Source organism: Aegilops tauschii, chromosome 4 (assembly GCF_002575655.3).
Source record: "Aegilops tauschii subsp. strangulata cultivar AL8/78 chromosome 4, Aet v6.0, whole genome shotgun sequence".
Classification (NCBI taxonomy): domain Eukaryota; kingdom Viridiplantae; phylum Streptophyta; class Magnoliopsida; order Poales; family Poaceae; genus Aegilops; species Aegilops tauschii.
This window is the reverse complement of record NC_053038.3, coordinates 355,982,466-356,054,309: the sequence shown is the minus strand read 5'-3', so window position 1 is coordinate 356,054,309 and position 71,844 is coordinate 355,982,466. Positions and strand designations below refer to the sequence as shown.

Sequence of the window (71,844 nt, the reverse complement as noted above, 5' to 3'; positions counted from 1 at the left end):
ATCCCAACACGCCTTTGCCGGAGATGAACCTCACTCCTGGTCAAAGTCATGTTTTGACTGCCTTCATTGAAGAAGAGAAATGGAAATTTGAACAAGGAAGAAGAGTGAAGAAAGCGCAGTACAAGAAACAACGTTTTCTGAAGCAAAATGTTCTGAAGCTTTCCCCCGAAGAACTCGTTGCCTTGCAAGCTGAGATCAAGCAACTGAGTGATGAATTTGATCGTTACTACGCTGACTGGCTTGGAGCCAAAGTCAGGTTTGTGAAGTTGACTGAGAAGTTCACGTCCAATGTTGCAGCTCCAACGCAACAAGAAAATCCTCAGGCTGAAGCATCTGCTCAGCCGACTGAAGAAAATGCCAGCACCGCTGATGACAATCAGGCTGCTGAAGAAACTCAAAGCACCAGGGCTGATGACTGCATTCCAGTCGCTGAAGAAATTTCCAGGGCATCCACTAGTGGTGCGCCTGAAGAAAATGAAGAAGTCAGGGCAACTGCATCAGTTGTGCCTGAATAATTTCAACCAAATTCCTCTGCTCCTCCTGTGCCTACCCCAACTCCGATCCTTCCATCTGCATCAGATGTGAAGAAGACCAAGGCTGCAGAGCGTGCAGCAGTGAAGAAAAGGAAGGCATTAACTTCATCAGATTCTTCAGCCCCGAAGAAGATGAAGCCATTGACTAGCTCATTTGACAACCCAATTGATGTTGTTCCTATCTCAACCATGCCATCAAAGGACCTTGTTCCTTTTGATGAAGATTATGTGATTCCAAGTGAATCTGATGAAGAGAATCCTTCTGCTGCTTCGTCAGAGCAGTTGGATGAAGAAATTGAAGCGGATGCAATCCCTTCAACTCCAATCGTCTCCTCGCCCATGCCTTAGTTCACTGCTGAAGAGGCCGGCGTTGAAGAATTAGAAGAAGAAGAAGAAGATGTGGACATTGGAAGCACTACTCCAGTGATGAATGATGACTTTTGGGAAAGTCAGCACCCCAACTCTCCTCTGTTCACACCACTCCAACAAATTCCTCAGTCCCCTGTTGCTTCTGAAGTACAAATGGATCTGATGAACCACATGCCACACCGTCTGTCCATGAAGAGATTCCAGCCACTAGTGCTGAAGAAATTGTGAATGAAGAATTGACGAACCAGGCTGCCACTGAAGAAGAAGTTGAAATTCCTTAGCCTGTGGAACCTGAGATTGCGATTCCTGAGGTGGTTATGCAATTGACTGACACTCCTCAACCCAAGCCAAAGGATCCATTCTCAAAGAAATAGAAATTCAAGGCTGATGACTTCTTCGGCGAGCACGTGTTCTTCACTGACTATAATCCCTATGATTCTGCTTGTCTTAGAAGGAAGCGCTTCTGGACCGCCAGCCAGGCCAACTTCTATTCTTCACTGCTCTTCAACAAGGACAAAGTCTTCGACCATGAGCATATTCCTCATGTGGACATGGAATCACTGCCATGCTTCTCACCTGTCCTCAGTGTGCTTCATGACGCAGGCCTCCTCAACTTTTGCACAGACATAGTTGATTGGAATGAAGAGCTCATTCTTCAATTCTACGCAAAACTGCACATCACAGGAGATGCTGACGATGTGAACTCCTGGGTTTTGGACTGGATGACCGAAAACACTCACTATAAGGCATCGGCCTCTGAATTGCTTCACGCCCTGCCCATCAGTCCTCCACCCGAAGGAGCTCGTTGCCTGTACCAAGAGCCTGAACTGACTGCCCATTATATGCAAGTTCTTATGAAGCCTCTGAAACCTGGTCAAGCCCCAAGGACCAAATTCCTCGTAAGGGAATTGCTCTATGTGCCCAGAACAGTCTATCGCATCTTGACGAAGACTATGAGTCCAATCAAAGGCCACGACTTGAATGATGAAGAAGTCGTTGGCATCATGAAGAATCTGCTATTCAACATCATGCATGGCATCCCTGTCAACTATCATGATTTCTTCATGAGGACTCTGGCCAATGTCGCTCTCTCTCCGTTTGAGCTGAAGCCTTATGCTCCTTGGATTATGAGATTCCTCAGAACAAGGTCTTCACTCAACTACAAGGCTGATTTTCAGAATCACCTCAGCTACTTGCCCCCAATCGAAGTCCTCAAGCGAACCTATTCCTTAGCTGATGAACAGGGCAAGGCACCAGCTGTTATTGATGAAGACATTCGTCCATTGGATGGTCAGTTTCGCAAAGCTGCATCTTATTCCACCAATGATGACTCTGCCACACATGATTCTGCTGCCAATGCACCCAAGTCTACTCCTCAAGCCACAGCTCCAAGAGTGATGACTGGCCATGAGCTTCTGCTTAGTCTTCACCAGAAGGTGGATCGAAACCATAAATGGGTTAAGCGTCAGTTTGGTTCTATTCTTCACAACATGACTGCTACACATAATGCAGTGAAGGAAAACCATTACTACCTCCATGAAGTCTTCGGTCGCACCTGGCTATTCTGTCACATATATATGGTGAAAAGATCTGAAGAAAATGGGTCTCAAGGAGGACTTTGACTGGTCTGCACCTCCACCGAAGAAATAGAAGAAGGTCAAGGTTCCTTCCTTGGTGGCTAGCTCATATTCTTCATCGCGCGAAATCGACGAGCATGAAGACTTGGACGACACTGCGGCAGGCCCTACTACAACAAACGACCCCAACAATGCTGGCGCTCCTCCATCAACATGATATTCTTCAGGGGCGTTAGTCCTCATTTTTCAATCCTTTTGGTCATTCGATGACAAAGGGGGAGAAATTTGAGTTTAGTCTTCAAACGGGTCTATCTTATATGGGCTTTTTTTTGCTAAGTTGCAACTCTCGTTCTTCTAATGACTTTGCTAGATCAAGTTGTAAACTTAAACTCTATGGTAGTCTGATACTTTTGCTGTGAATTCATGCATGCTTATTCCTCACTAATATTAATGCATGCATGCTGAATTACATCAGTCACCATATTTCATGATGCATTTCAAATTCTTCATATTATATGTCAAACGCCTGTATGAATTACAAGATATAGGGGGAGATCTCCATGATTCTACTCTTCAAGTGTGCATTGCTTCAAAAGCCAATTCCTCACTATGCACATCTTCAGGGGGAGTTCTTCCATATCTTGCAATCAAATTCCTCAATTTCAGTATTTACACTTCATATGTTTATCCTCGTTGAAAACTTAACCTATATTGTCATCAATCACCAAAAAGGGGGAGATTGTAAGTGCATCTAGTACCCCTTAGTGATTTTGGTGTATTGAAGACTTATAGGTTAAGGGACTAATGTGTTTATGAGTGTACACAGGTTTATAAGTCTATGAGGCGTATGATATTTACAGAGAAAGTCGACCCCTAAAAATGAAGTTCTTCGATTGAAGAATTTGGATTTATGAAGACTTTATGAAGACTTTGAAAGTGAAGAAATTGGTGTGACCTTGAAGACTTGGTATTCATTCGAGGAACATGAAGCGTGAAGACTTTTGCTTTCATAGTTTCATTTTCTGTTTCTTGAGTCATAGGAAACACCGTACTGTTAAAGGGGGGCGAGGAAATACTAAGGAAAAATTTCCAAGTGATGCTCAACTCAAAATCCTACACCTACCAATCCCTTCGAGTGAAACCATTGGAAATCTCATACAGTTCAGTCATATTCTTCAGTGACAGAGATGAAGTTCTTCTGGTCTCTGAGGAATTTGTTCTGACTGAGGAGTTAGGAATTCGCCAGTGCGGATTGCCTACACAGTGAGGTACATGATAGCCCTGAGGAATTTGAGCCTCAAATTTCCGACCGTTGCTGTGCTACGCGCCAGCTGTCCCAAAATATCTACCCACCTAACGGTCATATTATTGAAGGGCATTTATGTCCTATCATGTCGGGGTGCTCCCTAGGCTATAAATAGCCGCCCCCTACAACCACTAGCTGGTTGGCTGCTCCGAGAGAAACTGACACTTGTCATTTGAGAGCATCCCATCCTCCGAGGACTTTGAGCGAAAATCATCAAGTGAGGAAACCCAAACCCAAACACCTACAAACCCAAAGTGATTGAGCAGCACTGAAGAGATTGATCCTGCGTGGATCCGATGCTTGTTACCTTTGAAGACTGTGCTTCTTCCAGACGGTTAGGCGTCAAGGTCTAGAGCATCCAAGAGGAATTGTGGATCGCCGAGTGACCGAGTCTGTGAAGGTTTGGAAGTCACCTGAAGACTTACCACGAGTGATTGGGCGAGGTCTGTGTGACCTTAGCTCAAGGAGAATACGGTGAGGACTGTGTGTCTGGGACTGTGTCTCCTCAAGTTTAAATACCTAGCCGCTCCAACCAGATGTACAACTGAGACAGCAGTTGGAACTGGTCTACCAAATCATTGTCTTCACCAAGCTCACTGGTTCTATTTCCTCAACTCTTTCATTTCCTCATATCTGTGTTTGAAGACTTTGACTGAAGACTTTCTCAATTTCCTCAGTTCAATTTCTTCAGTCTGTTTGTCTTCATCCTGTGTTATCCTGTGCTTACGCTTTCTGTATTATGTGCTTGTCTTCATTTCATCGTGATGACCATGCTTGTGTTCTGTTATGTTTACTTTTGTGTACTTATTCCGCTGCAAGTAGTTCTTCACTAAGGAATTCCTCACCCGCAAATTCCTTAGTGAAGAATTCATAAAAATCGCCTATTCACCCCCCTCTAGTCGATATAACGCACTTTCAAATTAAAGTTCGTCCATGGATCATATTGGCTGTGATCTCAATCATTTGGATGCATAAACATACTGAACATGTGTATATCTGAATCTTTTTGTGAATTATCTATGAATATTGTTGTGTGATCTATCAATCATTTGGATCCATAGACATGCTGAACTTGTGTATATATGAATCTTTTGAGTTGTTGATAGTGAATGTTGGCTATGAATATGAACGTGTCCTATGAACCTGAGTTTGATACGAATGTTTACCTTTTCTGTTGTGCTTGTGTGTGAACTTGTTAGTATGCCTACTGTGGGGTATGTGACGTGTGGGTGTCAACGACACACCTTCTTCCCGAGAAGAATTACACCTGCTTTGTTAGGGTAGCAACGGCGCATCAGCTCTTTTTAATCTTTTTGCTCTGTCTTGCCCCCTCCCCCGCTCAACCCCTGCCGTAATGTTTTCGGCCTCAAAACAAACATAGTACTGCGTTGTTTTGGGGGCTTGATGGAAAATCGAGTGCTGGTTTCTGTAGGTTGGCCCGCCCAGCAAATGGGTTGCTGGTCCACCACGGACTGGGAGGCTAAAAATACAAGTTTTATGGTGTAGAGGCAAGTAAAAAACGCCACCGAGAGCCATCCACTGAAGAAAAAAATCGCTCCTGATGTGCTTCTTCAGTCGTGCAGCCGGCCCCTCTATAATCCAGTTCGCTCGGGGATCTGGTATCATTTTGTTCCAGAGGGCGAACAAGTATCAGCTAGGCCTAGGTTTTGTATTTTAACATGCGTAGCCCACGACATACGGTGACAGTGGTTTCAACTTATTTTTTGAGGTCCATACCGGCCTATGGGCTTTTTCTTAAAGATCGGCAGCCCAATGTATTTTTTTAACCACATTATATATATTTATATTATTACTATTATCGTATATTTTATAGAGACTTATATATATACATTATAAAAACATCCCACGTGTTATTAACTTATAAAAGTAAATGTTTAACAGAAGTTGGCAAGGAAAATCCTGGTTGTTTTCGACTCACAGGCAAGGAAAATCCTGGTGATTGCGTACAAAAGCTTGCAAAGATTTTAAGGACCAATGTAATAATAACGCGCTCATTTTTATTTTGAGCAATAACTCGCTAATTTGTTAATTATGTATATAAAAAATGTGCCTCTCCGGTTTATTTTTGATATTAATTGCTCCTTCTAACATAAGATTATATATATAACGAGCCCAACTAATTCGTGTATTTGAAGGAAGTGCAAATGGGCTGGGATTTCTTAGATAATATAAGTGGGCCGCATTGAAGCAAAATTATTTGTTCACCCAGCCCAGCAAATGGGCTGTACATTCTAGAAAACATGGGTTAAATATATGCCACATTTTTGCAGGCTGACATGTGGGCCAATAGGTCGAAGCCTACGCAGGGCGTTGTCAACTTGGTCGGCATGCACCTTCAATCTCTCGTCTTCTTCCTCCAGCGTCGCCGGGACCGCCTGGTCCGGCCTCCGGCGGCTAGCGGCTCTGCTTAGCATGCATCGCTGCGAAGCGCTACGCCACCGCCGGCCAGGCTATCCCTCCACCCCTCCACACCTCCTGTTATTATCCACCGACTGCAGCCCCATGCCGCACCAGAACCAGTTATAACCCTTCTCCTCCACTCAATCCGCGACTCCACTGCCGCGTCTTCCCATCTTCGAGTCGTTCCCGTCCGGGGCCTCGCCGTCGTCCACCGCCTCGTTGCGCTCGGTGCGGCGTGGTCAACAAACGAGAGTCAGCGGAAGAGGACTGTCGTGGAGAGCCTGACGGCTGGGACCCACGAGGTCCATGGTCGCACGCAAGGAAAGTTCCTCCTTATTAAGCTGAAAAAATGTTTCCTCCACCCGACAGCTGGGACCCACCGTCTGTATCTTCGCACGGGAGGAAGTGCCTCCTTGTTATGCGAAAAAAATTATTCCTCCCGTTGACAGCTGGGACCCGTCAGATTTGGTGGCTGACTTGTGGGCCTACTAAGCGGACGTGTACGCAGGGCTTTGTCAACTTAATCAACAAATGATTCTAGCAGCTGGACCATTGGATGTTAATCCAACAGCCGTGCTCCTTCTTCAACCTCTGTTCTTGCTCCTGTCTCCCGTGGGCGGCACCGCGGCTGTGCTGCCGCGCACCCGAACCAGTCAAGTTTCCCACTCCTCTCCATCTGCGACTCCACTGCCCCGTCTTCCCCATCTATGGGTCGTTCTAGTCTGGGGCCGCGCCGTCGTCCACCGGCCTTTGGTGCGCTCGACACGGTGTGGTCAACGTGGTCAACAACCGAGAGTCATCGGAAGATGACTGTACGTGAGAGGCTGACAGTGGGGACGCACCACGCCCATGGACGCATGCATGCAACGGAACGTGGCGTGGTCAACGTGGTCAAGGAACGGCTTCCATCGGACGTGGACTGTACGTGGAGAGGCTGACAGCTCGGTCCATGACGGCAGCAAGGAAGTGCCTCCTTATTACGCGGAAAATAATGATTCCTCCACCTGACAGCAGGGACCCACCGGACGGGCCACCATATTTCACGAAAAAAACGTTTCCCCCCGACTGCTGGGACCCACCGGACGGGCCATCGTATTGCGCGAAAAAAACGTTCCCCCTGCTGTCAGCTCGGACCCACCGGAAGTGCCTCCATATTACGCACAAAAAAATGAATACTCCCCCTGCTGGTTGGGACCCACCTTGGTGGGAGGCTGACTTGTGGGCCTACTAAGTTGACGGGGACGGAGTGCTTTGTCAACTTAGTCAATATGAACGATTCTAGCTCCAGTGACTGTACGATGTCCATCCAACGGCCGTAGTGCTTCTTCAACCTCTGGTCTTGTTGCTCCAGCCGCCCAAAGCAGCGCCGGTCGTGCCGCATGCTCCTGCCTCCCGTGGCCGGCTGTGCTGCCGCGGAGGCCTCACCGCCCCCTACTATTCCCACCGCTGTCCAGGCCCTGCGGCGACGGCAGCCTCACACCGCAGCCGAACCAGTGAACCCTCATACTCCTCTCTGCGCGGGCTTCCACTGCCGCGTCTTCCCCGGCTCCGTGTCGTCCCCTTCCTAGGCCTCGCCGCCGTCCACATCCCTGGTGCTCTCAGCGCGGCGTGGTCAACGTGGTCAAGGAACGACTTCCATCAGAAGAGTACTGTACGTGGAGAGGCTGACAGCTGGGTCCACGGCGGCCGCAAGGAAGTGCCTCCTTATTACGCGCAAAATAATTATTCCTCCACCTGACAGCAGGGACCCACCGGACCGGTCACCGTATTTGGCAAAAAAAATGTTCCCCCCTGACTGCTGGGACCCACCGGACAGGCCACCGTATTTCGCAAAAAAATGTTCCCCCCGCTGTCAGCTCGGACCCACCGGAAGTGCCTCCTTTTTATGCACAAAAAATGAATACTCCCCCTGCTAGCTGGGACCCAGTATAGTGGGAGGCTGACTTGTGGGCCTACTAAGTTGACGGGGATGGAGGGCTTTGTCAACTTAGTCAATATGCACGATTCTAGCTCCATTGACCGTACGATGTCCATCCGACGGCTGTAGTGCTTCTTCAACCTCTGGTCTTCTTGCTCCAGCCGCCCAAACCAGCGCCGGTCGTGCCTCGTGCTCCTGCCTCCCGTGGCCGGCTGCGATGCCGCGGAGGCCTCACCGCCCCCTACTACTCCCACTGCTGGCCAAGCCATCCCTCTACTCACCCACACCCCCTGTTATTCTGCGGCGACGGCAGCCTCACACCGCAGCCGAACCAGTGAACCCTCGTACTCCTCTCCGCGTGGGCATCCACTGCCGCGTCTTCCCTGGCTCCGCGTTGTCCCCTTCCTAGGCCTCGCCGTCGTCCACTGCCTTGGTGCTCTCGGCGCGGCGTGATCAATGTGGTCAACGACCGACTTCCATCGGAAGAGTACTGTACGTGGAGAGGCTGACAGCTAGGTCCACGGCCGCAACAAGGAAGTGCCTCCTTATTACACGCAAAATAATTATTCCTCCACCTGACAGCGGGGACCCACCGGACGGGCCACCATATTTCGTGAAAAAAACATTTCCCCCTGACTGCCGGGACCCACCAGCTACATCTTCGCACGCAAGGAAGTGCGTCTGGGCAAAAAAAATGATTCGCCCCCCTGACTGCTGGGACCCACCAGCTACATCTTCGCACACAAGGAAGTGCCTCACAGTCGGGACCCACCTGGTCAAAGCGTACGTAGCGTTGTCATTCTGGTCGCGAACGTGTACGTACATACTGGTCGATGTAGAGGCGCACACGTGTCGTAGTAGAGGCGCGCACGTAGCATGTACACGTACGTACTGCGGCCAGGGTGCAAGAAAGTAAATACGGCCACATACGTACATACGGGCGGGGTCTCGAACACCTACTCGCGCGTACGTACGGCCAGGGCTCATTTACATGGCTGGGTCGGAACGGAGAAACATCGTCGTCGTCGTGTTCATGGGGAGCCAACCGGCTGGGTTGGAACGGAATGCGTCGTCGTGTTCATCGGGAGGGCTTGGACGGAACAGCCGATGGAAATGAGGCCTGGCGTACCACAGAATGGAGGAAACGGCCTTGTGTTCGACCGGCCACGTTCGAAACAGGATCCTATTCATCGGGAGGGGTCTGGCGTATCGCAAAATGGAGGAAACGGACCTCCTACAGTCAAAACGGGGGTCCTGTTGATCGGGAGAGGTGTGGCGTACCGCAAAACGGAGGAAACGGACTTGTGTTGGAGCGCTACGGTCGAAACAGGGTCCTGTTCATCGGGAGGGGTGTGGCCTACTGCAAAACGGGACTCCACGGGATACTGTTCATCTCCACCGTCGACCCCCTCCAGCCTCCACGGGCTACTGTTCATCCACCGTCGACCTCCTCCAGCCTCCACCTGCGACTGTTCATCCACGGGCTCCTGTTCATCCAGCCTCCACCGCGCGCTACTCCACTGGCTACTATTCAACCAGCCCTCTCCACGGGCTCCTGTTCAACCACCCCTCCACAGGCTACTATTCATCCAGCCCTCCACCGTCTACTGTTCATCCTGCCCTCCACGGGGTGGTCCTGTTCATCCTGCCCTCCACGGGGTCCTGTTCATCCATCCCCAACCGGCTCGATCGATCGGGGTCCTGTTCATCCAGAGGCAACACCACGGGGTCCTGTTCATCCACCCCCACCGGGAACTGTTCATCCAAACCCCCCAGCAACGCTCACTGTTCATCCAAAGGCAACGCCACGGGGTCCTGTTCATCCACCCCCACCGGGAACTGTTCATCCAACCCCCCCAGCAACGCTCACTGTCCATCCAGAGGCAGCATCGATCGGCTTCAGTTAGCAGCAGTAGCGAAGGAATCGCTTGATCGGGTTCAGTTAACAGCCGTCGATCAATCGCTCGGGTTCAGGAACGTGTAGCCTGCAGTGCAATCGCTCGGGTTCAGTTAGAGCCCAACGCCTCGCTCGGGTTCAGTTAGAGCCCAACGCCTCGCACCCACGCGTGTGCGTGTACGAGAGAAATGCGCATCGCTCGGCCCCGACCACCCACCGTAACCGGGAACACCCCGATATTTTCCTCGCCCTCGCTTCTACCATGGTTTTTTCCGTCATGGACGGCCCAAAGAATGTCATGCAGCTGCGTCTCCGGCCCGCCCAGGACGAAAAGCCCATTTTCTGTCATGATTTTTTGTCATAGAAGTAGGACCCCACCACATCTATGATGATACCGGGTTTTGTCACAATTATCGTCATAGAAGTGTCATAAGTATGACAAATTTTTTTTTCGTTCGGCCCAAAATGTCACGGATGTGTCTTTTTTTTGTAGTGTATCTTATCACAAAACTATCTGTTACCTATAATTTCAGTGCTTGCAGAGAATACCTTGCTGAAAACCGCTTGTCATTTCCTTCTGCTCCTCGTTGGGTTCGACACTCTTACTTATCGAAAGGACTATGATAGATCCCCTATACTTGTGGGTCATCATGGGCACAACCCACCTGGGCGAGCCAGGGCCCCCAGGCGCGCCCTGGTGGGTTGTGGCCTCCTCGGCCCCCCTCCGGTGCCCATCTTCTGGTACATAAGTCATTTTTACCTAGAAAAAATAGAGAGAAGGCTTTCGGGACGGAGCACCGCCGTCTCGAGGCGGAACTTGGGCAGGAGCACTTTTGCCCTCCGGCAGAGCGATTCCGCCGGGGGAACTTCCCTCCCGGAGGGGGAAATCATCGTCATCATCATCACCAACAACTCTCCCATCTTGGGGAGGGCAATCTCCATCAACATCTTCAACAGCACCATCTCATCTCAAACCCTAGTTCATCTCTTGTATTCAATCTTGTTACCGGAACTATAGATTGGTGCTTGTGGGTGACTAGTAGTGTTGATTACATCTTGTAGTTGATTACTATATGGTTTATTTGGTGGAAGATTATATGTTCAGAACCAATATGCTATTTAATACTCCTCTGATCATGAGCATGTTTATCATTTCTGAGTAGTTACTTTTGTTCTTGATGTCACGGGAGAAATCATGTTGCAAGTAATCGTGTGAACTTGATATGTGTTCGATATTTTGATAGTATGTATGTTGTTATTCCCTTAGTGGTGTCATGTGAACGTCGCCTGCATGACACTTCACCATATTTGGGCCTAAGGGAATGCATTGTGGAGTAGCAATTAGATGATGGGTTGCGAGAGTGACAGAAGCTTAAACCCCAGTTTATGCGCTATTCCGTAAGGGGCCGATTAGATCCTAGAGTTTAATGGTATGGTTAGAATTTATTCTTAATACTTTTCTCATAGTTGTGGATGTTTGCGGGAGGGTTAATCATAAGTAGGAGGTTTGTTCAAGTAAGAACAGCACCTAAGCACCGGTCCACCCACATATCAAATTATCAAAGTAGCGAACACAAATCAAACCAACATGATGAAAGTGACTAGATGAAATTCTCGTGTACCCTCAAGAACGCTTTGCTTATCATAAGAGACAGTTTTGGCCTGTCCTTTACCTCAAAAGGATTGGGCTACCTTGCTGCATACTTGTTAATATTATTGTTACTTGCTCATTACAAATTATCTTGCTATCAAACTACTCCGCTACTTACAATTTCAGTACTTGCAGCACTACCTTACTGAAAACTACTTGTCATTTCCTTCTGCTCCTCATTGGGTTCGACACTCTTACTTATCGAAAAGAGCTACAATTGATCCCCTATACTTGTGGGTCATCAGAGGGCCAGGCTCGCCCCGGTGGGTTGTGCTCACCTCGAGGCCCATCTTCGCGTGAAACCGACGCCAAAAAATCCTATAAATAGAGAAACCATCAGAAACAAGCCTAGATCACAAGTTCCTCCGCCGCAGGCCTCTGTAGCCACCAAAAACCAATCTAGACCCTGTTCCGACACCCTGTCGGAGGGGGGAATCATCTTCGGTGGCCATCTTCATCATCCCGGCGGCCACCACGATGAGGAGGGAGTAGTCCACCCTCGGGGCTGAGGCTTTGTACCAGTAGCTATGTGTTTAATCTCTCTCTCTCATGTTCTTGAGATGTCACGATCTTGATATATCGCGGGCTTTGTTAATATAGTCGGATCATATGGTGTTTTCCCCTCTCTATCTTATTGTGATGAATTGAGTTTTTCCCTTTGAGATTTCATTGTTATCGGATTGAATACTTTTATGGATTTGAGAGCACTTGATCTTGCATATGAATACTCGTGGTGACAATGGGGTATCATATTAGTTCACTTGATATGTGCTTTGGCATTCAACTCACGGATTCCCGTGGTGACATTGGGGTAATCTATGCATAGGGGTTGATGCACGTTCTCGTGTTTTGTTTCTCCGGTAGAAATCTTGGGGCACTCTTTGAGGTTCTTTGTGTTGGATTGAGTATTACGAATCTAAAATAATTTGGTGTTATTTTAGTATGAACTCTTGGATAGATCGATCGGAAAGAATAGCTTCGAGGTGGTTTCGTACCCTACAAATAATTTCTTCTTATGTTCTTCACTAGATAGAAACTTTGGAGTGATTCTTCATCGCACTTTGAGGGACGGTTATATGATCCAATTATATTAGCATTGTTAAGAGATTGCACTAGCGAAAGTACGGATCCTAGGCCTCATTTTCAAGCATTGCAATACCGTTTTGGTGCACGTTTACTATTTGCTACCTTGCTGTTTTTATTTATCAGATTATAAAAATATATTTCTACCATCCATATTACACTTTTATCACCATCTCTTCGCCGAACTAGTGCACCTATACAATTTGCCATTGTGTTGGGTGTGTTGGGGACACAAGAGATTACTTTATTCTTGTAGACTCGTGTTGGGCCTCCAAGCGCAGATTTTGTAGGACAGTAGCAATTTTCCCTCAAGTGGATGACCTAAGGTTTATAAATCCGTGGGAGTACTTTATTCTTGTAGACTCGTGTTGGGCCTCCAAGCGCAGATTTTTGTAGGACAGTAGCAATTTTCCCTCAAGTGGATGACCTAAGGTTTATAAATCCGTGGGAGGCGTAGGATGAAGATGGTCTCTCTCAATCGACCCTGCAACCAAATACAAGAAATCTCTTGTGTCCCCAACACACCCAACACAATGGCAAATTGTATAGGTGCACTAGTTCGGCGAAGAGATGGTGATACAAGTGTAATAATGATAGTAGATATTGATTTTTGTAATAGGAACAATAAAAAACGGCAAGGTAGCAAGTAACAAAAGTGAGCACAAATGGTATTGCAATGCTTGAAAATGAGGCCCAGGGTCACTTTCGCTAGTGCAATCTCTCAACAATGCTAATCTAATTGGATCATATAACCATGCCTCAACGTGTGACGAAGAATCACTCCAAAGTTCTTATCTAGCAGAGAACATAAGAAGAAATTGTTTCTATCGTGCGAAACCACCTTAAAGTTATTCTTTTCGCTCGATCTAGTCAAGAGTTCGTACTAAAATAACACAAAGCTATTCTTTCCGTTCGATCTATCCAAGAGTTCGTGCTAAAATAACACCATATGATACGCATCAACCAACTCTAATGTCACCTAGATACTCCAATGTCACCACAAGTATCCATGAGTTAATTATACGATACGCATCAAACAATTTTAGATTCATAATACTCGATCCAACACAAAGAACCTCAAAGAGTGCCGCAAAATTTATACCGGAGAAACAAAGACGAGAAAGTGCATCAACCCCTATGCATAGATTACCCCAATGTCACCTCGGGAATCCGCAAGTTGAGTGCCAAAACGCACATCAAGTGAATCAATATGATACCCCATTGTCACCACGGGTATCCATAGCAAGACATACATCAAGTGTTCTCAAATCCATATAAGTACTCAATCCGATAAAACGAAATCTCAAAGGGAAAACTCAATTCATCACAACAAGATAGAGAGGGAGAACACCATATGATCCAACTATATTAACAAAGCCCGCGATACATCAAGATCATGACATCTCAAGAACACGAGAGAGAGAGAGAGAGAGAGATTAAACACATAGCTACTGGTACAAACCCTTAGCCCCAAGGGTGTACTACTCCCTCTTCATCATGGTGGCCACCGGGATGATGAAGATGGCCACCGGTGATGATTTCCCCCTCCGGCAGGGTGCCGGAAAGGGCTCCCGATTGGTTTTTGTAGCTACAAAGGCTTGCAGCGGCGGAACTGCTGACCTAGGGTTATCTTTGTGGTTTTTAAAATATTTGGGAATTTATAGGGTGAAGAGGCGGTGCGGGAGGCCACCGAGGTGGGCGTAACCCACCAGGGTGCGCCCAGGTGGGTTGTGCCCCCCTCGGGGCACCCCTCTGGTACTTCTTTGGCCCACTAGATGTCTTCTGGTCCATAAAAAATCTCCAAAAAGTTTCGCTGCGTTTGGACTCTATTTGGTATTGATTTTCTGCGATGTAAAAAACAAGCAAAAAACAGCAACTGGCACTGGGCACTATGTTAATAGGTTAGTCCCAAAAAATGATATAAATTTGCTACAAAATGATTGTACAACATCCAAGAATGATAATATAACAGCATGAATACTTCATAAATTATAGATACGTTGGAGATGTATCAGCATCCCCAAGCTTAATTCCTACTCGTCCTCGAGTAGGTAAATGATAAAAGAAATAATTTATGAAGTGTGAATGCTAGCAAAGTGAATAAGTTTGATCAATGAAAATTTCAATCACTTTTCCTAGCATCATATCAGCAATGCTTACTTATAAAACTTCTCATGTTAAAGTAGCAACCAATTCACATGTTAAGGTTCAAACAATGAATTCTCTTGAAACTCAACAACCTATATTCTTAGTCACCAAACAATTCCAATTCAACTTATTCAACAGAGTCTAAGTAAGAGCTCCACATACTCAATCATCATATAGTCTTCCATGATTGCTAGTACTCAAAGCATATTCTTAGAATAAATGGCGTCCATCAAACACAAAGAAAGATAGGGGCTTAATATTTTGCCTCCCAACTCATTTATCATAGAGATAATTGTCAACAATAATAAATCATGATCAAATATATTTGACTGGTCATATGTGCCTAGATCTTTCCCCACCACATGATGCTTGACAACTAGAGAATAATTGAGTTTGAAATGAGAATGCATACTATTGACTCTTTGCTAAATACTGAAAAGTAAAAGATAGGCCCTTCGCAGAGGGAAGCAGAGGTTGTCATGCGCTTTTTATTTGGATGCCCAAACTCTTAATGCAAAGGAACGTCACGTTATATTGCCCCTTATGATAGCAACCTTTATTATGCAGTCTGTTGCTTTTATTACTTTGCCATCACAAGTTCGTACAACGCTCAATTTTCCCTTACATTAAAAGATCAAACATATTTAGGAGCAATTTTTATTGCTTTATGCACCGATGTCAACTTACTTGAAGGATCTTATTCAATCCATAGGTAGGTATGGTGGACACTCATGGCAAGAAACTGGGTTTAAGGGTTTTTGGATGCACAAGTAGTATCTCTACTTAGTACGAATTTTTGGCTAGCAAAAGATCCTAGGCAAACACCACATGTTGGAGGATGCATAACAATATAACTTCTATGCAAATATACCCAAACATAACTCATTACGTTGTCTTCCTTGTCCAACTTCAACTAATTTGCTCAAGTTTGAAAATAATTAATGGGTATTCATAATCATATAAGATGTCCAAGATAATATATTTGCATGTGAAAGTTCTCTTCCTTATACTAATCATTCATGAATTTCTTGTATGACCAATATTGTGATTGTCAAGCTTCAAAAGATTTCACTTTATGAACCCAATGTGAAGCTACCACTAGGCATGATATGAACATATAATTTCAACTTCATGATATTTAGTTCATTCAACAATTTACTCATAGGATATAAGTGAAGCACAAGAGTAAATGACAAGCTACTCCAAAAATATATAAGTGAAGATCAAGCGAGTAGTTAAGTAAATAGGTAGCTATGTGAGGACTCTTTCTTATTTACAAACTTTCGAATCTAAGTATTTTATTAAAACAACAAGCAAAACAAAATAAAATGACATTCAAATAATAGCACAACTCATGTGAAGAAGCAAAAACTTAGGCTCAATCCGATACTAACCGATAATTGTTGATGAAGAAAGGTGGGATGCCTACCGGGGCATCCCGAAGCTTAGATGCTTGAGACTTCTTGAAATATTATCTTGGGATGCCTTGGGCATCCCCAAGCTTGAGCTTTTGTGTCTCCTTAATTCCTTTTATATCACGGTTTCCCTAAATCTTAAAAACTTCATCCACACAAAACTCAACAAGAACTCGTGAGATAAGTTAGTATAAACCAACGCAAAAAACCTTATCATTCTCTACTGTAGAAAATCACTAAAATTATTATTCAACATTGCATACTAAATTCCTCTGCATATTTAATAGTCCTATCCTCAAATATAAATATTAAACAAGCAAACATATGCAAACAATGCAACCATAACAACAATCTGCCAAAATAGTACAATCTATAAAGAATGCGAGAAAATTCATACTTCTGTAACTCCAAAAATTCTGAAAAATTACCACACTGTAGACAATTTATCATAGCATATTGTGTAAAAATTTCAAGATTTTATCAGGTTCTGACTTTCCAGAAGAATTAAGACAATGACAGCAAACTTTTTGTTTTTAAACAGCAACATGTAGACTTGCAAAATAAGCATGGTAAAGGCTATCCTTGACATTTTTTATTGAAATAAAAGATGCAAAGCATTATTCAAATAACAGCAAGCAAATACAAATAAAATAAAATTACACTCCAAGCAAAACACATATCATGTGACAAATGAAAATATAGCTCCGAGTGAGGTTACCGGTAATGTTGGAGATGAAAGAGGGGATGCCTTCCGGGGCATCCCCAAGCTTAGTTGCTTGGATCTTCCTTGAATATTACATTGGGAGTGCCTTGGGCATCCCCAAGCTTATGTAATTGTCACTCCTTATTCTCCTCATGTCGATATCTCACCCAAAACTTGAAAACTTCAATCACACAAAACTTAACGGAACTTCGTGAGATGTGTTAGTATGAAAAAGAGCAAACCATTCACTTTTGGTACTGTCAAAGACAGGATTCATAATTTTTCTCACACAATGCCTACTATAACATATCATTTCCACAATTTATATTGAGCAATATAAGCCATGGAAACTAGAAAACAAGTAAACTATGCATCGAAAATAGAATCTGTCAAAAACAGAACAGTCTGTAATGATCTGGACAACTACCATACTTCTACTACTTCAAAAATTCTCAAAAATTAGGACAACGTATACAATTTGCATATAAATAATCTGTAAAAAATTCAGAATTTTATCATGTTCCAGTGAATTTAAATAATTCTATTTCTGCAAGCAAAACTTTCTGTTTTTGCACATAATCAAGTCAACTATCATCCACATCATCCCAAAGGCTTTACTTGGTACTATATTGAAACAAAAGCTATAAAACATGATTACTACAGTAGCCTAATCATGTTAACACACAAAAACAGCAGGGGTAAATGTTGGGTTGCCTCCCAACAAGCGCTTTTCTTTAATGCCTTTTAGCTAGGCATGATGATTTCAATGATGCTCGCATAAAAGATAAGAATTGAAACACAAAGAGAGCATCATGAAGCATATGACTAGCATATTTAAGTCTAACCCACTTGCTATGCATAGGGATTTTGTGAGCAAACAACTTACGGGAACAAGAATCAACTAGCATAGGAAGGCAAAACAAGCATAACTTCAAAACTTTCAACACATAGAGAGGAAACTTGATATTATTGTAATTCCTACAAGCATAAGTTCCCCCCTCATAATAATTTGCAGTAGCATCATGAATGAATTCAACAATATAACTATCACATAAAGCATTCCTTTCATGATCCACAAGCATAGAAATTTAACTACTCTCCACATAAGCAAATTGAGTCTCATGAATAATTGTGGGAGCAAACTCAACAAAAATAACTCTCATGTGATTGGAAATTAAAATCATGATGACAAGTTTCATGGTTATCATTATTCAATATAGCATACATATCAACACCATAATCATCATATATAGGAACTCTGTTGTCATAATCAATTACAATCTCCTCCAAAATAATGGATTCATCATTAAATAAAGTCATGACCTCTCCAAATCCACTTTCATCAATATAATCATCATAAAAAGGAGGCATGCAATCATTATAACAAATTTGCACGTCAAATCTTGGGGGACTAAAAATATCATCTTCATCAAACATAGCATCCCCAAGCTTATGGCTTTGCATATCGTTAGCATCATGGATATTCAAAGAGTTCATACTAACAATATTGCAATCATGCTCATCATTTATGCCAAACATTTTATTGAATTATTCTTCTATCAATTGAGCACAATTTTCCTTTCCATCATTTTCACGAAAGACATCATAAAGATGAATAATATGAGACCACCTCAATTACATTTTTTGTATTTTTCTTTTCACAAACCGAACTAGTGATAAAACAAGAAACTAAAATATTCAATTGCAAGATCTAAAGATATACCTTCAAGCACTCACCTCCCCGCCAACGGCGCCAGAAAAGAGCTTGATGTCTGTCTACTACGCAACATTATTCTTGTAGACTCGTGTTGGGCCTCCAAGCGCAGATTTTTGTAGGACAGTAGCAATTATCCCTCAAGTGGATGACCTAAGGTTTATAAATCCGTGGGAGGTGTAGGAAGATGGTCTCTCTCAAACAACCCTGCAACCAAATAATAAAAAGTCTCTTGTGTCCCCAACACACCAAATACAATGGCAAATTGTATAGGTGCACTAGTTCGGCGAAGAGATGGTGATACAAGTGTAATAATGATAGTAGATATTGATTTTTGTAATAGGAACAATAAAAAATAGCAAGGTAGCAAGTAACAAAAGTGAGCACAAATGGTATTGCAATGCTTGAAAATGAGGCCCACGGTCCATACTTTCGCTGGTGCAATCTCTCAACAATGCTAATCTAATTGGATCATATAACCATCCCGCAACGTGTGATGAAGAATCATTCCAAAGTTCTTATCTAGCGGAGAACATAAGAAGAAATTATTTGTAGGGTACGAAACCAGCTTAAAGTTATTCTTTCCGTTCGATCTATTCAAGAGTTCATACTAAAATAACACAAAGCTATTCTTTCTGTTCGATCTATCCAAGAGTTTGTAGTAAAATAACACCATATGATACCCATCAACTAACTCTAATGTCACCTAGATACTCCAATGTCACCACAAGTATCCATGAGTTAATTATACGATACGCATCAAACAATTTCAGATTCATAATACTTGATCCAACACAAAGAACCTCAAAGAGTGCCCCAAGATTTATACAGGAGAAAAAAAGACGAGAACATGCATCAACCCTTATGCATAGATTACCCCAATGTCACCTCGGGAATCCGCGAGTCGAGTGCCAAAATGCACATCAAGTGAATCAATATGATACCCCATTGTCACCACGGGTATCCATAGCAAGACATACATCAAGTGTCCTCAAATCCATATAAGTATTCAATCCGACAAAACGAAATCACAAAGGGAAAACTCAATTCATCACAACAAGATAGAGAGGGAGAAACACCATATGATCCAACTATATTAACAAAGCCCGCGATACATCAAGATCGTGACATCTAAAGAACACGAGAGAGAGAGAGAGAGAGATTAAACACATAGCTACTGGTACAAACCCTCAGCCCCGAGGGTGGACTACTCCCTCCTCATCACGGTGGTCGCCGGAATGATGAAGATGGCCACTGGTGATGATTTTGAAGGAAATATGCCCTAGAGGCAATAATAAAGTTATTGTTTATTTCCTTATATCATGATAAATGTTTATTATTCATGCTAGAATTGTATTAACCGGAAACATGATACATGTGTGAATACATAGACAAACAGAGTGTCACTAGTATGCCTCTACTTGACTAGCTTGTTGATCAAAGATGGTTATGTTTCCTAGCCAAAGACAAAGAGTTGTCATTTGATTAACGGGATCACATCATTAGGAGAATGATGTGATTGACTTGCCCATTCCGTTAGCTTAGCACTTGATCATTTAGTATGTTGCTATTGCTTTCTCCATGACTTATACACGTTCCTATGACTATGAGATTGTGCAACTCCCGTTTACCAGAGGAACACTTTGTGTGCTACCAAACGTCATAACGTAACTGGGTGATTATAAAGGTGCTCTACAGGTGTCTCCGAAGGTACTTGTTGGGTTGGCGTATTTCGAGATTAGGATTTGTCACTCCGATTGTCGGAGAGGTATCTTTGGGCCCATTCGGTAATGCTCACTTAAGCCTTGCAAGCATTGCAACTAATGAGTTAGTTGCAGGATGATGTATTACGGAATGAGTAAAGAGACTTGCCGGTAACGAGATTGAACTAGGTATTGAGATACCGATGATCGAATCTCGGGCATGAAATTACTACGTTCCCCAATCGAACGTTAAGCGTGCGGACCCTACGGGTTCGAGAACTATGTAGACATGACCGAGACACCTCTCTGGTCAATAACCAATAGCGGAACCTGGATTCTCATATTGGCTCCCACATATTCTATGAATATCTTTATTGGCCGAATCGTTATGACAACATACGTCCATCGGTATGTTACTTGCCCGAGATTCGATCGTCGTGTCTTCATACCTAGTTCAATCTCGTTACCGGCAAGTCTCTTTACTCGTTCCATAATACATCACCTAGTGACTAACTCCTTAGTCGTTTGCTTGCAAGCTTATGATGTGTATTACCGAGAGGCCCAGAGATACCTCTCCGATACTCAGAGTGACAAATCCTAATCTCGATCTATGCCAACTCAACAAACACCTTCGGAGATACCTGTAGAGCATCTTTATGATCACCCAGTTACGTTGTGATGTTTGATAGCACACAAGGCATTCCTCCGGTATTCGGGAGTTGCATAATCTCATAGTCGAAGGAATATGTATTTGACATGAAGAAAGCAATAGCAATAAAACTTAACAACCACTATGCTAAGCTAACGGATGGGTCTTGTCCATCACATCATTCTCCTAATGATGTGATCTCGTTATCAAATGACAACTCATGTCCATGGTTAGGAAACCTTAACCATCTTTGATCAACGATCTAGTCTAGTAGAGGCCCACTAGGGACACGTTGTTTGTTTATGTATTCACACATGTATTAAGGTTTCCGATCAATACAATTCTAGCATGAATAATAAACCTTTATCACGAATAAGGAAAATATAAAATAACAACTTTATTATTGCCTCTAGGGCATAGTTCCTTCACAACGACGATGGCACCATCATCCTTTTGGATGATGAAGACAAGTAGCCGTCCATCTGTTGTCACTGTCGTCGCCAGCCGGCCATCTTATGTCGCCCCCGTTAAAATATCGTATTAGTGTAATGTCACTATGTCAGTTCTCTTTGTTAAGCGTTGAACAAATCTAAGAACGTGGTTGTTAAGCTTATCCGAATATCTGAATCTGTTGTGTTTCGCACCGCGGCGTTATATCTTTCCAGTGTCAGTGATTCATGGGCCCTTATGTAACATAGAAAATAGGGATGAAGTATATTATACGCCTAGCTGGGTCATACTCGGCAGGTTTACCCCTAGTTTTGCAAAATACTTGTTCCCTCCCAAACCACTTTGATCGTCTTATGCTTTTGCCCTTTGACTGTCATTTTGAAAAATTCATAGCATAACTCAGAAAAATGCGAGTAAGATATCAAAATGTTAAGAAAAACATCACCTATATGTGCATGTGATTTGCATTCATGAAAAAAGTGTTGGAAAGTCGCCATCTCAGTTTGAGGTCATATGATCTCAACACAAACAGTAAAATCTGAATTAAAAAAACTCAAAAAACTATTAAAATATTTGGTGGCAAACATTGGCCAATGTTTTGAGTACTTGCCAAGTTTCATCAAGGAATGACATTCGTGGAAGTCGCGGCAAAAACCCAAAACCGATGCTCCAATGGCCACGACTTCCACGAATGTCATTCCCTTATGAAACTTGGCAAGATCTCAAAACATTGGTCAATGTTTGCCACCATTTTTTTTAGAATTTTTAGATTGTTTTTGAAATTTGTTGGATTTTACTATTCATGTAGAGATCACATGAGCCGAAACTAAGGTGGGGACCTTCTAACACCTCTATCATGAATGCAAATGACATGCACATATAGTTGATGTTTTTCTAAACATTTTGATATCTTATTCATATTTTTCTGAGTTAGTATGAATTTTTTATGATTATTCAAAGTGACGGTCAAACGGTCAAAGGGCAAAATCATAAGACGAGCAAAGTGGTTTGGGCAGGAACGAGTGTTTTCGGAAATTAGGGGTAAACCTGCCGAGAGGAACACAACTAAGGGCACATAATTAATTATCCCTAGAAAATATCAGGTCAAATAGCTCCTGCTCTGCCCATAAGCAAACAGACGCACACAATTGAAATTGCTCGCACGATGCATAATCAAGCGTTGGTCCCGAGTTCGACCCCCACGAGCGGCATTATGTTCCATCCTTCATTTTGCAAATAAATTAGACACTGACATGTGGGTCCCGCAGTGTCCCAAGTGTCAGTATATTCCACTATTTTTTTCTAATATACTATACACTGAAAGGTGGGTCCTGGGTGTCCCATATGTCAGTATATGCGCCAGGTAACGGTCAACTACATTGACCCGATGGAAACGTGCCATTTTGGGCATATTTGTTTGTGGGCTAGGTGGTGAAGGGGAAAAGTGAGGGACGTTAGTTGGGTGGGACAAAACCGAGGAGTACTAAGCAATCGAGTACACAAAAATACAAATCCCACTAATATGCGCTTCTTCAAGAAAATACACACTTAATACGTGATCGCGCATTTCCTACATCAGAAACTCTGCTCTTACTAAGGAATGCTTAACATTGCCTCCAATATTCAATTATTTAAATTTGAGAAAAGTATGTTTTTCGTCCCTCAAGTTCACGAAAAGTATAGACTTGGTCCCTCAAGTAAATTTGGTAGACTTTTAGTCCCTCAAGTCTCAAAACCGGTCAGATTTCGTCCAAACCCTGGTTTCGGTGGAAAATCAGCCACGTGTAGCGGTTTTCTCTCTCCCTCACCACATTGGACGGGCCCTAGGTTAAAACAGCCGCCGTTATCTCTCTGTTCCTCAATCTCTCTGTCTCTCTCTCTCCCGTGACCAGTTCTTTCTCACCTCTGCTCTTTCTGTCCCGGTCTCCTCGTGTCGCCGGAGTCGTCTCTGTTCACCGTCGCCGGCATGCGAACTCGTGAGGAGATCCTCGTGTGGATGAGTGAGGATGGAAGCAGTTGTGCTGCAACAGAGGTAAGTGAGGATGAGTGAGGACGAATCAAATCCAACAGATCCATTGTTGCTCCCCTAAAAGAAGAAGAATAGCAAAATCTGAGCTTGGGCTCCTACCTGAATGGACTGCATCTGTCTACCAAGGCCACGAAATCAAGGGGGAAACCTACCTCAAGGTTGGCCGCTTGTCCCGAGCGTCATCGAAGCTCAATGGATCGAGGAAGCCGACGCAGCAACAACACCGTGGCCCGCCTCTGCCGCGCAGATCTGGGCACTCCTGCTGCAGTACCTACTGTCGTCAGCGCGACTCCGGTGACGGCTGCCCGCCTCCAGTCGCCGCCGCCGCCGCAACAGGACCTAGGGTTAGGATAGAGAGGGGCAGAGAGGTCACGGGATAGAGAGAGTGTGAGGATGGCGTCTGTTTTGACCTAGGGCCCGTCTAACGTGGCAAGTGGGGGGAGAGAGAAAACCACTACACGTGGCTGGTTTTACACCGAAACCAGGGTTTGGATGAAATCTGACCGGTTTTGAGACTTGAGGGACCAAAAGTCTACCAAATTTACTTGAGGGACCAAGTCTATACTTTTCGTGAACTTGAGGGACGAAAAACATACTTTTCTCTTTAAATTTCTGTATGCCATATCCTCACATCCATGTTTTTTGCATAAGCGGAAGAACAATCGCAGATGTGTTTTACTAATGGACATAATAAAAAAAATACTACATGTTTGCCAAATTGAAGTTTTATCATCTTTGAATATTCCAATTTATCTAGAATGGTTACTAAAGAAAAAAAAAATATCATTTTTTATAGCGATGCTATTTGCTCTCCTCAATCTAGTAGAAACAAGTCCATCTACACATCTCATCTAATAGCTGACATACCCCCTAAGGTGCCCGAAACTCTAGTTAATTCACCCCTAGTTTGAAGTAATACAATTGCAATAGGTATGATGACATACAGTTGAAAGTACTTCCTCGCGGCACACACGATAACAAGTCATACCTTCGTGAAGAAAATTCGTTTAAGCTCCCCCTCACTTACTGTCACCGCAATTACTTCACAAATAGGAACCTACCAAGTCTATTGCACACTACTCTCTCTATTGACCTTTAATCTAAACTAGCAATAATTAGACTGATGAACTGGAGAACAATACACATATTAAACAATCCAAATAACATAGACAATATCTGAAGTAATTATTCATCACACGACAAAAAGACAATCATGTCCGGCAACTCATGCGATCTTTGTATTGACCACCCATGGAGAGAGGAGATGCTACTACTATGAATGCTCCCTCCCGGCGGAGTATCGGAGAGGAACAAGGCCACCCTTTTCCCAGCATAGGGTGCACAATTAATCTTTTGTGCACTAAATTTTACAAATGCATAAATAACTCATGCATTTATATGCTTATCATAATCAGATTTTGTTAACATTTGATATTTTTTCTTGTTTTATTAAATAAATAGACATAAAAAATTTAAATTTCCCACCTAAAATCTATGTCGACGATCATTAATGACTTGTTCGGAGACCAGGAGCATGGCACCTCCCAAGAGAGATGAGCTACTTTTCCCATGATTTTTAAACATTTACAATTGAACCTTCTCGTAGAAGTACTTTAATCATTCCTTTCATTATTGTTGTACAATTTGTCTAATTCACATCTAGATGTTTTTTAAGGATGCCACATCTAAGCTCCATAAATATATAATGCAGCAACAAGAAACAAAAAAAATAGGACAAAAAAAAAACCACAAACAGAATGGATATCAGCTTAGATGTGACATAAATATGTCACATCTAAATGTGTCCTAGACAGACCCATTGTTGTAACTCTTCATTTTATCATTAGACCATTATTTGATACAGTCCACTTATTGACCGACATTCTGATACCATAGTCTCCTAATTTCCCGAAGGAGTCTTGACCTCGTTGAAAAACAAGTTGTCTGGGAGCTTTATCAGCACCAACTACAAAAACAGCTAAATCCGAAAAGTTACCTGAAAAAGGAATTCAATCCAGGAAGCAAGCCGGGCTGTGAACTGACTACTGTACTGACCTCTGGCCACATCGATTGACTTTACCTAATTTGGTTGTTCGGTCCAGTCAGCCCCCTTCTCCCATGGAAACTCCGCCTCACAACCCCATCTCGCCCCCCTCCCCGCCCCCGGTCGCCGATGGCTCCCCGGCGGCCGACGCTGGGGCGGACGGGGAGGAGCCGGCGGGGGAATTCAGCGCGGGGCTCGAACCCCTGTGGTCGCTCCTCTTCGGCACCCCGGAGGAGCTGGAGCCCATGTGGTCGCCGCCCAGGGGATTCGACGTCGGCGCCGAGTTCGCCGCCGCGGCAGCGGGCCCGGATCCCCTGGTGGACGACGGAGGAGGGCCCTGGGACGGTGCCGAGTGGAGGTCAACGGGGCTCGTCGCCGGCGAGGGCGTGTCGGCGGCGACCCGGGCGCCATCCCCGCCCACCGCGGCGCCGGGCTTCGCGGAGTTCGAGCCCCCAGCGTCAGATTCATCGGAAGGCGCTCCAGGGGTGAGCCCGCTTGAACACCTTGATGATTATTCACGTATGCCGGAATCTCCGTCTACTCCTGTTGCTGTAGACATGCGGGAAAAGCTCGTGTTCGTCTTTGACTCCACGCCGGTGCCCGAGTCTCCTCCATCACCATGGGGGTCTTGCTTGGAAGCCAATCTAAAGGAGAATGCACCGACGTGCACGCTGAACACTATGTCGTCGCCTCCACAACTTCCGCCGGATGATGACGATTTGATGGAGGCAGAGGATGCCAAGTATTTCTCTCCTTCAGAGAATATTGCCTCAGCAAGCATGGCTGCTGTTGATTTGAACGCGGAATATGACCCCAAGGGGAATGCCGATGGTTGCGGTACCTCAGGTGCTACCAGTACAAATGACACATCCCTTTGGGGATCACGGAGGACTGTGAAGACCATGGCGGCAGCAAATGCCACACCTTCAGAACCGAAAGCACGCTCATCTAGATCCTCCAAGCGGCGCCCTGTGGACTCAGATCTGGGAAGAAGCAGCGTAAGGCACAACCTTTCTGTATCCACAACTAAGCCGATCAAAGAGACCACCACTACTGCACCAGACATAGTTGACAAGCTGATCAAAGAGATTACCAGTACTGCACCAAACACAGTTGACAAGCCGATCAAAGAGGCCACCACTACTGCACCAGCCACAGTTGATAAGCCGATCGAAGGGACTACCACTACTTCAGCAGACACAGTTGATAAGCTGATGAAAGAGACCACCACTACTTCACCAGACACATTTGACTTGCGCAACAGGGTGGAACAACATAGGTCAGCAGAAAATGTTAAGATGCAAAGCACCTCCAGTGGCCATGAGAACAAAGGAGGTGGTCTCAGTAATCAGATTGTAGTGGCTTTGCCAGCGGTGAATTATAGGTTCGCCAAGCGCGGCGGAGTCTCTGTTCGTGCCCCAAGGAAGACTAAGACAGCTGTAAAGGCATCATCGGTGGATTCAGACAGTGTACCACCTATCTCGCCAGTGGTAAACAGTGAACCTTCAATGCATAAAGCAGAGTCTAATCCTCATGTACGACCTAGCAAGTATGATCTTGACCCTGAGAACTGCTGGCCATCAGACAAAGTGGACAGTAGTGGTATTGTACCGTGCAATGCGGGGTTGATGAGTGCGGAGTCGCACGTGGTCAGTGAGATGCCCCAACAACATGATGGAAAATCTTCTAAGCCTCCAAGGGCAAAGAGGGCGAGGGTATCGACAGGTAAATGCTCGTCAAATTTGAAGAGGACAAAGAAAAATGGTGGCTCAATTTGCGAATCGCCAACTGTCACAACAATGCCAGATCCGAACAACAGTCCCAAAGTCATCATGGATAAGAAATTGGTTGATTCGGAAATGATGGATAGTGTTAATGGATCCTGTTGTTTTGTGGGGGAGGCAGTGCCGGAGGAGGAGGCTAGACAGAGGTGGCCTCACCGCTACGAGAAGAATCATCACTTTGTGGAGAAGGTAGGCATTTGGCTCCACTGTCTGCTCTTTGCATGGCTGCATCATATACTTGATATAAGAACGGGATATTTGTTGGTGCAGATTGATTCAGAATAAAAAAAATAGTTCTGTGGATTTTAAGGCTTGTCAAGAGTAGAATCTTTTACTAGAACTATACTCTCATGCTCATCACAGCAGTGCACAACCACAAATATAGCAAGGAGTGCTGATTAGTACACATGCAATTTAGTACCTTCCTAGCAACAATATCCAAGCATATAGGAAAACGTCAAAAAACATACATATCAAATGGGGTACATGTTAGAATTCACAATAGATAGTAGCAAGTAGCACCATAGAAGGGACTGTAGATAGCCGTTACTATTAGAGATGTATATAGTTTCCATTTTGGCTGTATAATATCCTGTTGTATAAGTGGTTTTCCTGCACATTGACCACACATGTACGTGCATATATACTGAAACGGAAATTATTTTTTAGTTCAAACCAGAAAATGAAGCTTTGATCATTGTTTTTTGCAAGTCTTCGAGCCTAATTGGTTTGGTGCCAATATTTGGTAAAATCAAAAGTAGCCAAGCAATTGCGAGTCAACATTTTGGACTTGCCAACAATTGGCATCAAATCAATTAGGCTCTTCATCTTTTATGCAGCCAGGGACACAGGAGTTACAGATAACTTTGGACAGTGGTTCAAACAAATGGACATTGAATGCCATATGATAAGAGAAGTGAACAAATGTCTTAAATCACATTGCTAGTGAGGTTGACTAGGTGAAAACCCAAAGAATGTTTGACTTGTGTAACACGAAGCATATAATTGCAGGAGAAATTGTATGAATAAACAGGAAAGGACCAACAATTTCTCTTGTGTGCGCAATAGCACAATCTTCTAAAGTTGTAATAATTAATAGTGTAATACCCACATGCATGTTGGCTTCATAATTTATAGAATCTTATATGGAATTTGTTATTCGTATACTAGTACATACTAGAAATATATACTCTGCCTTATGTTGGACTAGTAACAATTGAATTTTACGTAAGTAACGTTTTCTGCTTGTGGTTTCTCTGTTTGAAGGATAAGGGGAGCGATATCCAACCGTTTGCCAAGTAAGCAAAAATGCATTGTCTCTTATACTTTTTGCATGATTAGGTTGCTCCTGTTACCAGGCTAACAGCTATACGTCAACCTTGCATTACAGTGCTGGCAATGCTGTCTTGGATGTCAAATGTCACTATTTGCAAGCCAGCATATCTGGATCTACTTTATGCATTGGAGATTGTGCATTTGTGAAAGTGAGTTCATATTTCTATGCTAATATTTCTTTTATAGTTTTATATGTATCTTTATGGCTTATGCCTTCTTCATTTTTATGTCTTCTGAATTCATTAAATGTTTCAAAAAGTTTCCAAAAATCATAACTTATTGATCAATCTCATGCATTCTTTTTCCATTTTGTAGAGTTTTGCATCTTAGTGATCACGTTCATGTTTTTTTTGCAGAATCTTTATCTATATTTATCTAGACCTGATGCTTGATTACAAACATGTTTTTGTTATTGTGTTATATAAAATTAATATTTATGATGATGTCAAACACTTTGTTGTTGCACAACTCTAACAGGGTTAATCTTTTGCAGGGTCCAGAGGGAAAGCCAAATTACATAGGCAAGATACTGGAGTTCTTTGAAACAGTTGCCGGTGAATATTACTGCAGAGTGCAGTGGTTTTTCAGAGCTGAAGACACGGTGAGTTCTGTTGTCCTGGCTGTTTGACTGAGTTTCAGCTTATATGAAAGTTGATAATGGATTTTTTTTTTTGGTTTGAAGTTGATAATGCAATTTATTTTAGGATCTCTAACCATGTTTTCAACCTCTTATTTGTTCTCAGATCATGGAAGACCAAGCACAGTCTCATGACCCAAGGAGGCTCTTTTACTCAGATCTGAAGGACGACAATGCTCTAGACTGTATTGTCTCCAAAGTGTCAATTGTGCAAGTTTCTCCTTGTGTATGGCTTCATCTTGTATCTTAGATATTTTCTTGTCATGGCTGCTTTCCTAATATTTGTTCCAAGCGAGAAGTAATGTTATTTATTTATGTTACAGGTTGATAACCAGTCAAAGTCAATTCCTTCATCCCAATATTACTATGACATGAAGTACTCTCAGGACTACAGCACATTCTCTACCTTGGAAATGGGTTTGTTTTCTCAAACAACAGTGATACACATGTGGCTATGCATGAATTTAAGACCGAAAATACTTTATAGTGTCAATCAATTATGACCTGGATTTGAGAGCGGCTCTCCAAAATTTTGCTTTTGTTTCAAGTAGCTTTCAGATTTTGTTTTATTATTGTTAAGCTGGTCATAGTTTCTGAAATATTGTGTTTTATAATTTGCATTTTGTGTAGTTTCTGTTGTATCATCTGTTTCGTTGTTGTTATGAGCTTACCTCATTAGTCTGACTTTGTTTCACAAAATGCAGAAGATACACATGCTAAATTGCAATCAAGTCAAGTAAGTAGTATCAGTATGAAAAAGGAAGACTTCAATAAGACGCAAAAGTCTCATGTGCCAAATAAGAAGGAGCTCTCTTTGTTAGATCTGTACTGTGGTTGTGGTGGAATGTCAACTGGACTTTGTCTTGGGGCTCGTGGTGGCGGTGTGAATCTTGTGACGGTACTTCCACACGAACATCGTATATGTGTTATAACTTAGTAGATGCATGCTTTTTGAATGTTTTGCTCATTGTTTACAGAGATGGGCTGTTGATGATGATGAAGTTGCATGTGAAAGCTTCAGAATGAATCATCCAGAAACTCGGGTACTATGGCTTTCATAATTTCATGGCCCATGTAATATATTTTGCAGTATAGTTTTAATGCAATTTCTGACCCATTTTATACACACTGTCATGCTGCTTCAATAGGTCCGCAACGAAACTACCGATGATTTCCTTGAATTGCTGAAAGAATGGCAAAAGTTATGCAAACAATATGTGAAGGAAAGTGAAGTACAGGACAATGCTGACGCTATAACAGAATTTGGTAATGGGACTCCAGATGATTCTGCAGTCCCTCCTGAAGAGCTTGAAGTATGGAAGTTAGTTGATATTTGTTTTGGTGATCCCAATAATGTCAGAAAGCGCTGCTTATATTTTAAGGTTTGCGATGTTTATTGATTAGTTCCCTCTTCTTTTAAAATTATTATAACAGAGGCAGCTTAATTACTTGTCAGATCTACCAGTGGAAGCAGACAGTTCAAATCCCTAATTCCATTTGAATCAAACTAACACGCGATTGCTCCTGGGCCATATTTTTTATTTGCAATGGAATATACAGGTCTCATTAGGCTTAGTCCAAACCAAGGTAGAAGATAATATTATGAGCCACTTTAGTCACTATAAATATCCCTCCATTATACTCCCTCTGTTCGGAAATAACTGACGCGAGGAGACAAGATTTGGAACTGTCGGTTCAAAATCTCGTGTCCTCGCATCAGTTATTTCTAATGGAGGGAGTAGCTATTATCTATTATAAAGGGGACCCTGACTGGTCCTTCAATTTGTCAAACAGCCACCAAGTATTTCCGTTTAGATTTTTTACCAACAACGGAACATATAAATGATTTCCTATCAAATAAGTAAGTTCACCCTCTTGCCTTAACCCTGTAGCAAAGCTCTTCCATATGTCAATAGATCACATGCTTTTCTTCCTTTTTGTTCATATATGCTTTTATGCTGAACTAAATTTGCTATTTTATTATGCAATATGTATGCAGGTCCGTTGGAAGGGTTATGGCCCTAATGATGACACGTGGGAGCCAATTGAAGGATTAGGGTATGCAATTTTTTATCTTACCAAGACTCATTTTACGTAATATGAACAGTTCCACTTTTAAAATGCAGGAACTGCAATGACGCAATTAAGGATTTTGTTATTGAAGGTCATAAGCGAAAGATACTACCACTTCCTGTGAGTGTTATTCTTCAAAGTCTGCTTTGGTGAAATTAAGTATACTGAGTATATGACTGTCAACTAGCAGATGAGATCTCCCCGAAAAAGGAAACTAAACATAGATAAAAAAAAACCAAGTACGACTTAATATTTGACCGTCAAATAGAGATCCAAGAACACATTGCGAAGACCTCTATGCAATTTTGACATGATGCAGATTTTTTTTTTGAAGAATATGATGCAGAATTCTTGTGGCTATACCTTCCCTTTGTGCTCCCATGTTATAAATAGTAAGCGAGATCATGTGGGTTCTATTATGTGGGGACAGCAGTATAGGATATATGTTCTCGTCTGCTTTATGCAATAGTCAGGGGTCTCCAGCACAGCCTTGTGCGGCCCACACAGCTAGGGGCGCACCCCTTGCATTGTCCTCCAAGAACATATATCCTTTTGTTATCCCAAAAAAGAATTGTATTTCCTTATTTTGCGGCTGTCTCCATCTATATGTAAGGAGACCCCTGACTATTGCATAAAGCAGACGAGAAGTTGCCCTAATCTCTCCAGGCCTGCAGCCTGCAGCAACAATGCCAGCCCAGCCGAACCTCTCTCTCATTACAGCTCAGAATGATTTTGATATCAAAGCCGGCGATCTCTGTTGCACATGCTACCATGGGTGAACCTATGAACTTCAACGACTGCGTCTCTGTTGCCACCCTCAAGGAGTTCACCGAGCACCCGCCATTGCGCACCTGAAAAAAAACCCAGGCCTGGAGGTTTCTCTGCACGCATATGCGACAGCGACCGCTGTTGTCGACACTGCCAACATCCAGCGACCCCCCCCCCCCCCCCCCCCCCCCCCCCCCCCGTAGCTGCATCCACTGCGGTCCTTGCGGCCATGCTGGGTGCACAGGAGAAGCTTCTGTCGCCCTGATCGATGTTACCGGAGGGGTGGCGTGGCCGCATCATCGACGATCACGGCGATAGTCACCCTCAGCGGCTTGCAAGTTGGTGTTCCCAACCAATGGTGCCGAGGGTGACACGCTCTACTTGGCTTCATCAATGTGAGCAATGCTTTGTAGGTCGGCGCACACTGGCAAGCGCGAAGGCGTGGTTAGCGTCCTACCACCTGATGGGTTTGGCAAAACTGTTATACTGCCACAAGGAGCGCAAGCATGGCCAACCCTCCTGAGAGGACTTCACCGCGCATATCAGCCGACGCTCTGGTCCACCATCGGGCAGCAACCCGTTTGGCGAGATTATTTTGCTTACCACTTTGGTATGCCAACTACCAGAAACAATTTCTAGCCCTCAATCTTGTGTTCCAAGGTCTTCCCCGGAGACGAGGAATGCGGCATCTTTATAAACGGCCTTGACGTGCCCCTCAAGGTCCAATTTCTCATCCTCAAGCCAACAACGCTTGAGGATGCCATGGAGTCGCATGCTCGTCTGAGCAACTGGTGCCGTGCATGACTGCCGCCCAGCCAAGTCTGTCAGGTCGCTCATCCCATCCAGCCGCTCGCTTGCGGGCCCCAACCGAGGAATTCCTCGGTGTGCTACGTTGCGTCCTGGCCGTTCAAGAGCTATCTTCGAGAGATAATACGTTATCACTTTCCCAAGCAAAAAAGAGCATCTATGACCCCTTTAAAAGTTCAAATTTTTAGCTTGAAGATTTGTTATAACTATTGACTTTATTTCTTTATTTCCCCTTCTATTTTTGAGGGGTTACTATTTTCTCGCGCACACACACACAGCCACTGCTGATGAAGCCGCCTCCTCATCTACTCCCACTGGTTCATAGCCTTGTCCCAATCTTCCCTCACGACCTCACCTCATGATCATATACAGTGGATCGGGAGTCAGAATGAACCACACATCTAACTCATATATCTATCACAGTGGCAACCTACGTGGTACTTGTTTCGTAGGTCAGCCTTTTTTCTGCTTGTTTGAAGACACAGAAACTTTGTGGCTTGATCATCCACTGCGTGCACACGGACACTAGCACTACCACGACAAATCAAAATTCACATAACATCTTCACATAAGTAGAGCTATTACAGCAGCAAGCTATGTGCTGCTTGTTTGATAGGTCATATATCGAAGAAACCCGTGCCATATCGCTGCCACCGCCACCTCCACACCAAGTGTTTTGTCATCTGCCCATTCAAGGTGGATTTGTCAGGCACACCACGTCCCTCTCTGCCTAGGTGGATTTGCCACTGCCCATTGGACCACCTTAACCTCTCCATGGTGTAAAGGTCAATACTTGTCATGACTGCTGTCACTCTGCAGTATTGTTGATAGAGTGTACTTTGGTGCTTGTGAGTTCAGACTGAAACAAGGACATGGGGAAAGACAGATGTTTTAGTAGGATTTGGCATGGTGATTAGCAGTAATGGATGCAGTGGGAGAGAGATGATCAGAGGAATACGAGGGAGAGAGACTTGAGAGAAGACGGGGAGAAAGACTGACATGCCGCCCTGTTATTTTATTGGCTGCTTTATTAGAAGATGTCTTGAATGGGCAAACATGTTGCATCCATGTCAGTCAAAACCGCTCTGGAATGAGTCAAGGTTGAATAAGTGAACGGTTTTGATACTTCAAGGTTGCAATCTAGATAGGTTTTGTTCAACCCCCCCCCCCCCCCCCCCCCTCTCCAAAAAACCCGTTTTGGGTTCTCGTGCCGTAATCTAGGGAAGAAAAAGGACCTTTTAAATCGAAGTTGATATGTTATTTCTGTTATGATCTCACTTATATCACATTATAATTCTTGTAGTATTTGGGCCCATGTAAATTCTTTCTTTCATGCTTGCTATGGCTTAATTGGTTAATATTTCTTTTTTCATATCTTGTTTGTCTATGTTTTCAGGGTGCTGTTGATGTTGTATGTGGTGGTCCACCATGCCAAGGCATTAGTGGCTACAACCGCAATAGAGAATTTGATGAACCATTTAAGTGTGAAAAAAACAAGCAGATTATTGTCTTTATGGATATCATTCAATTTTTGAGGCCCAAATACGTCTGCATGGAAAATGTCCTTGATATATTGAAGTTTGCTGATGCAACACTTGCAAGATATGCTCTAAGTCGCCTAATTGGTATGCATTACCAATCCAAACTAGGGATCATGGCTGCTGGATGTTATGGCCTTCCACAATTTAGGATGCGTGTATTTTTATTGGGCTGTCATCCTGAAGAGGCAAGTATGATTTTCTTGTATTTTATTAACTGGGACACTGGGAGCCAGCCCTATTGAAAAATCATGTTCTGATATTGGAAAATTACTTTATTGTTGCCTAATTACCATTTTTACTCTGTAGAAATTGCCCCCATTTCCTCTGCCTACACATGGAGCGATTGTGAAGAATAGTTGTCCATTGGCTTTTGAGGTAACCATGAATTGATGAAATTTGGTCTGTGATAAAAAGATAGCGTGTATTTGTATGGAACAATTTCAGTTCACTCTTTGTATCTCACAATATTACCTGTCAAAAATGAGGACGTGCTTTCTCTGGCATGCTTACTGCATTTTATGTTTATAGTTTACACTCGTTCTATGTTTTGTACTCTGCTTGTTTTGCTTGTCCATCTGGGAATTTCCACATGTTGATGCCTGTTATGATGTCTTTGTTTTTTCAGCTAGGAAGAGTATTCAGACCTCCAGTGTAAGCCTGACACATTTTTTTAATCTTGTAGCGTAATTTGGTTGGGTGGTCTGACAGCACGGCAGTACAACTAGAGACGCCAATTGTCCTTGAAGACATTCTTTCAGATCTTCCAAAAGTAATTGACAATCTTATAGAGTTCTTAAATCTCTAATTTTAATACCTTTTGGTTCATAAGCTGTTGTAAACTGTTAGGTGGGAAATGCGGAAGATCGTGATGAAATGCCATATGTAAAGGCCCCTCAAACGGAATTCCAAAGATATATTCGGACATTTAGTTCTGGTGGGCCCCTACACTTTAATCTTCTTCTATGCTTTATCGTATTGTCTGACCTACACCAAGTGGGACCATCATTCACTATGTCTGCAGGGTTAGCCTAGAAAACTGAGGAATGCAGCATACGAGGCTTCTCGTCTTTTCCTTTCTGTATCAAGTCGGTTATTTATCTTCTGAAGATACTAATTGTTGAGATAGGAAATAGTTTAGGGTTGTTAGGCAAATCTGATACGACGTGAAGATCAAGTTTGAGTCACCATACAATGGACCTGTCAACCGCGCGACGGTGCGCAGCCATCCTGCACCACTACACTCTCAGGAGCGTAGGTTGTGAGTTGTGACCCTTTGGTGGAAGGAGGGAGAGGGGAAGGTTTTTTTGCATTGTATAAAACCAATTTTGTTCAGTACTAATGGTAGGGAAACTCAGGAAAAATAACATAATTCGATTGAAAACTATTGATAACATCAGCTGGTGGTGCAAAGTGTCTTGTTTTGTTTTTCCAGTAGTTTAGGGTTTGGGAGTCCCTTAGGGTGTGTTTGGTTGATGCCCAGACTAGCCCTACCAAATGTTGGCAAGAGTTGACTTGCCAATTTGGCCAAGGAATCCCTCACCCTCATTTGGCCATTTATTTGGCAAGAACCTGTGTGAGGAAGGGGTGGACATCCATCGGCAACCAAAAATTTGGCAATAAAGCAAACAGTGACCAAGATTTGATAGGCAGCCAATTTTTTTGGCAGGGCTAGTGTGGGCAGCAAACCAAACAGACCCTTTCCTTGTACTGTATATTTGCCCTTTGGGTTGTTGGATATAAGCAGTCTTCATTTGAGCCTTTCTCCAGTATTGGCATGTTGGATGTCATAAACTAAATTTAGAAGGGTATCACATAATTTGCTTGTTTTGTTTTTTCCTGTAGTTTCCGTAGTTTTTATTTAGTACCAAACCTTTTGTTAACCAAGTCCGTTGATGGTCCTTTATCGTAATTCTGTCTGAAACTCGCATAAATTTCTTCCACTGCAGAAGTGCAGGGTCCCAAATCTCATGCTGCAAAATCTAAGTCAAAAAAATCTAAGCCAAAATTGTATGACCATCGGCCATTGGCACTGGGTAATGATAACTACTTAAGGGTTTTGCAAATTCCCAAGAAAAAGGTTTGTCGAGAAACTTATATGTTAGCATTTCATCTTTGATAAATCATTCCCTTCGATCTCACCAATCCTATTCCAGGGAGCTAATTTTAGAGACCTTCCGGGAGTCATAGTTGGTTCTGACAATGTAGCTAAACTGGATCCAACAAAGGAAAGAGTGCTTTTACCATCCGGTCGTCCTCTGGTAAGATGCTCAAGATACACCATACTTCTCTGTATGTGCAATTTAAAACTTGCCAGGTTGTGATTTCGTATTTTCATTTCAGGTGCTTGATTGTGTACTAACATACGAGGATGGTAGATGCTTAAGGTTCGTTTCAGTTGGTTTTAGAAGTACACTGCTATTTCATGGATATGGTTTCTTGTTTCTGATTTAACTGTTTCTTGTATGATGTATTGTAGACCTTTTGGCCGCTTATGGTGGGATGAGGTAGTCGGAACTGTACTGACATGTCCAAATATTCGTATGCAGGTTACTATGATTCTATCTTCTTTATTCACTTGGCTCATAATTTTAAAATATCTCATAAGAAACTAAGAGAGTGTGTTTCAGGCCTTGATACATCCTGCGCAGGACAGACTGCTCACTGTTCGTGAAAGTGCTCGATTGCAAGGTTTTCCTGATAGCTACAGGTTTCGTGGAACAGTCAAAGACAGGTACTTGCTTATGTTGTTTCTGTAAGTTATCACGTCTAAATGGTTGAGTACTTCAATTTCTTGTAATACTCTATTCCTAAATAGTTGCAACCCACTACTTTTTTTCCCTATCCATGCAGCCCTGCCACATCAGCAAGTCATGCATCCCCACTAAACTTATTTTCCTGCCATCTTCTTAAGCCACGCCATCAGGTCCACTAATTGCAATTAGGAGGCTGCTTGGTTTGGTCCAAAAAATTGGCTTGCCAATCTTTAGGCAAGCCAAAAAATTGGCTACCAATTGGTTGGTCACCAACGTACTTAGCCAACCAATCAAAACTTACCAAACATTGGCAAGATTTGGAATTGCCAAATGTATGACAAACTTTGACTCCTATGCTTAATGCAGAGCCTTTCCCCTTCCCTTTGCTGCATGCCTTGTCTTCTCCATCCCCAATGGTTGCACATATACTCCCCTCATCCCCGGCCTCGCTGCCCATAATCTCCTTGCCTCCGTGCAACAACACCGCCACCACTCCTTTTGTTATGGCGCTGCTAGAAGGAGGGCGCGAGAGGGCCGGCCGGGGGCCTTTTTGCCCACGGCCGGGCAAGAGGGAAGGGATTTCCTTCTTAATTCTTGCTTGATTAGATTGATACATCTCATCTCTTTATATAGAGAGGTTTACTTGACTCCCAAGCAAGGCTTACTTGACCCCTAAGCAAGCGACCCTTATCTCTAATTAACCCTAAGACCAACGGGCTATACCGCCAGCCCAGGCCATTAGGCCCATTACGTACTCTTAACACCTTTCATAAAGGTCATTTGTTGAGGCCGTCATATAGAATTCTCAGCATAGTCCGTATGCCATACTCAATATGAATTCAAACTGTTTCTAATGATTTCCCGCAGCAAGGTGTGGGGCATATTTAGTGTACATAAGATTATATTATGATATTTAGGTACTGGCCTGTAGCATAAATGTTAACATGTGATAGAGCCTGGCTGCAGGTATCGCCAGATTGGAAATGCTGTGGCCGTACCCGTTGGCCGTGCACTTGGGTTTGCCTTGGCCATGGCCAATCTGAACAAGACTGGAAATGATCCCCTCATGGTGCTACCACCCAAGTTTGCATTCTCTCATAATATAGAAGGTACTCCTTAGTCAGACTGGCAAAACCTAACGGTTGACTTGCCACTTGTCCACCCGGGTTTAAGTCCCGTCTTCTCCGTTCATTCTCTGCTAGAAAAGCTGGGTCATCGTTGCACCTCATGGTCGTGAATATCATTAGGACTCGTGAATATCGTTAGGGCATGCCCATTTTAACATAAGTCTTGATTCATTTTATTGCCATGTTGTACCTTGTAACATCTTAGTTTCTTAGAAGTTTCCGTAGGCAGGTGTAAGTTGCTCAGTAAGGTTTCTCCTGTGAGAACCTTGTGTTGTACTGTAAAAGAATGTATGTATCATAACTTTGTCACATACATTTGTTAGAAGCTCACATGGCAGGTGTAGGTGGCTGCAGTGGAGTTCCTCTGCCTTTGTTGTACTATAAACGACAGTATGTATGTATGTATGTATAGACAAGTTGAGTGGTCAGGGGAATAAAATGTACACCTTCTGACGTGTTGGTGGTGTTCTATACTTCTATGTATTTTCCTGTGAGTGAACGTAAGAAACGCCTAAGAGCATCTTCAACAAATGATGTAAAACTGGTTTCCTAAATTTTTTTTTTTGAAAGATCCAGCTCGGCTGGCTTGCATTGATTTAGCAGAGGGGTGAAAGAATACAGGGTTTGATCAAAGCGATCAAAAGGATAAAACGGAAAAGAAGATGAAGAAAAACGACATGAGGGGGTGGTTTTACCCCCCCCCCCCCCCCCCCCAACCCCCGTTCTTTGGCTTCAGGTTTTATCTCGCGCCAAAATCCCCGAACGGGGGCTCCAGTGCCTTGGCTCCGGCGAGCCGCCATTGCTCTAAGTTTTCCCTGATCGCCCCCCGAACGGGGGCTCCAGTGCCTTGGCTCCGGCGAGCCGCCATTGCTCTAAGTTTTCCCTGATCGCCCTGGTGATGTTCGATGCCTTTGCTTCTTTCGCCCTGAAAACGTTGTTGTTCCTTGCGTTCCATAGCTCCCAGGTTGTGGCCATGATCATGGTTCGAACCCCTTTCTTATCCTCTTTTCTTGTGCGGGCCATGATTTGCTTGGTCGCCGCGGGTGTGGATGTTTGCTCCCTTTGCTGGGGGGCAAGGGAGGCGCAATCTTTTCAAGATGCAACTGCATCCCACACTTCTCTGGAGATAGAGCAATTCCAGAAAAGATGAACTGACGTTTCCAGATTTCTTCTGCAGAAATGGCAGAAGTAGGAGTTTGGCCATCCGCGGCGCTGTAGCCTATCGTTGCACCATAACCGATCCAAGTGGAGCAGCCACGAGAAAATTTTGATCTTGGCAGGGGCCCATGCCTTCCAGATTGTGTTCTTCATGTGTGTGGGAGGGGTGCCAGTGAATTGTGTTTTATAAGCCGCACTGGTGGAGTAGATGCCATTGCCGCTCGCTGTCCATCTGATCTTGTCTTGCAGGTGCTCTGCTAGAGCTTGCCCTTGGTCTCTGATCAGTCTTGCAAGAGAGACTACGTCGGTCACTATATTTTCCCAGCTTTCATGCCGAACATCTCTGATCCACTGGTCATTTCTAAGTGCCTCCGCTACCGTCCTTGTCTTCTTTCTTGAGATTCTGTACAGGGCAGGGAAACAGTTGCAAAGAGGAGCGCCGCCCAGCCAATTGCATGTCCAGAACTTTGCGGTTTGCCCGTCCCCAATGACGACCCTGGTAGTCCTGGCAAAAAGGTTTTTGTCTTCCTGATCGCAGGGTGTGGGGAACTCCCTCCATGGTCTGTCCGGTTGCGCCCAGGACAGCCACAGCCATCTCAGACGAAGAGCTCTGCCGAAGTGATGTAGGTCTTGAATCCCTAATCCTCCATTCTCGATCGGCGAACAAATTGTGTTCCAGTTTACTTTGCACTTCCCTCCCGACAGCTCCTCTTCCCGCGCCTAGAGAAACTTGCGCCTCGTCTTGTCTATTTCCTTGAGGAGTTTTTTTGGCATACGAAGAACAGTCATGGCGAAAGTTGGCATTGCAGATAGAACACTGCGTACCAGCACTCTTCTTCCGGCCATGTTCATTGACTTTCCCTTCCAGCCTGCTAGCCGTGATCTAATCCTATCTAAGATGAATTGGAGATGCACTATCCTAATTCTACCCGTGCAGATTGGTAGCCCTAGATACGTCATTGGGAAGCCTACCACCACTCCACCAAAATCTTGGAGAATATCGTCTAGGTTTAGGTTGTCACACCTAATTGGAGCAACCGTAGATTTCTCCTGGTTTAATCGCAGGCCAGTTGCTTCTCCGAAGAGGTGTAGGATGTTCAGAAGCTTTGATACTTCTTCTTTCACAGGGTTTGCGAAGATGACTGCGTCGTCGGCGTATAGACTAATTCTCATACTAGTTCCTCTACCTGGGAGGGGCGCCAGGGTGCCCTGGGCTGCAGCTGCCGCCAGCAGATGATGGAGAGGGTCGATCGCCAAGATAAACAACAAGGGGGATAGAGGGTCACCCTGCCGTAGCCCCTGGCGGTGGGAGATGGACGGCCCGTTGTCACCATTTAGTAAGCAAGAGGACGATGCCGTGGACAGCAGGAGTGATACCCAATCTCTCCATCTAGCACTGAAACCCAGGTGCTGAAGAAGCTCTAGGATGTATTCCCAGGAGACTGAATCGAAGGCTTTTGCGATATCTAATTTGAACAGCAGAGCAGGTTTTCTGTTCCTATGAAGAGCCTTTACGCATCCTTGGACGTAGAGGAAACTATCATGGATGCATTTTCCTTTCTGGAAAGCTGATTGCGCCGGAGAGAGTATCGTTGGAATTATCGCTGCTAGTCTCATCGACAGAACTTTTGTGATGAGTTTTACAACTGAGTTGATCAAACTGATTGGTCTGAAGTGCTTCACTTCAATTGCAGCCTCCTTTTAGGCAGGAGAGATATGAACGCCTTGTTGATCTCATGAAAGTTTTCTCCCGCAAGGTGATAGAATTTCCTGAACACTTCCATAATATCTTCTTTGATGATGTTCCAGCTTGCTCTGAAGAATTGGCCGGTGAAACCGTCTGGCCCAGGAGCTTTTTCAGTCGGAGACGCCACGATCGCAGCCCAAACCTCGCCTTCCGTAAAGGGGTTGTCCAAACCTTGAGCTGGTATCCTTGGGAGCTGCAGTTCATTCCAATTCAAGGTGAAATGCCGTTGTCTTGATGTGCCTAGGGCCTCTGCGAAGTGCTCATGTATTTCTTCAGTTTTTGCTGCATGTTCAGTTACTATTGTTCCTTCTCTAGTTCTAAGCATGTGAATGTGGTTCTTCTTCTTGCATTGCATTTAGCATGAAATTTTTTTGTGCTAGCGTCCCTGCCCGAAGCCATTTCACCCTGGAAGCTTGCCTTTTTCTGGCCCTCTCAATCGCGGCAAGCCCCAGCACTTTGGTCTTCAGAAGCTTTCTGAGATTGAACTCTTCCGCCGTTAGAGCTCTTTTTTCCTGAGCAATGTCAAGCTGCAAAATGACCTCGTTTGCTATGTGGAACTGCAATTTTGTTTTGCTGAAAAGTGATCTGCTCCAGATTTTAAGATCCTTTGCTACTCTCTGCATCTTAATCTTGATCCTGACAAAAGGGCAATCATGGTTGACAGGCCTCTCCCAGGCGTGCTGGACAGTTTCAGAGTAGTGTGGGTGTTGAGGCCAGAAATTTTCAAATCTGAATCTGGCCTTTCGTGGCTGACAATCTGCACGGGACATGATTAGGGGGCAATGATCAGAGAAGGAAGTTGATTCAGCGTGCAGCATGTAGCCATCATGCAGAATTTCCCAGTCTGGGTTGCAGAAGAATTTATCTATGCTGCACAGACTTGGATTTTCTCTTTCGTTACTCCAGGTGAAACGCCGGTTTTTGCACTTGATCTCTCTCAGCCCTGCAAAATCAAGTGCTCTTCTGAATCTGCCCATCAATCTTCTATTCAGATGCTGATTGTTCTTGTCTCTTGCTTCATATATCATGTTGAAATCTCCGGTTATCAGCCAGGCTTGCCCTAATGGAGGCGCACAACTTGACATTTCCTGCAGAAAATCTTCTCTGATCCCGTCGTCATTTGGACCATAGACTGTGGTTAACCAGAACTGAATGTTCGTTCCCAATTCCTTCACTTTGGCTGTGATTGTAAACCGTCCAATGGAGTGTGATTCGACCTCAACAATCTCTTTGTTCCAAAAAATGGCAGCTCCCCCTCTTGTGCCCATAGCAGGTAGCACTGCACAGCCTTGTAGCATTGGGCCGCCGATTTCCTTTGCTATACCCGTCGTCCACACTTCCACCTTCGTCTCTTGCAGCGTCAGGATTGCTGTCTTGAGCGTTGTGGCCACCTCACAGATCGCTGAGCGCTTAGCTAGAGCGTTGATGCCCCTAACGTTCCACGACATGATGCTGCAATTGTTACTAATCATGGGGACACAAAGATTTGCTCCGATGACTAACATTACTATTGCAGGAAACAAATTGTGAACAGTACACCACCACACTTGCCGGGGGGCGACGACGGCCACCAACAGGCCCAAAACCCCGTCGTCGTCTAACTAAGCATCCTACCTTGGAACTAAACATGGAATAAAAACCTAACTCTGAACTGGCGTGAAACCAGCCGTCGACGGAGACTACATGGAAACTAAACATGGAGGAAACTACTCAGCCGCCTTGGCTGCACCATCAGGGCCATGAGCTGCCGCTGCGATCTTCAGAGCGTTGACGTCGAGGTTTGTCAGCTTTGCAATGGTCTGAATGTCTGCATCCGTCAGCGGCTCGTTGAAGCGCTTGATCAGCCTTGCCGCAATCTCCGGGGTCATCTTGTCGCCTGGACCAAGCTCGCCGAGCTCCTTGACAAGACGAAGCGCCGCTCTCTGAGACACCGGGACAGTGGAGCTGGCCGCTGCTTGTCTTGCACTGCGCCTGGATGGAACAGAAACGGCCCTGGATTTGGGAGGAGCCGACGTGCGCTTCTGCTTCGGGGTGGTGAGCACTGGGGGCTGAATGTTGCTGAAGAGCTGCAGCGCCTCAGAATCCGCCTGAATCTTCATGTGGTTTACTCTCTCCGTGACCGCCTCCATGGCCTGGAGCTCGATCGTAGCAGTCGTGGGCTGTGTGACGCAGGGCATGACGTTGGGGAGCAGAGCAGTGGGCAGCATCGTCGGAGGAGACATCTGAGGAGATGTAGCGTCGTCGGAGTTGAAGTCGAGCGGGCTGGACAGAGCCTCCAGCATGGCATTCTCGAACTCGAGCTGCATGCAGTCGGTGCGCGGGGGAGGCTCGAGCGTGCGTCCCGAGTCCGAGAAGGAGAAGAACTGCGCCACTGGGTCCTCTTCGGGTGGTGGTGGCGGAGCGCGCGGCTGGAGCGAAAGCGGAGGGGTCGCGCGGAGCAGAGACGCGTCAGGGGCCGGTGGAGATGCACGCTCAACCGAGCGGCCCCGGCTGGAGCGTCGCTGACGTGATGCAGGGGTCCTGCTCCTGTGCCGTGGCGCCTCTGAGACCGGCATCTTGCTCTTGCCGGTCCTGCCACGGGCCAGGAGCGTGTCGCGCCAGGAGCGGCCTCCATGACTTCCATGGCCTTCATTGTCGTGGTCACGCCGGTCTCCCAAGATCGGGAAGCTGCTGCAGCCCCCGGAGGAAACGCGGGTGACACCGCGCCTGTTCTTGGACTGGCCATCTTCGACTCCCTCCACCCAGGTGCCCGGAATGGTCCATGGCAACGGGTGGTCGTCTTCCTCTCCTGATGACGGAAGCCCGCTCTGGCCGGAGTGCGAAGATCGCGGCGAGAGCGGGGTCCAGTCCTCTACCCTATCTACGTGGATGAGGAGGTCGTAGCGGTGGACATTCGGCGGCGGGGGCACGTTGAATTCCGGCGGGGAGAAGCCTAGGATCTGGTCGACGCGGCCTGCGCCGCGCTTGAGCACCCAGAGCGCCCTCTCCGTCGGGATGTGCGCGGCGTCCCACGCCCACAGCCAGCACGCGAACGTCTTGGTGTGGCCGCGCTCGTTGGTGCGGCTGTCGAGGCGGTCGATGCAGCCGAAGTCGCCGAAGGCCTTTTCCGCCCCCTCCAGGCTCCAAAGCTGCATGGGCAGGTCCTCGACGACGATGCGGACGTGGAGCGTGAGCTTGAGGATGGCTGCGTGATCGTCAGGGTTCCACGCGCGGATGAAGTACTTGCAGCCTTCAACCTTGAGGACGCCGCGACGGACGGCGTTGTCCCGGTGCGCCGGCAGGTCGAAGTGCACCAGGAAGGCCTCCGGGTGGTGCGCCGTCACCCGCAGCTGATGGGGCGGAGTGCGGAGCTGCTCGTCGAAGGCTTTCCCCACTGCCATGGGGGACATGGAGTGCGCGCAGTCTGCCGCCGTGAGAGTCACCGCGTGCTGGCGCAGGATGTACTCCGCGTGCTCGATGGCCGGAGGGGAGACCACCATCTTGTTGCTCGAGCGTGGCCTTCTGGACGGGTCGGTGTGGTAGGAGCGCTCCATGGCCGCGGCGGGAGCTGGGATGGCCGCGGCAGGGGAGGGGAGTGGCGGGTCGAAACAGAGGCGCTCCCGCACCGGGATCCGGGGTTGAGGCGGACGGATTCTGGCATGGACGGCCCCTCCTGGGCCGCCGTTGCGAGGGTTCCGCGGGCACTCTCGGCCGAAGTGACCTTGCAGCTCACAGATGATGCATCGGAGAGGATCACGACAATCTTTGCCGCGGTGGAGCTTGCTCAGGCAACGGAAACACTTGCCCTTGAAGCGGCTTAAAAAGGCCTCCCGCCCCTTGGAGGAGGTGCGCCCGCGAGACTGGTCCAAGCGGAGAGCCTGGCGGCGCGCGCCATTGCCCGACGTGCCCTCCCCAGTCCGCCGGTTTTTCCGCGATCTGACCGCCGTCCATCCCTCTTCTTCCTCGGAGTGGGAAATGCAGAGCTGACTTACCGGGGCGACTACTATGGATTTAAGGCGTTGCAGACCATCGGGGAGGAGAGGCGCAGGCGTGCCCCGCGGTCCGAAGGGTGGAGCTGGGTTGGATGCCTCTCCCCGGAGCAGGATTCGCGGCGGAGCCGCCGGATCTGGAGACCGCGTGCTCGGGGAGGGGGGCCAGCGGGCCGAGGCAGGGGACGGACCGCTGCGGTGAGGCCGCCCCGCGCCAGGCCGAGGACTGCCGCTCCTGCAACCGCTGGATCCGCGGCTGCGAGCCATCAAGGCGAGCGGGCTGGGTGGGTGGCCGCCGCGGCCGGAGCGGCCAGCGGCGCGGGGGGGGGGGGGGAGCGGGGAGCGTGAATACTGCCAAGATTTTGGAATATGGACAGCTGCAGGCTTCTAATTTTTTTTGCCTTTCTCTTTGGCCGGTGCTAGGCGTCATCCGGCTGATTTCTTCAGGAAATCCGTCGGGTAGGTGGCCGTCCGATCTATCCAGCCCAAGCCGTTCGATGGGTCAACGCTTCGTCGCTTCCTTCCTCCCCCGAGTTCGTCGGTCCGTCGCTTTCTTCCTCCCGAGCACACGCAGCAGTTCGCTGCTACGTCGCCGACGGCAACAAACGCCGGTGAGGGCTGCATCGCAGCACAAGGCAGCCCACGACGGATGTTACATCGCAGCACAGGTGGCCGGCGACGGATGTTGCATCGCAGCGCGCGGCGGCCATGGCGGATGTTAAGACGCACACGGTGATGACGGCGGAAGCTGCGAGCGGAGCGGGGGATGTGCTTTGCAGCGCCGGAGACGATGGCGGATTTTGCGATGCAGTGCCGGCGGCGACAGGTGTGGCGACGCAGCACGCGGTGCCCATGGCGGAGGCTGTGATGCAGCGCCGGCGAAGACGGGTGCTGCGACGCAGCACGCGACGGCCATGGCGGAAGCTGCAACGCGGCGCCGGGACACCGCCGGCGAGCTCTCCATTGCAGCTCCGGCGAGATGCATCGCAGCTCTGAGACCTCCGTTGAGTGCTCCATTGCAGCGCCAGGAGCGGTGGCGAGCTCTCCATTGCAGCGGTGGGAGGGAGCGCCGACGAGCGCTCCATTGCAGCTCCGGCGAGATGCATCTCAGCCCCGAGACATCTTCAAAGCAACATTGCCGGAGTTGCAATGTCCCTGTCGGCCCACTCCCCGTGGTCACCGTCGCAGCGCTACTCCCACCATTGCAGCTCAGGCAGCCACGCCGTGCTCAAATCGCAGCTCGACGGCCATGCGCAGATGCTCCCCATCACAGCAGCATCATCTACGACGGCCATGGCGGGCGGTGGTCGCGTGTCGAAGCTTTCCTCGACTCATGACACTGCGGTCGCTGCAGCGCAGCGGTGCCCCACGCAGCTGCAGCAGTCCGTCGCCCGGCGGGGGGAGGGGGGGGGAGTGTAAGGAGGAGGGAGCTCTCGCAGTAGGCATAGGAGAGAGAGAGGGATCTGCAGGAGGGATGCGTGAGTGCGAGGAAGACGACGCACCGACGCAGCGATAGGAAAGAAAAAATGAGCGGCCGTGGCTTCTCTGCGTGGATAAGACGGAGATGGGTGAGCGGCGCGTGGGGCCACCAGGGACGCGTGTCGATCGCTGGAGGAGGCTTGCGTCTCGCTGTTTTCAGCCGGTCTAAAGCAAGCGTTTTCCTTTCTCTTTTACGTCTCAATTGCATACGCATTAAACAAAACTTGATAAGATAATTAAAACTCATGTAAAGAATCGAGATCTTTCTTTCTTTCTTCCTTTTTGGGCGCGATCTGATCAAGCCAATTGAATATTCCAGGAACGAGAACCGATCGGTACGCCAACTAATCAGTCTCCAGTAATTATCATGTTTCCCGGATGGCCTGATGATACGATCCGATCCCATGCATTGGGTCTCTGGGCATCGTCAGCACAGCAGCCGGGCTATAAGCTTTCTAGTTTCGTTATAACCTGAGCTGACATCCCGCCCAAGCACGCCGCGTACAGTTGACCTGCTCCTCCGCTGATCCGCTCTGCATCAAGAACCCAAGATCCAAGCTAGCTAGGCCGCCGCGGAAGCCATGGATGATCCGCAGCAAGCAGAGACAGCTCCGCCGGAAGACGCGCCCGCGCGCCCCCTGCTGCACTCGGTGCGCGGCGTCTTCCTCAACTACATCGGGCACTGGCGGCCACGGTTCTTCGCCCGTCCGTCGGCGCGCCCCGCGGGCGCGCCCGACTACGGTGACCTCGACTTCCTCCCCGACTATAGCCGGGGTTACAACTCCATCCTGGATCACTGCAACGGCCTCCTGCTCTACGGCAACGCCTGGCTGTACTGCGTGGTGAACACCGCCACGAGGCGGTGGGAGCGTCTCCCGCGCATGGACGCCAACAACTACGTCCCGTATCTGGTCTTCGACCCCGCCCTGTCGCATGGCTACGAGGTGCTCCTGTTCCGCCGCGAGCCCGACAAGCCCAAGAAGTTCGACCTCGTTGAGTTTCTGTCTTTGCTGGATGACATGTCGGGTGTCGAGGAGGACGCAGAGAATGAGGACCAAGATGAGCCGGCTGTAGAACCTTTGCCAAGACAGTCCATCGATGACTTGCATCGTTTGACGGAATGGCCACCGTCACAATGGACGCTGCCTGTGTTCTCATCGGCTACTGGAGAGTGGCGGGAGAGGTCATTTGTCCGGGAAGGAGAGGCTGTCAAGACGATGGCCAGTATGCAACAACCGATGGAATGGGGCCCAAGATGGCGTTACAGTGTGTATTGGCGAGGCGCGCTTTACGTCCATTGTCGTGGTGCATTTGTTGCAAGGTATGTATTCTAGATCGAAGCGCATAACTACAAAACTCCTTCCATTATAGCGTTGATATGTTTTTTTTACTAATTTATATAATCTTTTTTACTTTAGACTATCAACATTTTAGTTATGGTGCATTCCTGGATTTTTTATATCACCTACAACATTTTAGACTATTAACATTTTTAGCGAATAAATTTGTGTTTTGTAGGTTATCTTTATTAGATGGTAAATACCGGGTATTTAATACACCAATAGATTTTGAGGAAAGCAAACATGCATGTCCTTATCTTGGGAAGTCGGAAAAAGGGGTGTACTTTGCGACAATTCACAAGTACAACAACCTTCTTCGCGTTTGGAACCTCGGTGAATCAAGCGGTCCAATAGATTGGGTACTAAAGCATACCATCGAGCTTGATGAATCTACTTTGTGGGCCGCGGCGCGTTTCTACCAACACGAGATTAATGGACCTTGGATCTTAGAGGACAATAACAATGATGATGTGGAAGAAAAGATGGTGCCGCTAAAAGAAAATATTGAATGCAACTCCGATGATGATAATGTAATGAGTAACCAAGGTGGTTGTGAAGAACAGTATAGTCACATTTATTTCTTGGGTTTTCACCCGTACAAAGAGGTAATTTTCTTAAGGTTGTCATTTACAGGAGTGGCTTATCATTTGAATAGCTCAAAAGTCCAATACCTCGGAAAACTACACCCAAAAGATTACTGCACAGCGTATTCAAATGGCATATATGAATCATTTATGTACACTCCCTGCATGGTTGGGGAGCTTTCAGAGACTCCTCCATAATATGTACGCAAAGGTTACCATATGTGAACTGCAAATGGTTCAACAGTGCAAGAAAAAGTGTATCCTAAAGTTCGAGTCTTATTTTCAGCCATGAATACCATATTATTTTATACATTTCGCAATCTTCTGAGGTAGTTTGTCATCTGGTTATGTAATTTGTACTTTTTATGCATTCGAACCAATCAGTTGTCTTCTTGCATAGTTCTACCTTCTTTTGAGGGAGCATAATTCTACATGTAAGTACCGCAAAGTGTAGAAACGTATGTACTGGTTACATATGTCTTACTTCCCCACGCTCTTCGATCACTTCTGGGCATGCAAAAGTAGTCATGTGCTTTTAAATCGTGTCAAATTTTGCACCATGTTAATCATCATAATATAGGTCTATATCAATTGCATGTGAAAAGGCATTCATCAATGGTAATATCGAGGAAGAACTATGTGTCAAACAAGCATCCTGACAGAGTGTATAGGCTCCACAAAGTCCTTTATGGGCTCAAGTAAGCTCCTTGAGCTTGGTATGATACACTCAAGAAGTTTTTTGAAAAGAAGGGCTTCAAACTAGGAGCCACTGATTCAACTCTCTTCACCAAATCTTATAATGGTGATCTATTCACGTGTTAAATATATGTGGATGATATTATCCTTCACAGTACCAACTCTCGTTACAACGAATAATTTGCAAATTAATAGCTGAAAATATCAAATGTCCATGACGGGGGAACTAAAAATATTTTGATTCCAAGTTCGTTAAGAACAGAATGACATCTTTATCTCTCAGGAAAAATACCTCAAAGCCGCGTGAAGAAATGTTTCATGGAAAATTGGGAAGACATCAAGATTCCAATGCCAGCACATGGACACCTCGACTCCCAAGATAATGGTAAACCATTCGAACAAAAGGTATATTGCTCCATCGGCTTTCCGTTCTATGTGTGTGCATCTAGGCCCAACATTATGCTTTGTGTTTGGATGTGCACATGGAGGGTGAAGAAAACCAGAGATCCAAATGTTCACCCTCCTATGATCACTTATCCTTGCACTAGTACGTGTCGGTGCTATACAAACGGTTTTTAACCCCTTTTCACGACGGCATTTGGAACCGTCGCCTAGTGAGTGACGGCGATAGGGGGGTCCTTCCCACACGACCCAGAAACCGTCGGGAATAGGGAGCCTTGATGCATACAGTTGTCCCTATATAACCGTTTTTGATATCTCGAATATCCCAAACGCTTCATCCTTGCTACTTGTTTGTGCTCGCATTGCCATCGCAGTCGGAGTTTTGTGGTTTTACCTAAAACCAGGCAGATTCCAGGCACGGGAGCTTTCCAGGCAGATTCCAGGCACGGGAGTTTTACGATGCCTCGCACATCACAAACAGTTCATGATTATAAACCGTGTATGATAGGTAGACAATCACACACATTTAGTTTTCCCGCACCGTATGTGATAGTGTCTGACATCACACACGCTTTGCAAACGGCAACTGTGTGCATGCTTGCACACGTTTGCTCTCCATGAACCATCTCGGATTATGGTGTATATCGCAAATGTTTGTGTTTTACCAACCGTGTGTGCCGTAATGAACTGCACACCGTAATTTCGCCCTAATTTAATTGCTGCTATTTAAAATTGTACCTAATTTAAACATGAAAGTAGGCTATAGCTTTATTCATATTCATCAGGTTCAAACAACCAATGCATTATTCGATTCACAGGTACATATGTTTAAGAACTACATAAGCACCAAATAAAGAATGATGAACCAGGGTTCTATACTTGTACTATTACAGATGGTAAAGAAAGAGCCGACAGACATTCTGGTTGCTGAACAAGGTGAAGCGGATGTTGGGGAACATAGTAATAATTCAAAATTTTCCTACGTGTCACCAAGATCAATCTAGGAGATGCTAGCAACGAGAAAGAGAGAGGGAGTGCATCTTCATACCCTTGAAGATCGCTAAGCGGAAGCGTTACAAGAACGCGGTTGATGGAGTCGTACTCGCGGCGATTCAAATCGCGAAAGATCCGATCTAGCGCCGAACGGACGGCGCCTCCGCGTTCAACACACGTACAGCCCCGGGACGTCTCCTCCTTCTTGATCCAGCAAGGGGAGAGGAGAAGTTGAGGGAGAACTCCAGCAGCACGACGACGTGGTGGCGATGGAGCTCGTGGTTCTCCGACAGAGCTTCGCTAAGCACTACGGAGGAGGAGGAGGTGTAGGAGGAGGGAGGGCTGCGCCAGGGGAAGGGTTTTGGGTGCGGCTGCCCTATCTCTCCCTCACTATATATAGGGGGAAGGGGAGAGGGGGCCGGCCCCTTTAGATCCCATCTACAAGGGGGCGGCGGCCAAGGGGAAACCCTAGATGGGTTTTGGGCGCCCCCACCCCTAGGAGACTTGCCCCCCAAGCCAGGAGGGGCGGTTGCCCTAGGGGAGGCGCCCCACCTCTCCTGGTTACGTGAGAGGGGGTGGGAGGGGCGCACAACCCCTTAGTGGGCTGGTTTGCCCCTCCCCTTGGCCCATAAGGCCCCCCAACGCTTGCCGGGGGCCTCTGAAACCCCTTTCGGACACGCTGGTCGTCACACGGTACCCCCGGAACAATTCCGGACTCCAATACCCTTCGTCCAATATACCGATCTTCACCTCCGGACCATTCCGGAACTCCTCGTGACGTCCGCGATCTCATCCGGGACTCCGAACTACCTTCGGTAACCACATACTATTTCCCATAACAACTCTAGCGTCACCGAACCTTAAGTGTGTAGACCCTACGGGTTCGGGAACCATGCAGACATGACCGAGACACCTCTCTGGCCAATAACCAATAGCGGGATCTGGATACCCATATTGGCTCCCACATGTTCCACGATGATCTCATCAGATGAACCACGATGTCGGGGATTCAATCAATCCCATATACAATTCCCTTTGTCTATCGGTATGTTACTTGCCCGAGATTCGATCGTCGGTATCCCCATACTTCGTTCAATCTCGTTACCGGCAAGTATCTTTACTCATTCCGTAACGCATGATCCCGTGGCTAACTCTTTAGTCACATTGAGCTCATTATGATGATGCATTACCGAGTGGGCCCAGAGATACCTCTCCGAAATACGGAGTGACAAATCCCAGTCTCGATTCGTGCCAACCCAACAGACACTTTCGGAGATACCTATAGTGCACCTTTATAGCCACCCAGTTACGTTGTGACGTTTGGTACACCCAAAGCATTCCTACGGTATCCGGGAGTTGCACAATCTCATGGTCTAAGGAAACGATACTTGACATTAGAAAAGCTCTAGCAAAACGAACTACATGATCTTGTGCTATGCTTAGGATTGGGTCTTGTCCATCACATCATTCTCCTAATGATGTGATCCCGTTATCAATGACATCCAATGTCCATGGTCAGGAACCCACAACCATCTATTGATCAACGAGCTAGTCAACTAGAGGCTCACTAGGGACATGTTGTGGTCTATGTATTCACACATGTATTACGGTTTTCGGTTAATGCAATTATAGCATGAACAATAGACAATTATCATGAACAAGGAAATATAATAATAACCATTTTATTATTGCCTCTAGGGCATATTTCCAACAGTTTCCCACTTGCACTAGAGTCAATAATCTAGTTCACATTGCCATGTATTTAACACTCATAGTTCACATCGCCATGTGACTAACACCCAAGAGTTTACTAGAGTCAATAATCTAGTTCACATCACCATGTGATTAAGACTCAATGAGTTCTGGGGTTTGATCATGTTATGCTTGCGAGAGAGGTTTTAGTCAACAGGTCTGCGACATTCAGATCCACATGTACTTCGCAAATCTCTATATCATATTGTAGATGCTTCTACTATGCTCCACTTGGAGCTATTCCAAATGGTTGCTCCACTATACGTATCCGGTTTGCTACTCAAAGTCATCCGGATAGGTGTTAAAGCTTGCATCGATGTAACCCTTTACGCCGAACTCTTCATCACCTCCATAATCAAGAAACATTTCCTTATTCCTAAGGACAATTTTGACCGCTATCCAATGATCCATTCTTGGATCACTCCCGTACCCCCCTGCCAGACACGTGGCAAGGCACATATGAGGTGCGGTACATAGCATGGAATATCGTATAGAGCCTATGGCTAAGGCATAGGGGACGACCTTCGTCCTTTCTCTTTCTTCTGCCGTGGTCGAGCTCTGAGTCTTACTCAAATTCACACCTTACAACTCAGGCAAGAACTCCTTCTTTGACTGATCCATTTTGAACTCCTTCAAAATCATGTTAAGGTATGTGCTCTGTGAAAGTCTTATCAGGCGTCTTGATCTATCTCTATAGATCTTGATACCCAACATGTAAGCAATTTTACATAGGTCTCCATTCAAACAACCCTTTATGCTTTCCAGAAATTCTACATCATTTATGATCAACAATATGTCATCCACATATACTTATCAAAATGTTGTAGTGCTCCCACTCACTTTCTTGCAAATACAAGTTTCTTGCAAACTTTGTGTAAACCCAAATGCTTTGATCACCTCATCAAAGCGTATGTTCCAACTCCGAGATGCTTGCTCCGTCCATAGAAGGATCGCTGGAGTTTGCATACCTTTTAGCATCCATAGGATCGACAAAACCTTCTGATTGTATCACATACAGCCTCTCCTCACGGAAACCGTCAAGGAAACTTTGTTTTGACATCCATCTGCCAGATTTCATAATGAAAATGCAGCAACTGCTAACATAATTCTAACAGACTTTAGCATCGCTATGATTGAGAAAGTCTCATCACAGTCAACTCTTCGAACTTGTCAGAAACTTCTTTGAGACAAGTCGAGCTTCATAAATGGTGACATTACCATCAGCGTCTGTCTTCTTCTTAAAGATCCATTTATTCTCAATGGCTTGCCGGTCGTCGGGCAAGTCCACCAAAGTCCATACTTTGTTCTCATACATGGATCCTATCTCGGATTTCATGGCTTCTAGACATTTGTTGGAATCCGGGCCCACCATCGCTTCGCCATAGCTCATAGGTTCATCGTTGTCCAACAACATGACTTTTAAGACAGGGTTACCACTCAGAAGTTGTACATACCCTTGTCAACCTACGAGGTTCGATAGTAACTTGATCTGAAGCTCCATGATCATCATCATTAGCTTTCTCTTCAACTGAGGTAAGTGCCACAGAAACATCTTTCTGTGCTGCGCTACTCTCTGGTTGAAGTAAAGATTCAACAACCTCATCAAGTTCTATCTTCCTCCCACTCAATTCTTTCGAGAGAAACTCTTTCTCGAGAAAGGACTTGTTCTTAGCGACAAACACTTTGCCCTCAGATCTGAGATAGAAGGTATACCCAATCGTCTTGTTTGGGTATTCTATGAAGACACAATTTTCCGCTTTGGGTTTGAACTTTTCTGGCCTAAGCCTATCGACATAAGCATCGTAGCCCCAAACCTTAAGAAACAACAACTTAGGTTTCTTGCCAAACCATAGTTCATACGGTGTCGTCTCCACGGACTTAGATGGTGCCCTATTTAAAGTGAATGTAATTGTCTCTAATGCATAACCCCAAAATGATAGCGGTAGATCGGTAAAAGACATCATAGATCACACCATATCCAATAGGGTGCGATTACGACGTTCGGACACACCATTGGTGTTCCAGGCGGCGTCAACTGTGAAATGATTTCACCTTGTCTTTAGTGATTGCCAAACTCATAACTCAGATACTCTCCCCTTGATCAGATCGTAGGAACTTGATCTTCTTGTTATGATGATTCTCAACTTCACTCTGAAATTGCTTGAACTTTTCAAACGTTTCAGACTTACGCTTCATTAAGTAAATATACGCATATCTACTCAATTCATCGATGAAGGTGAGAAAATGATGATATCCACTTCGTGCGTCAACACTCATCGGACTTCACACATCAGCATGTGTGATTTCCAACAAGTCACTTGCCCGTTCCGTTGTTACAGAAAATGGGGTTTTAGTCATCTTGCCTATGAGGCATGGTTCGCATGTGTCAGGTGATTCAAAATCAAGTGACTCCAAAAGTCCATCGGCATGGAGGTTCTTCATGCGCTTTACACCAATATGACCTAAGCGGAAGTGCCACAAGAAAGTGGTACTATCATTATCAACTCCACATCTTTTGGCATCATTGTTATGAACATGTGTATCACTACGACCGAGATTCAATAAACCATTCACATTGGGTGCATGACCATAGAAGGTATTATTCATGTAAACAGAATAACCATTATTCTCTAACTTAAATGAATAACCGTATTGCAATAAACATGATCTAATCATGTTCATGCTCAATGCAGACACCAATGCAAACAACATTTATCTGGGTTCAACACTAATCCCGAAGGTAGAGGGAGCGTGCAATGGTGATCATATCATCTTGGAAACACTTCCAACACACATCGTCACCTCGCCCTTAGCTAGTCTCCGTTTATTCCGTAGCTTTTGTTTCGAGTTACCAATATTAGCAACTGAACCGGTATCTAATACCCATGTGCTACTAGGAGTACTAGTAAGGTACACATCAATAACACATATATCAAATATACTTTTGTTGAAGTTGCCAGCCTTCTTATCTACCAAGTATTTGAGGCAGTTCCGCTACCAGTGATCGTTCCCCTAATAGAAGCACTCCGTCTCGGGTTTGGGTTCTGGGTTTCTTCATTGGAGCGGCAACTGGCTTGCCATTCATGAAGTTTCCCTTCTTGCCCTTGCCATTCTTTGAAACTAGTGGTCTTGTTAACCATCAACACTTGATGCTCCTTCTTGATTTCTACCTTTACGGCCTTAAGCACGACGAACAGCTCCGGGATCATCTTCCCTTGCATGTCATAGTTCATCACGAAACTCTAGTAGCTTGGTGATAGTGACTGGAGAACTTTGTCAATCACTCTCTTATCTAGAAGATTAACTCCCACTTGATTCAAGCGATTGAAGTACCCAGACATTCTGAGCATCTGCTCACTGGCTGAGCTATTCTCCCCATCTTCTAGGCAAAGATCTTGTCAGAGGTCTCAAACCTCTCAACACGGGCATGAGCCTGAAATACCGATTTCAGCTCTTGGAACATCTCATATGTACCATGGCGTTCAAAACACTTTTGGAGCCCCGACTCTAAGCCGTAAAGCATGGCGCACTAAACTATCAGGTAGTCATCAGAACGTGTCTGCCAGATGTTCACAACATTCACAGATGACGCCAGAGGGGTTGGCACACCGAGCGGTGCATCAAGGACAAAAAGCCTTCTGTGTAGCAGTGAGGACAATCCTCAGACTACGGCCCTAGTCCGCACAATTGCTTACGATATCTTTCAACATTGTCTTTCTCTAGGAACGTATTAAAAAAACAGGGAGCTAACGCGCGAGCTAGTAATCCACAACATAATTTGCAAAGACAATTTAGACTATGTTCATGATAATTAAGTTCATCTAATCAAATTATTTAATGAACTCCCACTCAGACAGACACCCCTCTAGTCATATAAGTGATACATGATCCGAATCGACTAGGCCGTGTCCGATCATCATGTGAGACGGACTAGTCATCAACGGTGAACATCTCCATGTTGATCGTATCTACTATACGACTCATGTTCGACCTTTCGGTCTCTCGTGTTCTGAGGCCATGTCTGTACATGCTAGGCTCGTCAAGTCAACTTGTGTAAATCTGGCTTACACACGTTGTATGCGAACGTTAGAATCTATCACAGCCGATCATCACGTGGTGCTTCGAAACAACGAACCTTCGCAACGGTGCACAGTTAGGGGGAACACTTTTCTTGAAATTTTAGTGAGGGATCATCTTATTTATGCTACCGCCATTCTAAGCAAATAAGATGTAAACATGACAAACATCACATGCAAATCATAAAGTGACATGATATGGCCAATATCATCTTGCGCCCTTGATCTCCATCTTCGAGGCGCGGCATGATCACCTTCGTCACCGGCATGACACCATGATCTCCATCATCATGATCTACATCATCGTGTCTTCATGAAGTTGTCTCGCCAACTATTACTTATACTACTATGGCTAACAGTTAGCAATAAAGTAAAGTAATTACATGGCGTTTTCAATGACACGCAGGTCATACAATAAATTAAGACAACTCCTATGGCTCCTGCCGGTTGTCATCCTCATCGACATGCAAGTCATGATTCCTATTACAAGAACATGATCAATCTCATACATCACATATATCATTCATCACATCCTTTTGGCCATATCACATCACATAGCATACCCTGCAAAAACAAGTTAGACGTCCTCTAATTGTTGTTGCATGTTTTACGTGCATGCTATGGGTTTCTAGCAAGAACGTTTCTTACCTACGTAAAAGCCACAACGGTGATATGCCCATTGCTATTTACCCTTCATAAGGACCCTTTTCATCGAATCCGATCCGACTAAAGTGGGACAGACAGACACCCGCTAGCCACCTTATGCATCAAGTGCATGTTGGTCGGTGGAACCTGTCTCACGTAAGCGTACGTGTAAGGTTGGTCTGGGCCGCTTCATCCCACAATGCCGCCAAATCAAGATAAGACTAGTAACAGTAAGCAAATTGAACAAATCATCGCCCACAACTACTTTGTGTTCTACTCGTGCATAGAATCTACGCATAGACCTAGCTCATGATGCCACTGTTGGGGAACGTAGTAATAATTCAAAATTTTCCTACGTGTCACCAAGGTCAATCTAGGAGATGCTAGCAACGAGAAAGAGAGAGGGAGTGCATCTTCATACCCTTGAAGATCGCTAAGCGGAAGCGTTACAAGAACGCGGTTGATGGAGTCGTCCTCGCGGCGATTCAAATCGCGGAAGATCCGATCTAGCGCCGAACGGACGACGCCTCCGCGTTCAACACACGTACAGCCCAGGGACGTCTCCTCCTTCTTGATCCAGCAAGGGGAGAGGAGAAGTTGAGGGAGAACTCCAGCAGCACGACGACGTGGTGGCGATGGAGCTCGTGGTTCTCCGGCAGAGCTTCGCTAAGCACTACGGAGGAGGAGGAGGTGTAGGAGGAGGGAGGGCTGCGCCAGGGGAAGGGTTTTGGGTGCGGCTGCCCTCTCTCTCCCTCACTATATATAGGGGGAAGGGGAGAGGGGGCCGGCCCCTTTAGATCCCATCTAAAGGGGGCGGCGGCCAAGGGGAAACCCTAGATGGGTTTTGGGCGCCCCACCCCTAGGAGACTTGCCCCCAAGCCAGGAGGGGCGGTTGCCCTAGGGGAGGCGCCCCACCTCTCCTGGTTACGTGAGAGGGGGTGGGAGGGGCGCACAACCCCTTAGTGGGCTGGTTTGCCCCTCCCCTTGGCCCATAAGGCCCCCCAACGCTTGCCGGGGGCCTCTGAAACCCCTTTCGGACACGCTGGTCGTCACACGGTACCCCCGGAACAATTCCGGACTCCAATACCCTTCGTCCAATATACCGATCTTCACCTCCGGACCATTCCGGAACTCCTCGTGACGTCCGCGATCTCATCCGGGACTCCGAACTACCTTCGGTAACCACATACTATTTCCCATAACAACTCTAGCGTCACCGAACCTTAAGTGTGTAGACCCTACGGGTTCGGGAACCATGCAGACATGACCGAGACACCTCTCTGGCCAATAACCAATAGCGGGATCTGGATACCCATATTGGCTCCCACATGTTCCACGATGATCTCATCAGATGAACCACGATGTCGGGGATTCAATCAATCCCATATACAATTCCCTTTGTCTATCGGTATGTTACTTGCCCGAGATTCGATCGTCGGTATCCCCATACTTCGTTCAATCTCGTTATCGGCAAGTATCTTTACTCATTCCGTAACGCATGATCCCGTGGCTAACTCTTTAGTCACATTGAGCTCATTATGATGATGCATTACCGAGTGGGCCCAGAGATACCTCTCCGAAATACGGAGTGACAAATCCCAGTCTTGATTCGTGTAGTTTGAGAGGTAATCATGGAGCGGCAAATTTTTTGCCCCATTTGGGGCAGGTTTGGGTATAAGCTTCTCACAAACCAGAGCTTCTAACTGGTTTCGGTAGGGAACGTGCCACCTTTGGTGACGAAATGATATCCGTTGCCTTTTATTGCTTTCAGAAAAAAATTAGTGTCAACATAGAACAACATGAGTGTTGTATTTAATTTTGGATTTTTTGGGGTTCGTTTGGCCTTTTTTATACATTAATTGGGTTTCTGGGCATTTAATGTGCATAATTCAAATTTGAACTACAAGCACATGCCCCAGTGCACCAAAGTTGGTTGAAAAATCACATGTGTGTCCTTGGGCGAATTTCTAGGTCCCATGCAAGAAATGGGAATGAAATTCAAACACCAGGGCACTGTTAACTGCCGGCAAAAACGTTGAGATGCCTAGATTTTAAATTCTAGTAAATCAAAAACTCGTCTGAAATTCATGAAACCTGGCATGCTATCATGGAGCGGCATCAACATGCCGTGGTGAAAATTTTGTCCCATTTGGTGCAGGTTTGGGTATAAGCTTCTCACAAACCAGAGCTTCTCACAAAAAGCATGATGATTTCGATAGGGAACGTACCACATCTGGGGACGGAACGGTATCCGTTGCCTCTTATTGCTTTCAAAAATTTTCTAGTGTCAACATAGAACAACAGGAGTGTTGTGTTTACTCTTGGAATTTTTCGGGGTTCGTTTGGCGTTTTTATACATTAATTGGGTTTTCTAGGCATTTAATGTGCATAATTCAAATTTGAACTACAAGCACATGCTCAAGTGCACCAAAGTTGGTTGAAAAATCACATATGTGTCCTTGGGTGAATTTCTAGGTCCCATGCAAGAAATGGGAATGAAATTCAAACACCAGGGCACTGTTGATTGTCGGCAAAACGTTGAGATGCCTGGTTTTCAAATTCTAGTAAATCCAAAACTCGTGTGAAATTCTTGAAACTTGGCATGCTATCATGGAGCGGCATCAACATGCGGTGGTAAAAAATTTGTCCCATTTGGGGCAGGTTTGGGTATAAGCTTCTCACAAACCCGAGCTTCTCACAACAAGCGTGATGGTTTCGGTAGGGAACGTGCCACCTTTGGGGACGGAACGATATCCGTTGCCTCTTATTGCTTTCAAATTTTTTCTAGTGTCAACATAGAACAACAGGAGTGTTGTATTTAATTTTGGAATTTTTCGGGGTTCGTTTGGCCTTTTTTACACATTAATTGGGTTTCTGTGCATTTAATGTGCATAATTCAAATTTGAACTACAAGCACATGCTCCAGTGCACCAAAGTTGGTTGAAAAATCACATGTGTCCTTGGGTGAATTTCTAGGTCCCATGCAAGAGATGGGAATGAAATTCAAACACTAGGGCACTGTTGATTGCCGACAAAACGTTGAGATGCTTGGTTTTTAAATTCTAGTAAATCCAAAACTCGTCTGAAATCCATGAAACTTGGCATGCTATCATGGAGCGGCATCAACATGCCGTGGTAAAAAATTTGTCCCATTTGGGGCAGGTTTGGGTACAAGCTTATCACAAACCAGAGCTTCTCACAACAAGCCTGATGGTTTCGGTACGGAACGTGCCACCTTTCGGGACGAAACGATATCCATTGCCTCTTATTGCTTTCAAAAAATTTCTAGTGCCAACATAGAACAACATGAGTGTTGTGTTAAGTTTTGGAATTTTTCGGGGTTCGTTTGGACATTTTTATACATTAACTGGGTTTTCTAGGCATGCAGGACTCTAGTCCAACCCCTTGTGATGGCCGGCCGCCAATCATGTAGTTTGAGAAGTAATCTTGAGTAAACTGCTTCAGGATCCACTGCAAAAGAAAAAAGATTCAGACATTGTCATCTAACACAACTCAGTACGGGCAGAAAAAGAAGGCTACAAGGTTCTTACTTACCATCCTGCAGTTCACCGTTGTCTTGCATAAAGTGTAAACAAATAGTTCGATTAACATCTTTTGACCCATTTTAATAACAATCTTTATCACTTTCCTCACTTGATGCTGGTTCATGAATATCTCATTGCCCCATACGCAGAAAGGGTTGAAGTGTGGAACTTTGGCAATGATATATGTACCTAAAAGCACCAAGTTAATATTAGAAGCTAAACAACAATTGAAAAATGATGTAGTACAACACTCCCTCCATCCCATTATATAAGATTTTATTACATGTATATTTAGACATCATGAAAACATTTCTTGTTGCTATGTAGCCTGGGATTGCATATATCATTTAGTACAATGTATGTTGCTATGTAGCCTCAGATATATTAAATATGGCCCTAGTTAACCTACTGATAAATGGGTTACAGATATATTCAGTGAAATGTCCGATTCGACGATTAATCCCTTATCAGCCCCAGGCTATATGGTATCACCTACCGATATCATGAACAGTGAGTACATATAAGCAATGCGATGAAACTAACCTCGATGGGAAACAACACTGTTCTCAATATTGTCCTGCATGAGTACATATAAAGGCATGTTAAGCACAACAGGCTAAACATCAACCAAATATATCCATGGTAGACAACATAATCAACAAATGATAACTTCAGTGTGCAGGCTTAAGCACGCTAGTTAAGCAAAACAAGAAGTGGAAAGGTGTGTTAACTGCACAGGCATAACATTTAAAAACAAGCAAATAGTCATTCAAACTGCTATTGTGCAGGTCTACAGTACACTAGTTATTGTTAAAAAAATGAAAAGGCATGTTAACTGCAATATCTTTAGCAGCAACCAAATATCGTAATTCATAATGGTATTGTTGAAACTGTTATTGATGAAATTGAACTGCACGACAAATAGTTGCACATGTAGAGCATCACATTGTGAAGAACTGAAGTAAACAAGTCATAAGACCATCTCTAGCCGATCCTTAACAAGTTAAAGGACTAAAACCCTTAGTGGATATATATATACTCCAGCAATTTTTGGCCTTTTCTAGTTGATCTCCTAAACTTAAGGTTGTAAACTTCAATTTGATCAAGTTCAAAGCAGGTTCAACTGAAAGTAGCATGCATTCAAACATAAACATAGATAGTTTTGCATAACCGAACATAAAACATAAATTTATACTAAGCTAAACTACTTTCGATCGAAGTAGAGGTTGAGCCAATCCTTCCTCGTCATGTACGGTGTGCCGCGAGCCGTGTCCGGGCCAGTACCGTCGTCGGGGTCGTTGGGGAAGGCACTCCTCCACTCATCGACGTCGATCTCCTCGTCCTCGGGGTCCACCTCGACGCCCTCCGCGCCGCCGCCTTCGACCTCGTCATCGGAGGAGAGCGCGATAACCTCGCCGCCCTCCGCGCCACCGTCCTCGCGGCCTTCGACCTCGTCATCGAAGGAGAGCGCAATAACCTCGCCGCCCTCTGCGCTGGCAAAGATCGCCCGCTCCGCCTCCACAAGCTCCGGGTGCTGCCGGCGGAGCTCTTGCATGTAGGCCTCATCGACGGCCTTGGCCTCGAGGCGCTCCCATGCCTCGTGGTCCTCCTGCGCCATAGCCGAGCTCACCACCCTGGCTCCGGCGGAACGAGGTCGACCGGACATGTGCCGAAGGGGAAATTGAGCCTAGCCGTCGCGCCGTGGTAGCGGACTTGCCAGCGGTCGTACTCCATGGCCGTGAGCTCGGCCGTGTGGAAGCTACCGAGCCACCGGCGGGTGTGGGTCTCCCGATCTGTAATCTCGGCGAACCACGTCCCCCATCGCCGCTGCCGGACCCCGAGGTAGGACCTCGTCGGCTGCCGGGTTCGAGGGAGGACGGGGAAGTCCTCGAACCGGCGTAGGGGCGCGGCGAGGGCATATCGGGGGACCGGCGACGGCGAATCGAGCCCGCGGAGGACGACGGGGACACCTCGGCAGCCACCTCACCGGCATCGGGCGAAAAGGCCGCGATAAACCTATTTTTGGCCATTGGCTCCTCGAGCTCCTCGGCACACAAGTAAAAATTGAGGATGGAGGCGCCGGCGATGGCGGCGACCTACCAATGGTTTCGAGGGTTGTGTGTGTGTCTGTGTGAGCGGAGGTTTTGGGGAGTGTGTGGTGTGTGTGGAGGGGGGCGGGGGGGGGGGGCAAGGTGGTGTTTGAGGAAATACTGCGGCAACTGAAAATTTTACTAGGCGAGAGTAACAAGGCGGGGCTACTGAAAATTTGAATCGAGGGCGAGCATATTTTTTTGAGATTGCGAGGGATGCAGAGGCGGGAGTAAAATGCCGGGGCTACATAAAATTTGAATCAAGGGACTGGAGCAGAGCGGGAGTAACAGACATCGGACACGGTCCGCACATACTAATCGTGTGCTATCAAACATTAAAACCTTCCAAGCGGTAGATATTTTCGAGATTACGAGGCAGTAATATTTTCGAGATTGCGAGGGATGGAGAGGCGGGAGTATTTGGGGAGCGAGCTAGTGTGCTTGACATGCCGGTTGTGGACAGTAGCCGACGCACCTTCTCGCGTAAGCCATAGGCGTACTATACACCGACGGTGCTCCAAGATATTTTGTACTATATCTCACACGGTTGGTGATAATAAACTGTGTGGGATCTACTTGATTTTTCATCTTGATTTGAATTACTCAGGGTTTGTTTGGACATTTTATATATTAAACTGGTTTTCTAGCCATTTCAGGTGCACAATTCAAAATTAAACTACATGCACATGCTCCGGTGCATATAAATTGGTTGAAAAATCAAATCTGTGTCCTTGAGTGCATGCTTAGGTCCCATGCAAGAAATGGGAATGAATTTCAAACACCAGGGCACTGTTGATTGCCGGCAAAACGTTGAGATACATGGTTTTTAAATTCTAGTAAATCCAAAACTCGTCTGAAATTCATGAAACTTGGCATGGTATCATGGAGCAACATCAACATTCCGTGGTAAAATTTTTGTCCCATTTGGGGACAGGTTTGGGTATAAGCTTCTCACAAACCAGAGCTTCTCACAATAAGCGTGATGGTTTTGGTATGGAACGTGCCACCTTTGGGGACGAAACAATATCCGTTGCCTCTTAGTGCTTTCAAAAAATTCATAGTGCCAACATAGAACAACAGGAGTGTTGTGTTAAGTTTTTGAATTTTTCGGGGTTCGTTTGGACATTTTTATACATTAGCTGGGTTTTCTAGGCATTTTATGTGCATAATTCAAATTTTAAATACATGCACATGCTCCAGTGCATACAAATTGGTTGAAAAATCAAATCTGTGTCCTTGGGTGCATGCTTAGGTCCCATGCAAGAAAAGGGAATGAATTTCAAACACCAGGGCACTGTTGATTGCCGGCAAAACATTGAGATACCTGAGTTTTAAATTATACTAAATCCTAAACTCGTCTGAAATTCATGAAACTTGGCATGCTATCATGGAGCGACATCAACATGCCGTGGTAAATTTTTTGTTCCATTTGGGGCAGGTTTGGGTATAAGCTTCTCACAAACCAGAGCTTCTCACAACAAGCGTGATGGTTTCGGTAGGGAACGTGCCACCTTTGGGGACGAAACAATATCCGTTGCCTCTTATTGCATTCAAAATTTTCCAGTGTCAACAAAGAACAACATGAGTGTTGTGTTTAATTTTGGAATTTTTGGGGTTCGTTTGGCCTTTTTTATACATTAATTGGGTTTTTGGGCATTTAATGTGCATAAGTCAAATTTGAACTACAAGCACATGCTCCAGTGCACCAAAGTTGGTTAAAAAATCACATGTGTGTCCTTGGGTGAATTTCTAGGTCCCATGCAAGAAATGGGAATGAAATTCAAACACCAGGGCACTGTTAACTGCCGGCAAAAACGTTGAGATGCCTAGTTTTTAAATTCTAGTAAATCAAAAACTCGTCTGAAATTCATGAAACCTGGCATGCTATCATGGAGCGGCATCAACATGCCGTGGTGAAAATTTTGTCCCATTTGGGGCAGGTTTGGGTATAAGCTTCTCACAAACTAGAGCTTCTCACAAAAAGCATGATGATTTCGATAGGGAACGTACCACATCTGGGGACGAGACGATATCCGTTGCCTCTTATTGCTTTCAAAAATTTTCTAGTGTCAACATAGAACAACAGGAGTGTTGTGTTCACTCTTGGAATTTTTCGGGGTTCGTTTGGCGTTTTTATACATTAACTGAGTTTTCTAGGCATTTAATGTGCATAATTCAAATTTGAACTACAAGCACATGCTCAAGTGCACCAAAGTTGGTTGAAAAATCACATATGTGTCCTTGGGTGAATTTCTAGGTCCCATGCAAGAAATGGGAATGAAATTCAAACACCAGGGCACTGTTGATTGTCGGCAAAACGTTGAGATGCCTGGTTTTCAAATTCTAGTAAATCCAAAACTCGTGTGAAATTCTTGAAACTTGGCATGCTATCATGGAGCGGCATCAACATGCGGTGGTAAAAAATTTGTCCCATTTGGGGCAGGTTTGGGTATAAGCTTCTCACAAACCCGAGCTTCTCACAACAAGCGTGATGGTTTCGGTAGGGAACGTGCCACCTTTGGGGACGGAACGATATCCGTTGCCTCTTATTGCTTTCAAATTTTTTCTAGTGTCAACATAGAACAACAGGAGTGTTGTGTTTAATTTTGGAATTTTTTGGGGTTCGTTTGGCCTTTTTATACATTAATTGGGTTTCTGGGCATTTAATATGCATAATTCAAATTTGAACTACAAGCACATGCTCCAGTGCACCAAAGTTGGTTGAAAAATCACATGTGCGTCCTTGGGTGAATTTCTAGGTCCCATGCAAGTGATGGGAATGAAATTCAAACACCAGGGCACTGTTGATTGCCGGCAAAATGTTGAGATGCCTGATTTTTAAATTCTAGTAAATCCAAAACTCGTCTGAAATTCATGAAACTTGGCATGCTATCGTGGAGCGGCATCAACATGCCGTGGTAAAAAAATGTCCCATTTGGGGCAGGTTTGGGTATAAGCTTATCACAAACCAGAGCTTCTCACAACAAGCCTGATGGTTTCGGTACGGAACGTGCCACCTTTCGGGACGAAGCGATATCCGTTGCCTCTTATTGCTTTCAAAAAATTCTAGTGCCAACATAGAACAACATGAGTGTTGTGTTAAGTTTTGGAATTTTTCGGGGTTTGTTTGGACATTTTTATACATTAACTGGGTTTTCTAGGCATTTTATGTGCATAATTCAAATTTGAAATACATGCACATGCTCCAGTGCATATAAATTGGTTGAAAAATCAATTATGTGTCCTTGGGTGCATGCTTAGGTCCCATGCAAGAAATGGGAATGAATTTCAAACACCAGGGGACTGTTGATTGCCGGCAAAACGTTGAGATACCTATCTTTTAAATTCTATTAAATCCAAAACTCGTCTGAAATTCATGAAGCTTGGCATGCTATCATGGAATGGCACCCGACATGCCGTGGTAAAAAAATTGTCCCATTTGGGGCAGGTTTGGGTATAAGCTTCCCACAAACCAGAGCTTCACACAACAAGCCTGATGGTTTCGATATGGAACCTGCCACCTTTGGGGACGAAACGATATCCATTGCCTCTTATTGGTTTCAAAAAATTTCTAGTGCCAACATAGAACAACAGGAGTGTTGTGTTAAGTTTTGGAATTTTTTGGGGTTCATTTGGACATTTTTGTACATTAACTGGGTTTTCTAGGCATTTTATGTGCATAATTCAAATTTGAAATACATGCTCATGCTCAAGTGCATATAAATTGGTTGAAAAATCACTCTGTCCTTGGGTGCATGCTTAGGTCCCATGCAAGAAATGGGAAAGAATTTCAAACACCTGGGCACTGTTGATTGCCGGCAAAACATTGAGATACCTGGTTTTTTAATTCTAGTAAATCCACAACTCGTCTGAAATTCATGAAACTTGGCATGCTATCATGGAATGGCACCCGACATGTTGTGGTATTTTTCGTGCCCATTTTGAGAGAAGGCGCACTCGATTAATAACCAACAAAGGCATTTTGAAAAAAATATCTACCACTTTAATATCTCAAACGTTTGTATAATTCAAACCGTGTTTGTTCTGTTAACCATTCACGTGACCCCACATGTCTTGGTTTTAATGGCTATAGGAGGTGCCGTGTGGACAGCTGCTTGACTGAACGGGAGGCGTGCCAGCGCAGTCCGGTGCGCAGGCTCACCGGGAAGCATGCAAGCTGTTCAACACAGGATCTATGCATCTCTTCAACGCAAACGGTTCAGATTACGGTATGCAAATTAATGCCAGACTTCGGCGCTAAGCCAAGAGACACTACGATTTGTCAAAATATGCAGCTAAAAATCAATAGCACTATCTATTTTTTGCAACTAAAATTCAGTAATTAAGCATAGATTTCATTCATAGAGATTAAGCAGTCGTTCTCACCGGGAAGCGAGACAGCCTTGGACCGCCGCCCGCCTCGCTCCCACTGGTCTATATTAATGGCGCCGCCGAGCGGCCGCACCTTCCATCCTCGCCACACACACAATCCTCTCTCTCCGCCTGCATCCTCGACGCCGCTCTAAGTCCTCAAAGCCGTCAGTGTATGAGGATGCCGCCGAAGCGCCCCATCGGAGGGAGTGGCGACGCCGGGGTTGCTGAAGCACCGGAGCACGGCATGATTATAGAGACAGAGGTTTCCGTCGCCGCCGATGAGGTGCAGAACGAGGCTGCCAACAAGCGGAGGCGGGTCGAGAAAGAACCACAAGCGACTCCAGCAGGCCTAGACTTCATCCACAACCTCCCCGATGATATGTTGATAGTCATCATATCCCTCCTCCCAATCAAATACCGGGCGAGGACAGCCGCCCTTTCCCGGCGGTGGAGCCCCCTATGGCTCCTCGCCCCTGTCGACCTCCTCGACGCCCATGAGCTCTGCCATGGCTATCGTCAAAGCTTGGATGCGTTCTCCCAGATCCTCGGCAGTCACCATGGCCCAATCAAAGGCCTTATCACGGGCAAGTTTCGTTCCAATGGAAAGGACCAAGCCAAGCTTGATGAGTGGTTCCGATCCCCCGCCATAGATCAGGTCTAGAAGCTCAGTTTTAATGATGGGCATATGCGCTTGCTGCCAACGTCCGCGCTCCGCTTCGCGCCCACGCTACGCCTCGCCAAGTTCATGAACTGCCACCCCCCTTAATGAGACACCCGCTCTTTTTCTACCACGACTGAAGCACCTCGAGCTCATCGCCGTCTGCATCCCAAAGGATGACATGGAGCGCCTGCTCCGCGGCTATACCGCACTCGAGTTCCTTCATCTTCAGGCGATGAATTGGTCGAGTACCTTGCACATCACCTCCAGGACTCTCCAAACTTATGTGCGTTGCTGGTGCTGCAACGAGAGATAACAAAAGGTGGACCACAATATGATCATTGAGGACACACCTTCACTTGAGAGATTACTAGTAGTTGATCAACAAGGTCCAACAAGAATCAATGTCATTTCTGCGCCGAAATTGACAGTGGTGGGCTACTCGTCTGTCAAATACTACAACTTTCAGGTACAACAGTCGCCTTATACCTCTCCTTCTTGGTATCAATGTTATTTCTAGTTTTGAAGATGTATGTTCGTCTGTCATCCAGCAAAGCTTCACCCAGATTCTGGGCACAGTGAAGGTCTTGGCACTAGAATCTGTCGGCCCCAACCTGGACCAAGTTGTCAGTTGCCTGAGATGCTTTTCGTGCCTGAAGAAGCTGCATATCGAGGTGATGTTCCTTTCCTGTTAAATGTTAACCATAAGGGAGTTCAATTTTTTGCACCTTTTCCCAAGTTTACAATGACAATGTACTACGATTTCTGAAGGAATTTTGGACGATTTTAGGACATACACCCCCACGCCATATTGGTTGCTTGATTCATATGGTTACAATCGTCCATAAGCATTTCTCCTTTGGATTCATCTGTACTAGTTTTCTTAGGGAATTTTTCATCCAATCCAACCTCTTGTGAAGAAGGCTACATGTTTCTAGATTGTAATCAAATGCCCATGTTAATCATGTCAGATCGAAGATGGCTCGTTGGTGCATTTTACAAATCCTGCAAACCAAATGGGCGTGTAGCAGTGTTCAAAACTGCATGTAGGCACTAACACGTTCTCTTCTTTTGAAGATAATAATAGGCCCGGAGGTGGATAATGTTTATAACGACAATCACATCGAATGCCTGGATCTGCATCTCTCAAATATTACTTTGAACTCCTACCGAGGGACCTTACCGGAGATTACACTCGCCAGGTTCTTTCTTGCCAAGCAAAGGTGCTGAGGGTACTGAGGTTGAACATGCATTTAATTAGGAAAGACGAATGGTATGTTGATCAGAGCCGGCAGGTACTGCAGAATGGAAGAGGCTCCAAAAAAGCTAAACTTCGTATTGGAAGAGCATATGACAAAGCAATTGGAAGTCATTGTGTCAAACCCATACATGACTTGACAGCGGCTGATCCCTTTTCAGAAATGACGATGTTTGCAATGTTTGAATTTGGGCATTGTAATCTTTGAATTTGAACCTTGCAATATTTACGGTATTTGTTATATTGAACCATTTCTGTTCTCTTGTCTCAATGCAAGCAGTTCATCTGAGTGAACCGCATGTCGTATATCGCACACACCTTGATCTAGCGGACCGTTTCTTTTGTGTTGCCTAATCACAAAATGTTCATCCGAGTGAACTGTATGATGTACATCGCACACACCTTGATCTGGCTGACCGTTTGTTTTGTGTTGCCTAATCACAAACAGTTCATCCGAGTGAACTGTATGTTGTACATCGCACACACCTTCATCTAGCTGCCCGTTTCTTTTGTCCCTCCTCATCGCAAACGGTTAATTGAACTGAACCATATGCCCTGCATAGCACACGCAAATAAAATCTGAACCGTTTTTATGCATCCTCCATCGCAAACATTTTGCACCTTTTTTGACGGTTTTTTACACCACCGTTTGTTATTATTGCATCGCACATAGTTTCGTCGAAGGGTCTCTGATCGTAGTGTCGCATTAGCAGCATCCTGCAGTAGTGTTGTTCTGATGAGCTCACCCTACTAACATGCTTCATGGGTGTGATCCTCAATTCTGCGCAACAAATGCTAACTTTACTACCAAGTCAGCAAAGAAATGCGCTGGCAGCCGTAACAGTGGCAAAGACAACCCATCTTGGAGCTCCTCCTTCTCCCGATCCCAAAGAGCCCGAGACCATCCCATTTGCGCCGTTCTGACAAACTACTATTAAACCATGCATGTGGGATTTTGGACAATTTAATACACGACAAAGGAGCGGATTCGTATAACTGTTTGAAAAATAGGTCATAATACAATTCACGTTTTTAATATGAAAAAAATGCTTTTTCAAAACCACTCTTAAACAGTGAGAATTCTGTGAAAATGTTCAACATGAGAAGTGATCATCTTGTCCATAGTTTTTTAGCGGTATATTACGCGCCTCGTTCAGAAAAAATTCCGGCAAAACCACGAAAATTTGAATGTTTTGTCAGATGCAGTTCGGGTTACAAAAGAAGGGGCAGTTCGATGATGTTAAAAGAATATTATTCTGCGAGTACTAATGGAAGAACTCGTGCGCGCGCGTGTGTGTGTGTGTGTGTGAGAGAGAGAGACGACCTTGAACCATTTTGAGGAATTCCCCCAAAACGACACGGAGCCTCCAACCCGTCGCTCCTTCGCGTTATCAGACGATTGCCTCATTATTCTAGTGACCTACGTCGCCAAAAATCCCCTCCGTCATCAATAATCAACCCCATCGTCACTGCCATAGCTGTGCGACAGCAAATAAGGGTTCACACAAACCCCGTAGCATATCTCTATCTGATTTTGCGGTAAGGTATACTCACATTTTTGCATCATACCCCACTTCTCCAATATAATGTTCATAGAGTTCTAGCGTTTTGAACAAAAAATTTAGGGTTAGGTTTTTTGTGAACGTTTCGAGGTCCCTGATAGGTAACCGTCCGGAGCGGAGCTTCCAAACAAGCTTGGAAAACTCTCCAGAGTTACCGCAAAATTTATCACCAAAAAGATGCTCCTAGCAAGGACAATTTATCGCAAGGAAATGGTCTGAGTAGAAATGAATCTGCATGAATGACAATGATCCCCCATGATTTTCATGGATGCTCGGCCTTAGGAAATCTCCAATGCCGACCCTCAAACGGTCCACAAATGTCCGGACCGCATGACCCGAACATGTTCTGCCATCCAACATGGCCCTGTATCGGTCTGCAGGTCGGTTCGGATGCAGTTTTTCCCGTAAACGAGAGACAAAGTGGGGGGCTTTGTGGGTGTCTGGGCCGGCATTGGAGCGGCGCACCGGTCGACAGAGCAGCCCGTGCCGCGTCCCCGGTGTCCATGTCTGTTCAATGCTGGAGCGGCGTTTGTTGTACTGGATGGGATGGATATCTACCACGCCCGTTCAATGCCCGTCTGTCCGTATGCTGCCGTTAAGCAGGCTCGCGGGCCAAGGAACTAACTCCACCACCGTGCATTGATGCACCCGGACGCTTGGTCTCACTAGAATCCGCTATTTGAAGGCAACCACACCCTGCTTAACTCCACATCACAACACTTCCGCTCCACATCCTCCTCCTTTGCACCGCATCCATCATGACCACAAGCTCCAAGGCGATGTGGGAGAGCCTGTCATCGGAGCAGAAGCACGAGGTGGTCGCTGATACGTCCATTTTGCATCATGTTTTCCTACTGTTATTTATAATTTTTTAGAGCTATATTTCACTTTATGACGCAATTCTAATGTCTCTTCTCTCTTAACATGCAAGGTACACTGATACGTCCATTTTGCATCATGTTTTCCTACTATTATTTGTAATGTTTTTTATCATTATAACACTTTGTTATGCAATTCTAATGCCTTTTCTCTCTTAATTTGCAAATTTTACATGAAGAGGGAGATTGCCGGTAGCTGGAATT

The 71,844-nt window shown here is 45.6% G+C and overlaps 4 protein-coding genes across 5 annotated transcripts; 2 read left to right on the top strand and 2 right to left on the bottom strand.

Moving 5' to 3' along the window:
- Window positions 1-25,564: 25,564 nt before the first annotated feature.
- On the top strand, window positions 25,565-38,890 carry LOC109780257 (DNA (cytosine-5)-methyltransferase CMT2). 2 transcript variants are annotated; one of them, XM_020338847.4, is made up of 21 exons: window positions 25,565-27,583; window positions 28,661-28,692; window positions 28,785-28,878; window positions 29,223-29,330; window positions 29,473-29,592; window positions 29,690-29,783; window positions 30,071-30,264; window positions 30,344-30,409; window positions 30,515-30,748; window positions 31,366-31,424; window positions 31,493-31,559; window positions 34,411-34,740; window positions 34,862-34,930; window positions 35,238-35,324; window positions 35,402-35,489; window positions 36,502-36,632; window positions 36,709-36,813; window positions 36,896-36,939; window positions 37,032-37,101; window positions 37,183-37,286; window positions 38,275-38,890. In XM_020338847.4, the coding sequence occupies exons 1-21, from the start codon at window positions 25,685-25,687 to the stop codon at window positions 38,426-38,428; spliced, it is 4,149 nt and encodes a 1,382-aa protein (XP_020194436.1). In that variant the 5' UTR covers window positions 25,565-25,684; the 3' UTR covers window positions 38,429-38,890. The 2 variants fall into 2 exon arrangements, 1 of the variants encoding a protein (XP_020194436.1); XR_002236973.4 differs by lacking the exon at window positions 37,032-37,101 and having other exon boundaries at window positions 36,896-36,926.
- Window positions 38,891-41,657: 2,767 nt separating this feature from the next.
- Window positions 41,658-42,788, bottom strand: LOC141021879 (uncharacterized). The gene has a single exon (XM_073497732.1). It carries the CDS (start codon window positions 42,786-42,788, stop codon window positions 41,658-41,660), a length of 1,131 nt encoding a protein of 376 aa, XP_073353833.1.
- A 258-nt stretch (window positions 42,789-43,046) lies between these two features.
- LOC109780251 (uncharacterized) lies at window positions 43,047-44,474 on the bottom strand. The gene has a single exon (XM_020338841.1). The coding sequence runs from the start codon at window positions 44,472-44,474 to the stop codon at window positions 43,047-43,049; it is 1,428 nt and encodes a 475-aa protein (XP_020194430.1).
- A 2,641-nt stretch (window positions 44,475-47,115) lies between these two features.
- On the top strand, window positions 47,116-49,116 carry LOC109780252 (uncharacterized). The gene is made up of 2 exons (XM_020338842.4): window positions 47,116-48,108; window positions 48,306-49,116. The coding sequence occupies exons 1-2, from the start codon at window positions 47,369-47,371 to the stop codon at window positions 48,907-48,909; spliced, it is 1,344 nt and encodes a 447-aa protein (XP_020194431.3). The 5' UTR covers window positions 47,116-47,368; the 3' UTR covers window positions 48,910-49,116.
- Window positions 49,117-71,844: the final 22,728 nt, after the last annotated feature.

What these genes read in the sequence shown, in the direction of transcription:
- LOC141021879 (XM_073497732.1), bottom strand. Translation starts at nt 42,788, where the DNA reads ATGTCGTGGAACGTTAGGGGCATCAACGCTCTAGCTAAGCGCTCAGCG.
- LOC109780251 (XM_020338841.1), bottom strand. Translation starts at nt 44,474, where the DNA reads ATGCAGCTTTGGAGCCTGGAGGGGGCGGAAAAGGCCTTCGGCGACTTC.
- LOC109780257 (XM_020338847.4), top strand. Translation starts at nt 25,685, where the DNA reads ATGGAAACTCCGCCTCACAACCCCATCTCGCCCCCCTCCCCGCCCCCG. An exon ending in ATTCTCTACCTTGGAAATGG is followed by an intron (nt 29,784 to 30,070) that starts GTTTGTTTTCTC and finishes CACAAAATGCAG; the next exon opens with AAGATACACATGCTAAATTG. An exon ending in TGCAAATTCCCAAGAAAAAG is followed by an intron (nt 36,633 to 36,708) that starts GTTTGTCGAGAA and finishes ATCCTATTCCAG; the next exon opens with GGAGCTAATTTTAGAGACCT.
- LOC109780252 (XM_020338842.4), top strand. Translation starts at nt 47,369, where the DNA reads ATGGATGATCCGCAGCAAGCAGAGACAGCTCCGCCGGAAGACGCGCCC. An exon ending in CGTGGTGCATTTGTTGCAAG is followed by an intron (nt 48,109 to 48,305) that starts GTATGTATTCTA and finishes TGTGTTTTGTAG; the next exon opens with GTTATCTTTATTAGATGGTA.